The sequence below is a fragment of the Poecilia latipinna genome, unplaced genomic scaffold, assembly GCF_001443285.1.
Source record: "Poecilia latipinna isolate Pla-1442-1.1 unplaced genomic scaffold, P_latipinna-1.0 Scaffold2151, whole genome shotgun sequence".
Classification (NCBI taxonomy): domain Eukaryota; kingdom Metazoa; phylum Chordata; class Actinopteri; order Cyprinodontiformes; family Poeciliidae; genus Poecilia; species Poecilia latipinna.
Genome location: NW_015114767.1, coordinates 58,739 through 114,352, shown reverse-complemented (window position 1 = coordinate 114,352; position 55,614 = coordinate 58,739). Strand labels below are relative to the sequence as shown.

Below are 55,614 nucleotides of genomic sequence, written 5' to 3'. Positions count from 1 at the left end.
GTGTGTGTTTGTGTGTGTGGGGGTGTGCGTGCGCGTGTGTGTGTGTGTTTTCGTGTGCGAGTGTGTGTCAGGAAAGAAGAAAACAGAGGAGGAAGAAGCCAAGTGACCTTTAATGTCATGTGGACACATCCTCACATGGAGAACATTAGAAACAATCTCAGAGATATCAGTTTGTTTCCATTTAAACTTAAATTAAAAGGTCTTTATTGGGCATGTTTTCAATTTCATATGCATTCACTTATTATTATTCATTTATTTATTTTTTATGTTCTATTCACTCTGCTGTAAGGAAATGTGAACCCAAAAGATAATATCTACCAGCAGGAAGTTACTGAGAGTTATTTAGGTTTGATCGGGCATCAAATCCCAGATATAAGAGGCTGATATGGTTCAGCTGGGAGGAGAGCTCATCGCAGTGAGTTTGTTCATGCAATGCCCTATAAAAAAAAGTATGCCATATCATCTTCCTCTCACCACTTCAGTGTCTAACCTCACAAATGCACTCCTGGAATTATGGTCAAAGATTTCCATAAACACACTCCTAAACCTTCCCAGAAGAGTTGAGGGGTTGCTCTGGCTGTTAAGGGGTGAAAAATCATCAGAAAATCATATTAAGAACTGGATGTTACTCAAGTCATGCATATGTGAAGGCAGATGAGACAATACTTTTGGCTTTGTAGAGAATTTTATATAGTTGATAAAGGCTTAAACGGGCAGTATTGTGTAAAATTAACTTTTTTGAGCCTCCCTTCCCCTGCGATTCCCCCACTCAGCTCCTTCAGACTAGCCAGCAGCAATTAGCAAACACCTGGATTAACTGCGCTTCTGCTGATCTCATTATACAAGCTATTTCTTAGTGCAACTTTGGTGAAAAAAACATTGTTAAAGGGTCAATAGAGGAGCCATGTTGTGATCACTTCCTGAAGAAAGAGTTTCAAAGAGAGCAGGAGTTTCTTAAAGAGACAGAGGCCCAATTTCAAGACTTCAAATATTAAAGTCAACGTTCTTATAAGTTATATCTGATATATACAGCATTTTTATAACAACTGAGGGCAACATAGTTACTTGATTATGCTATAAAATGGCACTATGAGCCTGGAAAGCAGATAATGCTGTCCTTCTAGAAGCATTGCATTTGTTATCTTATCTGCTGGTTCTTATGGTTACAATAAGACAAAGACCTCTCACAGCAGTCAAATTATTTCAAATTGTGTAACTTAAACCAAAGACTATTTCTCCTTATTTCTCAGGCAAGCCATGCATGAAGTACATAATGATACCAGGAGCCATGGGTAATGATCCTTGTTATATGACCAGACTAAACAAGGCCGACCATATAAACATTCTTGTTTATGAGTGCATGCTCCCCTTCCTCTCTACTCCTTCCTTTGAAGTTGGCCCCCACAGCTCTCGACCGTCAGCAAGCCTCCCGTCTGCCTGGCTAAAGCAACAGCTGCTGCCATCATAGGTGGAAGGACAGCAAAAATGTAGCGTCTTTTTTATAGGTGTTTTTGAACAGAATCCTTTCCAGAGTTGTTTAGAAGGATGTTTAAATATTTTTCTATCAGACCTCAAAAGAAGAATTTGACCAAAAATGGTGGAATTCGGCAAAAGGCATCTTTTGAGCTTACAAAATTTAAGTAAGGTATGTGTTGATTGTGTCTCTAGTTTAATAAAAATACAAATTTCAATCAGATTATTTGTACAGTTTTTAATTAATTGAGTTGTGGACACCAAGTCACATCACATATTGCATTAGATTTTACTGGACTGTGTGGCTCTGGAGATGGATGGGGAGGTTTTGTTTCTATAGCCGCATTCCCACAACAAACTTGCACAAAACTTTGTTGATGTTCCGCTAATGTTTAAAAAACACAATTTTGCAATTACTGTGTTTTCATTAAATGACAAATGCCGTTAAAAAACAAATGTGAATAAGTTTGTTCATGCGATGAGTCATTAAGAAAAACATGCCACCTAACCACTTTCTGTCTTCGTCTTTTCCACCAGTAGTTACATCCGGTCCCAGTTGATCATGTGTGATGTGAAAAAAGAATTTTCATTGCAGTTTGGTGAAATATACTAATTTCAAAAAAAAGAAAGGACTATAGCCTCAATTAAACATGGCACCCGCTCTACCAACACACCATGTAAGACCCCATGATTGATTTTTTTTTTTTGACATCTACTGGATGAAGAACAGAGGTTCAGCTGAAGGTACACCTTGCTCGTATTCACCTTGCAAAGGAGAAGTGTGAAAGGAAACTTCAGCTTCCCTGAGAACCAGAACTGAGAAAACTTGAGGGAGGAAAGAACTGGAAGGCAGAGTCGTAGAGATGCTCAGGTTCTCCTTCTCCTGGTCTCCAGATGACTACCTCCTCAAACTTTGGCGTAACAAAAAGTATTCCTCCATTTCATGACTGTGAGGTTAAGATTTACTTTAGTGCTTTTTAGCAAATTGCTGTGCAATTAAATTAGCCCATGGTTTATAGGCAGCATTTTGCTGCACTTGGAAAACCTCTAGGCCAAACCCATGACTTCAATCGGTGGTGTGCAGCTTGTAAAGTTAAAGACCGAGCGTTCCCATGCGAGTTAGTCCCATATGAGTTCAGAAACGGTGTTACCTCAACATGTTGCAGTTTACCTTGCCAGCATCATGCAGCATGTTTCTGTTCTCTCACACATACAAATCTACTTTTGGTAAAGGTGATGGTCCCTTCCATCGTCAGTCTTCACAGAAGGCTGACCAGTCTTGACCTTGCCTTTCCTAACACTCAGTTTGTGTCGATATTCAGCCAAGTGTTTGAAGAGCACAAACAGTATATCAATACTATACTGCCAGCGGATGTTTGACTGAACTTCTCATGTCCTGATTTTTTTCTCTTTTTAAAATGGAGGTTTCAGCGCCTAAACTAATGAAATAGTTCCATTCATTAAGGAGGCATATTGTGTGCTTCTCACCACTCAGGCCATTTCTTTTTTAAGCTGTATAAAGGTTATTCTCTGTATATCCAAACTACTTTTATAAACCAAATGAGCCCATAGCTCCATTTTGGGTTCAGTGGTAAATAAGAGGGCTGGGAATCTTTGTGACTTGGCGAATCGATTCAATCACGATTCAAAAGCCTAAGATGTGATCAGCCAGGGGGAATGGACTTTTGATTTATATTGTTTCACTTCCATCTCCAGGTTGAAGCCTGTGATATTATTTATTTTCTTTATTGTATTTCAATAGATTTTCTTTCAGTTTCACACATCCTGCATAGGGCAATGGATCTTGCTCTACTTGAAATTCTCTTTACCTTCACCATCAAGCGCTCAGGTGCTGCACCCTTCAGAGCACCGCCTTCTTCGTCCCAAAAAAATTACATCATAAGTTTTCCGTTTCTGCATTTTTGCGCACCTGGGCGTTTGCTGAGTCGAAGCATTTTTGTCCTTTTTAGGGGATTTTTATTGCAAGTGCGCAACAGAGCTAGAGCCTTGCAGTTCTCATTAGAGCACTCAAAACATATGTTTACGCAGCAGAAAGCATTAATCCAACACTCAGCTATGCCTCGTCCAATATGCTGTTCCTCACTTTTGTGTTTTCGTATGTGGGCTTGTAAACAGATGTGCTGCCCCTCACCTCTTCTTCATTTACTGACTTCCTCTCACTAAGGCAGTAAAAAGACTTCAACCCTCATTATTCCTTCAGTTTGTAGTTATTCCAGACAGCAGGATCAATGGAAGTTCAGCCAGGACGTTGTTTGCACACAAGCTCAGGCTCAGGTTATTGGGCACATTTTCCATGTAAAACCCGCAGAACCAAGGTCTGAGTATTAGGGGGTTTATATTCTTGGTTGATTCAATGTTGAAGTGATGGCAATGCAATCAAAGCAGCTGTTGCAATGTGCACTCTCGTGAAACTGAATTGCGTACCTGATCACAAACATAATATGAAACAAGCAACAGTCAGAGTAGGCCATGTTTAGTTGCACAGCTGATTGTCCCTGATTACAATACTGTTGGACATTTTATTCAAAAACATCTCTAACACATTTATAAGCATCGACGGCATTTCTAACAGTTTTCAAACTCTCACAGAAGTTTGAATTTTTGAAATAATATTTTGAATTATTATTATTACTCTGTGCTGGTTATGGCTTTGAAATTCAGAAGAACAAATGGCAGACTGCCAACGTTTAGTCTTTACTCTGCACTGCAATGTCATTTTTATCATGCACTTGAATGCAGTTCAGGTTACTTTTTTTTTTTTTTTTTTTTTTTTACAAAAATCTAGTTTAAGTGTTATTTCAAATGACTTTACGTACAAAAAAACAGACCAATAAGTTTGCATTTAAAGATAATTAATGTATAGCCATATTCATATTTCAGATTTGAGGTATTTATCTTTACATAAGTGTATATCTTTGAGGTGCAATAATATTGTTTTCAGCTGCCTAAAGTGGGTATGGGTGAGTTAAACAGATTGTAAATGAAAGAAATCAGATGTTTTGAAAATGTAAGCTCCAGTTTGGCATTTTTATTCCTTCATATGCTGTGAGGAGCAAAAAACGTCAAACATTTCGATTTGCGAAAAGCAAACAGTTTGGTTGGACAGACGCATTCTTGCATTAACAGTTCCTAAAATGGGGACAGAATTTCCTCCTGGATAGTAAATCTGCCTCTACAAGCCCTCATATAAAGATTCAAACTGTGGACACATCTGCATGAAAATTGTCACTCATAAAACCCAAATCTGGTAGTATTTTTCCACCCAGTCATTGTGGATACATGCAGTCATTTCTTGTTAGAAAAGAAAGAACTCTATGGATATGTGTGGCTTGTCATGATGTGACTGAATGTAAACTGTCTTTCAGTGCCTTGCGTCGTTGCAGTCCCATCAGCAATATGTAATTGCAAATATGTAACAGCTGATTTATTCCTTCATCTACTGCATTTATTTGGTTTAAATTGGTGGCTTTGATGCTTTAGAGTGGATGGAGCTATAGTAAAACAATCGTCTACAAATCTTGCCTTGCATCATGTAGGTGGTTTTTTTTTTTTTTATCTTGACAAAAGTGACTGTAAAAAAAAAAAAAAGACATTTTCCACAAGAACATGTTTCTGAGAGAAGTGCGAGAGGATCAAGCATGGTTCCTGTGTGAAACTAGAAAAAACGAGTTTCCCACATTCCAATATTAATCATTCAGCGCGACTTTTCGACAGTTTTCATACCCTTTGAACAATTCCACACTTAGTCACGTTGCAACCACAGCTGTCAGTATAATGTATTGTGGATTTCCTGTGATCTGATTTGATGTGGAATCTTGAAGTGACAGAAAAAAAGCATGGTTTCATGTGTGTGTTCATTAGTCAATATTTGTCTTGGGGGCTATGTCTCTACCAGTTTTATGCATCTAGAGATAGTCATTGACAGGATATGAGACTGACACGACATAGCTATTCTTTATTAGTAGTATTTAAATATAGTTGAACCTAACTGACTTCACAACATGGTGCTTAAGGCCAAGAACATTTTTGATACCAATTTTCTTCCCTATTAGGACCACGTTGTTATTCTGTACAATAACAAAGTCCTCATTTAAAACAAGACATTATTTGGGTCATCTAGGCTACAACAGAACAATTATCACCATTTACCTGCAGTTTCCTCAACTCTATTTCTTTGTGAACTCAAAAGCTCACCTTTTAACCCCATGGTGATCTTTGCCTCCCCCACCAGCAGCAGCACAATAGAAATGCAAAGTAAAAAATAACTTGCAGGAAGCCCTTAACCTTTGACCCCAGCACTTTTTTTCACAGAAAGGGCTGTGAGCTATTTCCACACCATTTGATCAGGTACTCCTATTAGCACCCTGGCGCTAGCAGAGCATTAGCACTTCTGGCACCTTTTCCCTCTCACAGTTTAAAAAGTTAGCAGTCTGTTTCAGTGAACAACCATATCATATTCAAAAGAAACCTGTTATGAGGAATTTCCTGTCACTATGCAGCAAACAAGCTATGTTGTGAGCTACTAGTTGTAGTTAGTTCGTAAAGCTAAGCATATTGATTCCTGACTGGAAATTAGCTAAATGCGGTAAGATGTTAGGAAGTAACATTCTCTAACCATGTTATCAGAAGTAGTTCCCTCATCTATATTCTGCGGATAATTGTTGTTTTACAGTAGGTTTGTAAAAATATAAATCAAAATTAGTGGTAAAAGTACTTTCAGTTTGAGTTTTTTTAAATGGCTAAAATCAGAAAAAAGAAGGATGCTAGCTTTCCACAGTGGACCACTGCCTATTTGCGATGTAGTACTTGTGTTTTTTTCTGTGTATTCATGTTTCTATAGCTCATATCTAAAATATTCCAAAAGAAAATGTAGCTTAAGCTAGAATAACTGGGTTGGCAAGCATTTGTAAAGCAGCCATTCCAGCCACTCCATTGTACTGTGAAGTGTAGATATTAGCTTCTGCAGTAGTGCTAAGACAGTTTCCATTGTGTTTGTTGATGCACATTAAGATATATTTGGTGTGTGAACTATTAAAATAAACAGTTTTATGGGGGTCTCAATAAAAATAATAGAAAATAGAAAAAAAAAAACACAAGCCTGTATAGTTGCATCAAAAGTCCAACTTCCACTTCAAATGTTGATAGTTGAGGTGTTCACAATAGATAAATAACACAAGAACAGCTGAAAAGTTAAGTAAAACTTACATTACAAGGATGGACAACTCTACACTTTCAATAGTTAGTATGCATCAAGTGTGCTTGAGATGTTACACCTAAAATCCCAGGACTGTTGATGGTAAAGTTTATTTGCATTACAAATATGACTAATTCCAGAAATTGTCCAAGAAGTTTAGATTGGAAATCTCTTTCACAATTAAAAGGTCATAAAATAATAATAATAATAATAATAATAATAATAATAATAATAATAATAATAATAATAATAATAATAATAATAATAAAAAACAGCCCAAGCTCTGGAAACCTGCAGCATGTGAAGAACATTATGGAATCAGTTGGGTGTCAGAAAATCCTGGGAGAACATGCCATGCCATCCTTGAGGAAGCTGAAGCTGAATACTGCACCTCCAAACAGGACAATGTTCCAATTTAGACATCCAGTTTCATGGCAGCTGGTATCAGTGTCTTGGAAGACTCTGGTCCACCCATATTAGTAATTTCATATAGTAAAAAAACAGATTTCATTTCTGTCAAACAGATTTTTTGTGGATGGAGAACTACCTCCTGAGTGTAACAGAGTTTTAATAGTTTCTATCCTCACTCGTAGAATAACTCTCATACAATACCACTGATATTCAATTGATAGACATTAACTGTGACTCAGACGCTGCTAAAAGTGCATGAATTTCAAAAGTTTCATGAGATTCCCTACAGTTTTGTGTAATTTTAGTCCCAGTGTTGGTTAAACCTCACATGGAGCTTTCCCTTAGATAACAATCTGCAGTTTTCCCCTGTGAAATCAACAATAATGTGCAATTTTACATTTATAGGATTCACCTTTGGAAATAAGTAGACTTTATCTGAATAAGGAACGAAAATGTAATACTAACAGTGTGTCTGGGAACGAAAAGAAAAGGTGAGAGTGAGCAGAAGGAACTGTCGGGTGGAAAGGAGAAGTAGGAAGGAAAACTGGGGGATCTTCATTGTTCTGCTGTTAATCCTCCCCGTCACACAGAAACATTCACACCTTTCTGTTGTTGAGAACAAACACTTGCAGTTGCTTCCACACACTCAAGGTTCGACGAGCTGACAGAATATCAAAGCACATGCTCCCACACTGAAGGTTTCTGAGTCTTACCCCCTTAGAAAACTACTGGACCTCAAATGAAAACGCAAGATCAAGAATTATTCTCAGTAAACTATTACCACTAAACCCTTTTTTATATCGCCCACCTCCAACTATGTGGCCCAGTTCGTGTGTATAAATAAACCAAAATGAATTCCAATGAAAGTAAAAAAGGTCAGGAATGGGAGATGGTATGATTATATTTTCTTTTTTTATTTCCATTTCGTGCTCTGGAAGGAGATTGTTCAACATCCCATTTTATTTTAGCACCATAAATCAGCCACACCGTTTTAAAAGAGTCCGAAACATTTACTTTCTTCTCACTACAACTGCAAGACAGCTTTGAATCACAAATGTCTGTTTATATTTGTCTCCTTTAATGTAAGTAATATTTTACGGTTTTGCATTCTTAGGCATAAATAAAAATAAACACAAGGTCTGTGGAACATTAAAGGATTTTTAAGAAACTTTGCTGCTGCATGTGTGTGTGTGTGTGTGTGTGTGTGTGTGTGCAGCCTTGCATTTGATACACTATACGGACCATCTTCCTAACACATACATTGTGGGGACCCACTGGCACTTATGAGGTCCAAAGCCTGGACCCCATAAGATGAAGTGCTGCTGTAGGGTTAAGGGTTAGGGAGAGGTCTAAAGTGTGTTATTACTTTAGGTTAGGCTTAGAGTTATAGAAATGAGTAATAAAATGAATGGAAATCAATGCAAAGTGCTTGTGAAAATAAGAAGACATACTATGTGTGTGTTTCTGTGAGTATTTTGTAAACTTTATTTTTACTTTGAAGTTTTAAAGTCTAAATACTGTGAATTAATGACATATTATGGCAAAATCAAAAGAATTTTGGCACTGACTGCATCTGTTTCTCCTCTTTTCTCCCTCTTGTCACTCCAACAGTGAGATCGCGAGTAAGTGTTGCAGTTAAACCATTTTATGTAGATTTTAGCGACTCTACCACTCAGGCATTTTGCTGAACCAGTTGCATGGTTGATACAGGAGATTCAAGAATTTCTCAAATAAACATGAAAGAATCAAGACAACATCCAGGTGTGTTTGTGATGAGTGAATAACGTGACATGAGGTAAAGCTCAAAAAAGCGGATTTTACATAACATATCTTGTTATATGGGGTACGATTCTTGACACTGAGACCTTATTGCATCTTGCCTTCTTTTTCTTTCCTTTTTCTCTCTGATCACTGTGAATAAACACCAGAAAATCTCCAGAATAGTTTTTGTTTTGTTCACAAAACAAACAAGGACACACATCTTTGAACACCAGCTTTACATTTGTGTTTGCAGATTTTGTGCAACTTTTTGAAGATGATGTCATAACCCCGCCTCTTAGAAAACCATTGGGCCAGACTGAGGTTCCTGCGCATGATCCACAGCTTTTTCTCTATTTTTGTTGTATTCCAGCACCACATAAAGGTCTAGCAATGCTAACTTTAGTATCTTAGATCAACTGATGACATTTTTTGGAAATGTTGCTGTCATTGTAGGGAACCGTTTTAGGAATGACAGACAGTTTTTGTGTACACATTGCCTAAGTCTAGACGTGACTTCAAAAATAAAGTTTGTTCTGAAAACGATGGTGACTTCAACAATGTTTGAAGTGACCATTATTGGGAATTTATTTTCACCTCGTTTTCTTTTTGCCGCCCTGTTTTTCACCCCTTCAGTGACCCTCACCACCAGCCCCTCCCTCTCTGCTAGTTAGACCACATCTCTTCCTCTCAGCTCGATGTTTTTTTGGACCAGAGAGGGGAACAGGGCTGGACAGGGCACAGGAGAAATAAAGTGGGGAATAAAACAGAAGGAAAATGCTGGGATAATATTTTAGCTTTTCTGGGAAGCTGTGGGTGTATTCCTAGATGATTTAAACAGGTGCTATCCAAAGCTTTTTTTTTTTTTTTTCTGTCTCAATCCCATTGATTCCCCATGAAAACGTCAAATTATAACATGACTCCTACGCTCCTATTGAAAAACATGCAACTTGGACTGAAGAGCCACATCCGGCACGTCACTAAAAGTTCCTTAAGAGCCCATACTATATACATTTTGATTTCAAAGGGTCGTAAATATGGTAACAACTTCTAGATTATTTGTTTTTAAAATGTATTTTGTATCTACAACACTTTGTAAAGTAATTATGTGCCTTGCAAACGTATTCAGCCTCCTTGAACATTTTCAGATTTAGTCAAGTAATCAAAAACTGCAACACATTTAATGGAATTTTATTTGACAGACCAAAACAAAGTGGTGCACTCAAATGAAGACAAAGGGAAGTTGCATGACGTTTTCAAAATCTTTAATAAATGTCTCAAAAGTGTGTCTTACTTTTGTTCTCAGCCCCTGTAATAAACCCAAAGAGTATTTCTGCCCCTGTGATTTTTTTCTGAGCCACAAATGTTTATGTGTGATATATCAACTATAGGAAGTTTGTTGTCACTTTTGAAGAGCCCCTGTTTTATTTCTATTTTTAGATTTTTAGGTTTCAAAATATAAAAAAAGTGTCAACTTTGAGAAAAAAGGATAGATTTTCTTCTGTGGATGTTTGTGGAATATTGCATTAAAGAAAATATCAATAAAAATTCACATTTTACAGACTGGAGTTAAGCCGCTCCTCCGTGGGTGTGGCTTTAAAAAAAATTTGCCTCCATTTGCCGATCCTATTCGGTTCTGGTGCTGGGAATTGCGCACAAGCAATTTGATTGGCAACATTCCACATTCGTTGATCAGCTTGTGGATCTACGTCAACAACATCTCAACCACCATTGTCAATAAGACTGTAGCAGTTGGCAAGACGCAAACTAATAACTCCAGGATCAAACCCTGAGGTCCAAACTTTTTTATCAAGAAGACTGTAACATCGTCAAAGCATTAACCACAGATCCTGTGCACAGGAACACAACACCAATGGAGACACACCCAACTAAACATCTGGTTGGCAAAAACTGAACCAGAAGTTACTTGGCTGGAGTGATGCTTGACAGTAGAGAAGAGGTTTCAGAGACGACCAGCTTGGGATGATTTGCAGAAGAGAAAGCATTTTACTTGTCAGCAAAAAGCTTCATTTTTTTGACCAGAGTACATGTTTTTATTTGAGGAAATGTTGACCTTGCAACAGTTCTTTTGCAGGTGAGAAAAGGTGTATGTGGTGTTGGACTGCTGAACGGTCCTCAGCTGCTTTGGAAGGAAAACGGGGAAGAGAAACAGAGCAACATCTGTTTTTATGTGATGCGCATTCCCCTCACTAACAGCTGCAGTCCTCAGTGTGTTTTAACAAGTGCAGGAGTACATAGAAGAGCTTTTACAATGTTAATTTACTTTGCATCTTTTATTTCCAGACGCATGAAATAAATATGGTAACAGCAGGTCAATGTGAGCAACATCCACCCCGCTAACTAGCTACCTTACCTTGACCAGAAGGAAGCCACCATGAAAGCTGAACTCTGTTTGGCCGTCAGTCTGTCGGCTATCCCAGCCATCCTATCCATCTCACTCCTCAGGATCAATTTGGCCGAGTTGAATGTGGGGTCAAGGCAATTTAACACTCCTCCTGCATTGTAAAACAGGGGGAAGAGAGGGTCAGGGCCAGGCTGCTGGCAATCAACTGTGAGAGCGCACCCTGCATTCCTCTTCGTGACTGTTGTGGAACAGAACGGTTTGGAGATGAAAGGAAGCTGAGCGCTAAGACTGATCAACATCTTCAGAAAAAGCGGCTCCTTCAGGATGAGGAGTTTTTTTTGTCATTGTTGTGGACTAAAATGAGTAACTTTGCAGCACCTTTTTCACAAAGTTGAAACATTTTTTTAACCTTTAATTTTGCCTTAAAATGTTCTTACAGAAATTACAGGTTGAAATTGCTGCTCATAACTTTCCCAAAAAAAAGGCAGGATTTGAACATTAGCTGCATTTCCATTTCAAATGTGCACAAAACTTTGTCTATGTTCCTCTAATGTAAAAAGACACACAGTTTTGCAATTGCAGCTTGTCAATTAAATAAATGGTAGGATAAGGTTTTTTTCTGGGCTAATTGGTTTCTTTTGCAAAACTGCAATGGAAATGCTTTTTCCACATCACGAGTCACATGATCAACAACAGGATGTTGCCGCTGGTGCAAACCACAAAGAAGAAGACAACTGGATGTAGTTGAATGGTCATGACATTATATGCTTTTTAATAACTTATTGTATGAACAAACTACTTTAGTTCCAAAATGTTGTTTTTTTCTGCATTTTGACAAAGTTTTGTGCACATTTATAATAGAAGTGCATCTACAGAGAAGAAGAGAGCCTAATTACCACTTGTGCACAAAGCAATCTTGCATCCGCCTCAGGGAACCCACTCTTCTTCAGGTTCCTCCTGATTGGCCTTAATGAGCTCCAGCTATGAGGTCACAATGACTTACTGCAGCCTCCGTAGCAAAAAGTGGTTCTTCAAAACGTTGACATTTCATATTTTCCTTTTTTTTATTTCAAGTATTCTTTCTTTTCCTCATAACAGCTGTAGTCATTTTTGTCTCTATCTATCACATTAATGCCTAATGAAACATTTGTGCAAATGACCATTGATTAACATTAGGCAAAAAAGTTCAATTAGTATCTTTCACTTTTGCAACTAGAGATACAAATGTTTTTAGTTAGTGCTGCCCAAAATGATTTGAGTCTCAGAGTAGTTTGAAAAGTTCGAAGGCTTTTTGTAGGTTGAGAGATGTACTCTCAGAGTTTGCGTGCAAAGTTTCAGAGCATGTAATTTAGTCAGCAAATGTTAGTCATTAGCGCTGGTCTCCATTAGCAGAGAAGGAAGGAAGTAAAGCAGCAACAAACAGCCCTCACTGTGATTACAAGCACAAGAATGAGCAAGTTTGATGACACACACACTCACACACACAAATACACTTGCACACAAACACACCTCACCGGAGCTGGATTAAGGTTTAAGTCTGTTGTCATGACAGTGGGTTTCTCTTTATCTCTGCAATTTTCCTCCCACAGAGTCATCGGATGATGTGGTGTGAGAGTTTACAAAGACAACATGGAAGCTGCAGACAAAAACAGCGTGTCTGAACCACATGACAGACGGCTCAGCCTACTTACTTCCCTTTTACTACATATTTATTATACTGTCACATGGCCTGTTGAGGGCTGAGTGGTGTTTTTTTAGTTCTCCATTAACCAGATATTAAACCAACAAATTGACATGACTCACTTTGGAGACAGCTATACTTTTAAACGATAACATGAACCACTAGTCAGATCTAGCCGGGGAATGCATGCAAGCGATTGGACTGGCAGCAGACCGCATTCGTTGATTGGCCTGTGGAATTACATCAACAACGTCTCAACCATTTTCAGTCTGTGATGAGACCCTAAGTCCATGGTCAAACGTTGAGGTCCAAATCGTTCTGTCAGAAGAGTGCAAATGGTGTCAACTGGACTGGGCAACCAGCAACGAGCAAATATGTTAAGAGATTTTGGAGAAACATGTACATGTTCAAAATGCCACCCCCCAAATTACTCCTTACACTCCTGCCCATATTCACACACACATAGTAAAGACACACTGCTAATGGAGACACACTGAACTTGGCTAGAACCAAACGGCCAGAGTGAGTCTTGAGAATGGAGAAGTGATTCCTAAACTTTATATACTGTAAGTATCAGTTACTTAGATACTTGGGTTTCTGTTTTCTACCACAACATCTGGACTTGGATTTTATCAGTTCTTTTGTTTTCTCATGACAATAGAAAAATTAACAGTTTTTAAGATTCTCCTCTCACACTAGAAACACAGCTAGAAGACTAGCTGTGTTTCTATTACAAATGTGTTCAAATGTTTGTCTCTGTTCTGCTAACGTTGGAAAAAAAAATACAATTTCACAATTGTGGTATGTCACTTATATGTGGTATATAAGAAATGAAATCAAAATCACATGTGAATAAGCTTGTTCACGCAATAAGTCATTAAAAATCAGCGTAGCAACGGATGTAAACAGTTACATAAGATACATTCACAGCCCTCATCAAGTACATAAGAGAGCAATAAGGGGAGTTTTAAGGAAACAGCAGTTAGTTACTTTACAGAAGAGCTAAGAATTCAACATGTTGGAATGACAACTTTTTAGGAACTGTGTGATGCTGTGTTGGCTCTGGTGGAGCCAGCAGGACATTGTCAAAAACAGAAACAAACCATCATGCTCCTACCACTTCCTGTCATCTTTCTTGTCATTTTCACCAGTAGTAATATCCAGGTGTTGATTATGTGACTTGTGTGCTGCAAAAAAATTGCAGTTTTGCAAAATACATCCATTTTGATGGAAAAACCTTACACTACGCTATACAGATGCCTGGCTCACCTTGGCATGCTGGATGCTTGAAAATGACAAACTGATGGCCAGGCCAACTTTCTAATTAATAAATAATTATCGTTCCCTTTTGGGAAAACTCATAGAGCACTGAAATTTCATTCCCACTCAGCGATATGATAAGAAAGAAAATACAGCGATGTTGATATCATGCCAAAAGTAATATGATGCAGCATAACACCATCTACTGTAAAACAGTCAGGCTCCCTTCAGAACAGAGGCACATCAAAGGCAGCACACGTACTTAATTTCCCACAGCTTTCATGACTTAATAGGAAACTGTGACTGCACTCCACCCATGTTTTTGTTAATTGAATTATTGTGTATTTTGTGATGGAAATGACTGATACCAAAATATCTTCTGAGAACGTCCAGAGACAGCTCGACTCCTGGGTTGTGGCAGTCCGAGTACTTGTACCGGCTTTATAATTAAAGTAAAATAAACCATCTGAGTTATGAATTATTAAAGCGGAGATTTATAGTCAAACAAATTTCTCAAAAACAAATGACTTATTAAACATTACGTAGAGGTGTGACCTAAATTCTTTACAAAATCCTTTGAGGTATGGCTCTTTCCAATGTGAGGAGGAGGAGTAAAGCTGAGCTAACGCTGAAGGAAATTAAGAAATTCCGTCCTCTCATTACCCTTAACATAATTCTGGAAGGCCTAAGCTGTTTTGTGTGAACTCATGTTACCGAAAGCCTCCTTCCCTCAGCACACCACACAGCAGCGGTTTGCTAAATCTGCCTAATTCCATCATTGCTCAGGGGTTTAACATGTCTGGATTCCGGCGGAAGAGGTGAGCTGTCGACACAAAGAGGATATTGATTTCAGGGAGTTTCCTCTTCTTGCCTTTCACCCAACTGTCAGTCCAGAAGACACAGGCACTCTGGTTTAGTGTCGGTGCCTAAAGTCAGACCTCACCACCGTGATGAAGGGAAAAAATGAAGGATGAGAATTTGGACTGTTTGTTCTCTATTTATAGCCTAGAGCCAGCATGTCTGGTTGTTGTAGAGTCAACCAAGGTATTTTTATGAGGTTTATTTGCACACAGGTCAGATTTTCTTCACCTAAACCTCGGTCTTCTTTCACATCACAATGCAAAGAAAAACTGCGCTGTCTGTGAAAATGTTTTTTGTTGGAAAAAAAAAAACAAACACATTTTTTCCATAAAGAAGGGTCTTAAATCTCACTACAAGTAGTAGAATAGTTCAAGGCTCAAATGGGTTAAGGCTAATGCTGAGCAGTCAAGTCCTAACTTACATGGAGATTGGGTTATCTTCAGAAAGTCTTTGCCTTTGCTTCTGGGTCTGACATGCATATTTTGCCTCTAAAACACATTCATCCCTGGACACAGAACTCTTCTTCTTGCTGATATTTGGACATTTTCTTTCTGTTTCCACTCATATATAATTGTTGCTGACTGTGGCACCTGTTGTCCTTGTTATTGGAGCGAGGACTGCTGTGACTTTATTCAAAAATAGGTTTTCTTTGTTTGTAGCTTCTACACTGGATGTGAGTGTTTGCATTGCCAGGTCACCAGATTGAGCTTTTTTTGTTACGAGGATGTTTGTGACGAAGAAAACCAACACTGTCTGCAGGAATAAGTATCACTGATTATATTTCTGTATTTAAGATTGATTGAGAAATGTACTGAGCCAGCAAAAGTTTAGAAAGTGCTTCATAAGAATGTGATCCAGTATATTTGGAAGTGGAAACAGATGTGCATATATCCCAGCTTTGGCATTAAAGACTCTAAATTATTTCCACAAATATGAGTCCCAATAACAGCTCACAGTCATTTCTCTCTTTCTCTTCACACTCGGTTGAGTGTGGGTGTTTTAAAGAGCAAGGTCAGACTCTGATCATTTCTATCACTGGTCTTTATGTGTTCTTTTCTTCCTTATTCAGTAATGGCTCATGGGTAAATGTGAAAACTGTGTTGCCATCAAATGCTGCTATGTGGATAACAAAGCTGCACCGATTCAAAGGCGTCTATTTTTACAGCCTTTTCTCTAAATGAGGACAGCATAAAAAAGCAAAGGTACGGAGGTGGTCAGAGTGGATGAAAACAGAGGCAAGGCCTGAACCAAAACATCCCTCAATGAGAAAAATTGTTAATGTGCCAATAAACAACTTTTATAAGTCACCATTCCTTATATCTAATACATTTTAGGTGTAATATGTTTGTGCTAATGTACATTTCTTTACCTTGACTAACTCAGGTTTTTGTTTTTGCTAAGAATTTTGGGTGCATAAAGAAACTGCCATTCAAAATTTACTAGCAACATTTTCTTTTTTCCAATTCTATTCAGTTCATACAAGTGCAGCTCCAAAACTTGAAATATTGTAAAAAAGTTTAATATTTTCATCACTCATTTTAGAAAGTGAACTCATATAATACTTGGATTCACTACGTATATAACAAAAACATTCCAAGCCGTTAGATCTTACTATTTCTATGATTATGGCTTACAGATACTTACAATCCAAAATTCTGATTTTCAAAAAAGTTCAATATTATGTCAAAAAGATATTCTTAAAAAAATCTCAGGTTTCTGAAACGTGTCCTTACAGCTGCTGCATCTGTGCGTGGCTGGGGTTTCCTTTCCCAGGAGTCAATGTGTCAGTGTGGCAGTACTGCTGCTACCTGCAGCGTACCAGACAGCAGCGCCACATGAAGAGGTGACTGACAGCGCTAAAGCCCGCCTCTTGGCTCTGATTGGTTGTTTCTTGTTAGCACTGGGAAGCACTGAAGGCAGAGGAGCTCGAGTTTTTTCCACAAATTATCTGTCTCATACCATAGTGTGACTACAGCTTCAACAAAAACATTTTATAAAAGTCACCTACTGCACCTTTAAGACCTGACATTGTAACTTATTGTTCCAACTACTGGGTTTTATTATTATATGTCATATTTTATTGTGGTTTTGTGATTATTGCCCAGCATTTGATGCCGTTGCAAACTGTTTTTTAATGCACTTTATAAATAAACTGGCATTTGACATTGACACAAACAAACAATCTGACACTTTGGTTGCAATTAGTCATGAATGTCAACAGTTTTTCTAAGTAGTAGTGGAACACATTGACAGAGTTTTACATGTATTTTAGTTGCTGTCAGTGATCAGGTGGTTTTGTCTGTTGATCCCCAAATAGATTGTGAAATGTGTTGGAATCTTAACGTGATGAAGCTCAACTTCCTCCCACTGTTTCCCTTATTAGCCCCCCTCGTCACACATGTTCTGTTGCTGAAGTGGTACTGGTGTGTCAGCAGTATTACTCATCTATGTACAGAGTACAGTGGGCAGCCAGGCCTGACACTGCCTTAATCACTTGCTTTCCCTTCCTGTTCCTCAACATGTCAGTAGTCTGTCGTGGGCGGACACTCATTACAGGAAGCAACATGGCCGAACTGAAGGGAAGAAAGACAAGGAAAACCACCATCAGGTTATTAAAGGCGTCTTATTGCGGGACAAGTTCAAAATATTGGAAATCATCAAGTCTTAGTCACATTTGGTTTGAAATAGGTAAAAACCAAAGCAACCCCATCATATCAACTTTAATAAACACAACAGTGGATCATCAATATTGATCTGATCTGTGCCAGAACCCCTGCTCTTTCTGAAAGTCTGCCTTCAGGGCATGGTCACAACATGACTCCTCTATCAACCCAACGTTTTCACCAATGTAACACTGAGAAGTAGCTCCTATAATGAGCTCAGCAGATGCTCACTTCCACCAGGTGTTTGCTAATTGCTGCTGGCTAGTCTGAAGGAGCTGAGTGGAGGAAGGATGCTCTGTGAAGCGGAAACCAGGATGCTCCAAGGCGGAGCTGTGTCTAAAAGGCGGGGCTAGGTTCACCCAGGCCTTTTTCTCAGCAGAATGGTTGCCATGGGAGATTAAAGGATTTCTCAAACAAGTAGGAAATAATCTAAGCAACAGTTCAGGTATATTTTTGACGAGGGAATAATATTATAACATGATGTAAATCTCAAAATATCTGTGTGATGCTAGATTAATTAAAATAAAGAATATTAGATAACAAACCAAAAAACAAAAAAACAACAAAAAAAAGAAGGGTGTTCCCATTTATTTTTAGAAAGATTTAAAGGTAACATTCAGGACATGAAGTTGTTTTCACACCTGATAGTCCAGGTAGATTTGAAACATTTGCTACATTTTCAGCTGTAGTGCTGTTCACTTTCACATTGCACTGTGTCAAACCAACTAAACCCTTTGAAAATATATCTGGAACTTGACTTTTCAAAACACTTTTTGCTTTATGAAACCTTCACCATATTTGAGAAAATAAATTTAATAAAAAAAGGAAGTTAATTTTTCCAAAATTCCTGTTAAAACTTCAGCCTCGTCTTGCTCTTATGACATCCCAACTCTGCTGGCTGTTTCAAGTCTAAATTTTCCACCATATCTGTCTTGTTTCTCGTCACACTGGGCAAGCGTTCAACACATCAGAAAGTGTAAACACTGCTCTGAATAGAGAAGTGAAAAACAAAATCTGCAGCAGTTACAGTAAGTGTCTGATAGCAGGTCTGAGCGTGTAGGCGGAATGCGATGTTCGCTCGCTTTGTCTCATTCTCTGTATTTTCTCTCTCTTTTTTTCTTAAAACCCGCTCTTCAATAATACTATTTATAAACCTGTAGAGCTGACTGCAAGGGCCCGATGGAGAAAGCGCTGATGATTCACGACTGTTAGGACATCACCTTTTGTCAACACACTCCCCATTTCTATAACTGTTTCTCTCTCTTTATTTCCTCCTCCTCCATCTTTCTTTTATCTGCACTGCAGTAATAGAAAGATTACTGAACATTCTTTAGGTGCAGGTTGAATGGCACAGAAGGACACGCTGACTCGAGGACTATGAAGGAGCCGAAGATAGTTTCTGAAGGACAAGGTTTCATAAGTTTCTAGTATGACTCACGATTTTCTTCAAAATGAAACAGAGTGAAGCAGCAGCACTGGCTATTTCATCCAGGCAAAGGGATCACAGCTATTTTTATTTTAGCTATAATTTACTTGGAACAGATTTTTAGTACAGTTTAGAAGATTTCTTAAAACTCTGATCAACATATGCCTGAAAAAAATCTGAAGACTTTCATAGAAATGTAGTCTCTGAGTTTAAGTTACAATGCTAGTGGAGTTCAGAAAACTGTATGACTTTGCAGGTGTGATGTTAGGAAGGAAAAGTTTTCCTTTTCTCTTTTGCACGTCAACCAGTCTGAGACCCAAAAACATCAACGATGGGGACAATGATCATTTCCACAGCTGTAAAGCGGTGCTTAAATAACGTTATTTAGCATTATATTATATACATATATATATATATATATATATATATATATATATATATATATATATATATATATATATATATATATATATATATATATATATATATTGTGAAGTGGGAGCAAACACCACAATTACTTATCAATGTGTGGATATAAAAGATGGATGGATGTTCTGGAAAAGTTTGAAAATTGGAGTAAATTACAAAAATCTTCCAGAAAAATATTATTTGGAGCATCAACTAGCAGCACTCTAATGGTGCGTTTACACTAAAAGCGTTACGCTTGTCAAATTGCTGCTGGCTACTCTGAAGGAGTGTTGGAGGGGAGTTGTGGGGGTGGGCTGCTTGTGAGGCTCTGTGAGGCTGAAGCTCAGAAATTGCAGCTCAGAGGAGGAGCTTCGTCCTCAAAGGCGGAGCTAGATCCAACGAGGCATTTTGCTCAGCTGAATGGTTGAATGGTAATTTAAAGGATTTCTCAAACATGCATGAAAGAATCAAAGCAACACTTCAGACATGTTTGAGATGAGGAAATAACATTATAGCACTAATGTAGCGATTAAAATAGTTGATTTCACTTGATATTGCCCCTTAAAAGTAGGTCGAACTAACTTTTATTTTGAATAGTAAGCAATATTTTTGAATTATATTAAATCATTTGGGAAAAGTAGAAGCTAAATGTTAGCTGCTAGCAGACGCCACCTGATGTATTGTGGCTAATAATGTAAAGCGTATGGTTTCCGTCAACATTCCTCCCTGTTGTTAGTATCAGTGCTGGTGTCACTGGGATCTCTGAAGCCGCCCACGCTCTCTGGAAGAATGTCTGGAGTAGGGGTGAAGTCAGACTGAGGAGCCTTGTTCTGGGGCTCGGTGTGCTGCTCTTCTGCTCCATATGAGAGTGTGTTCCTGTGTGAAACAGTATAATAATGTGCTCTGTGTCACAGGCTTCTCAGCCCACGCAGTTTCCATGGTAAGGCCGTTTTGTTCCTCTGTTGTAATTACAATCCTGCTGAAACTGTTCCTCTGGAACACTCTGACATTTTAGCCAAAACCTTCAACTTGATCCTGGAAAAGGATGGGGAAGGTGAAGGTATCTGTTCAGAAGTGTCTCCTTCTTCAATGTCAACAAAGAGAACAGACTGACTGTACGTAAATTTGTAACGAGATTCTAACTGTAGAAGTTGTTGTAAAAAAGTAAGCTATTTCCTGGTTCTCAGCTAGCCTGTACTCCTATTCAATTCTTTAAAGCTGCAATGTGTAACTTGAGTAAAAGAAAAATGTTTTTTACATATTTAGTACAACTGTCACCATGTTGTCATATGAGACAGATAATCTGTGAAAAGATCAATCTCTTCCATCTGCCTCAGCTACTATTGCAGTCTGAAGAAATCCTGACCAAAAACAACCAATAAGAGCCAGGGGTGGGTCTTATCGCTGTCAATCATGCTCATGTACTCACTGCTCAATGTGCTAATGACAGAGAAACAACCTCCCGTTATAGGAAAACCGTTTATCGGTCATCAATGGAGGCTATGCTAACTTGTGTTACTTTACAGTTGACTTTTTTCCTTCTGGCTTTTAAAGTCAGAAGGAAAAATGGAAATAAAGAGGTCAAAAAGTATGAAGAGAGAGAAATTAAATGTGAAAGTGTGATGGTGTAAGAATTAAATGAGACCACAGATGATTGTGTAATACACAGCAAAGTGTCTGCCTGAATATGAGGGAGTATCTTGGCCTTCTTTGTCTGTGTGTTCTGAAAGTGAAATCACACTCACTTGTGCGTGTGTGTGTGTGTGTGTGTGTGTGTGTGTGTGTTTATCTGTTTGCTTTTGCAGTTTTGGAACCTGTAAGATGATCCATGGGGGCAACAGGAAATTACTGGGGAGGATGAGGGGGAAGCAATGTGACATGAGACAGCTGGGTGGGGGGTTGATGGAAGGATGGATGGAGGAGGGAAGGATGAAGGGGTGGAGGGCGCTGTCAACACGCTGTCACTGCAGGGTGAGAGGGACAGGAGCCGTTAGCAGAGGATTAGCTGGCACGCCGAGTTTAGCTCCACAACCGCAAGATGAGAGTCTTTAGTTTCTCAGCCAGAAATCCAGTGGAAAGTGGGGCAGCAAGGTTGCATACTTGACCACACAGCCGGATGTCATTCATGAAATGGAGAGAACGTTTCCAACATGGGTGGTGGTGAAAAAAAAATGAGCCTATTCATCCTACATATCAGAAAGAAACGAAAAAAATAATTATATGCACTTGGTAGAATGTATTGGTCTCAAAGATATCCCACGCTTTGCTTTGAAGAAAAAAAAAGGATTCTAAACAATTTGGCAAGATGGCCACTCTAAATGGAAGGTGTAAAAAGCTGCATTTTGCATTACACTTTTCCACCAATCTTAAAAAAAAAAAAAAAAAAAAAAAAACTTTTTGCAATTGTGGGGTTTCTATTAAATAAAAAAAACTAAATCAAAAGTGAATATGTTTCTTCACACAATAAATCGTTAAAAAACATGATGCCATCATCCTCCTACAACTTCCTGTTGTCTTCTTCATCTTTCCTGTCAGTAGTAACATCCTGCTATTGTTCACGTGACTCGAGTGACGTGAAAATGTGTTTCCATTGCAGTTTTGCGAAACATACTAATCCTCATAGAGTGAGTATGTTTTATTTGAACTGTAAGAGATATTTCTAATGTCAGCCACATAGACAAAATGTGACTCCTGTCCCATCATTAACCCGACCGCAAGTCTTGCGTTGCCATTTAACATGGCAGCCCTCACTGTGACCCAGCCATATGCATTTCCAAATCCCTTTATGGCCCGGCTTATCACAGGGTCACCATGAAGGTGCTGAAGGGGCCCACCGAGACCATCCACACCCCTGTCCAAAATTAGCCCTGGTCATTTCCTGTGCCCTCTAATCCCTGGGATTTAAAGCCACGCAACGCCGAGCTATACAAACAGGAAGAAAAACCACGAGACCCTCCGGCGTGTTCGCATACCTCTCATATCCAGGGCTTCATCTGTCAGTCGCAGTCCTGCCGTGACATCATTGCAGCCTCTTTCTGAGAACAGGATGGTTGGTTGCAGTCGGGTTGAAATTTGATTGATGATAACCAGGTTGTTCAGGACACATGTGCTTTCGCTCTTAAGCTCACAGGCTTGGTCACTGCAGGAGTCTTAGATTCCGTACTTATCAGGGTAGCATCATTAAGGAGAGTGTTCCTTGTTGGAGGCTGGGGCACTCTGCTACTACAAGTCATGGTGGATGGATTTCATATGTCACAGCTGTGGTTTTGCAAATCTGTGGATTGCTCTGTTAATTAAAAGTCAAGCTGCTAAGAGGTTATAGGCTACATTAGCACAAATCAGAAACCATCTCTACCTAGCTGATTAGCTACAGTGGCAGCAGGAGACAATGCCAGACTGGTGCTCTGGGCTGGAGAGTATTAATGGGGCACTTAGGTGTGTCAACAAAAATTGATTGGTTAATTTTAACAAGTTTGTGATGTAAGTGTTGCTTCTGTACTTTAAATGATTGAACTGAACAAAACACAGACCTTTGCTAACACTGGGAATGACTCCTGATTAGATTTTCCACTGACTTCAAGTCTTGTCAACTAAAAACTTTTGCATCCAGATGGGAGCATCAAAATTGATGTAAATAATGTAAAAGTTTTGATCCATCCTGCCTTCTATCAATGATTCAGGCTGCTGTTGGTGTAAAAGTTTGAGGTACATTTTCTTGACACACTGTGGGTCTCCTGCTGCCAAGTGAGAATTAATTAAATGCCACAGCCTACTCGTCTATTCCCCCTTCCCCCCCATGGCCCATCCCACAGAACTTATAATAAGAGCTTACACTTACTTCACTAAAGTGCTTAAAAAGTAACACTTTCTTTTGATGAGAATCTTAAGATCTCAACATATTACATATACTAAAGAGTCATTTTCTCTTTACTGAGCAATCCATCAGGAAATGTAAATTTTTTAAGCCTTTTCTCTAGTCTTCTCCACATTTTCATTTTTAACCATAAAAGAGCATGTTACCAGTGTCTTTGACATAATTGATTTATTTTATTAATTAAAAAAAATCTTTTGCAAGAGAATCCTGGCCAAGACTGGCATAACAAAGACCAAACGGGAAGGACCGCTGGGATTTTGCTCCTGACAGTAAAGGCCGTTAATGGATGGTGTTCTTGACATGTTGGGCACATTGCTACCTAGCAATACCGCCAATAAAAGTTAAATATTACATAGTCAGTGTACTGGTTGTCTCCAGGTTCCCATGCTCAATGTTTGACAATGTAAATCAACCAGGAATTGCTTTATATCAGTCATGCGGTAGATGGTGACATTATCATTCACCATGTAGAACAGTTTCATAACTATGCCATAAATCTGACTCTGTTTATAGAACAGCTTTTGTGGCACTATGGTGGTTGCATGGATAATGGTTTCAGTTTTTGGTCAAATGCTGCGTCAAACAACCCTTTGTGTTTGTGAAATAAAATCCATAGGTCATCAAGTGACTGAGAACTATAACTATGGATCAGTGGAAGCAGCAGGAGGAAACTGTCACCTAGATGAAGTTGGCATCAAGGGAAAGAATTGGTACCACTTGAGATAGAAGAGATTTTTTAATAAATAATTGTAATTCTTGTAAATCCATACATTGTTTGTTACTGTGGCTCCTCGGTTTTGTTTTGCTCTCTCTACAGGTCTAGAGCCAGACTTTCAGGGAGCTGACCTGTGTTCTCTGTGATTCCTTCTTTCCTCTACTGCTATCTCATTTCCCTTTAAACCTTTTCCCAACCAACCACACGAGGTACAGTATATTGGAGTTTGAGGTTTTGACAGGATAAAATACAAAATTACCTATACTTTTCGCTCACACAACTTGTTGCTTCTTTCTCTCCCTTTGGCTCTGACACAATTGGGTAAGAAGACTTTTGTTCACTCTACTCCCTTATCCTGGAACTTTAAACAAGAAACTTTCAAACTGACTGAATTTCTCTTATTCAATCGCATCTGAATGTCCGGTGAACTCAAATGTGCAATATTTGTCTCATTTTCAGCTGCTACGGTTCTCTTTCACACCTCGCTGTGTCAAAATGATCCAAATTGAAAAACCTCCCTTTATCAGTGATAGTGCTGCGCTGAAGGAAACGACACAAAAATCTTTGCAGAAGAAATTGGGCACAACTTTCCATCCATCCATTTTCTTACACCCTTGTCCCTTGTGGGGTTGGGAGGGGTACCTGTGCCCATCTCCAGCGACTGTTTAGGGCGAGAGGCGGGTCGCCAGTCCATCGCAGGGCGCACAACGTTCCTTCTTCTCAAAATGTAAACAAATATGGAGTGGCATCAGATTTTAGTAGTTAATTGATTTCACTTTTGTCGTTGGTAAATAAAAAAACAAAAGACCACACAAGCCGTTTCTCCGCAAATACAACCAGCACAAACCCAGCACACACACTGGTTTATTCTGGTTGTGTTTACCCATAATTCCCTGCACTATAGTCTCCGGTTAGCTTGGTATTCACATTCAAACCACACTAAGATCAAGGTTTTTAGGCGGACTACAGCTCACTTTTTGGAGCTAAATTACGCCTTCGCTCCAAACAAACCGGACTTTCCTCGCAAACCAACTAGAGTTCGATTAAAGTGAACTAAACATGGCTGATGTAAATACAGCACTAGTGTTTTTACAACCAAACTAAAAAAAAAAGTAATGAATTCAATAACATGTACCAACGTTTTTAAAGCTTGTCATTTCCTTTTAACAGTGTAACTTTTTGTGCTGCATTTGTTCCTGCCTCTTGACCAGGACTCCCTTGAAAAAGCAAAATAAGGTTTTTAATCTCAACGGCATTCCATCCTGCTAAAATGAAGAAGAAGAAAAAAAAAAGTTCAAAGCCCTGCATACACACACTGCAGTCATGTTTGGAAATGTGAAGCACGTGCAGCGACGCGAGACGGGTGACTGCTGGTGTGAGAATGCAATCTCCTCGCCTGCACCGTGAATATCATCTTATCCAGACGCTCCAGGTCATCGCAGGTACACGCCGCAGCTCTCGCTATCGAATAACACAACATCTAGGTACTTTGTGCTCCCTTTCACGGCTGAACGCGCTTTGCCCTGCCCTTCAGGAGGAGGTGAACTCACAGCGAACCGGCACCTGGAAAAACCAGATCAACTCAAATCACTTTGCACCTGTTCAGCAGCTCTGTGGGGTTTCTTTTCTTCTTTTTTTTGTTGTGTGTGTGTTAGTCTGTTTGTTTTCTTTTTTTTTTTTGTTGCCACAAAAGAACAGGGTGTTCACATCGACATGTCATGTGACAGGACATGCTTCTTCCGGAGCTGGGGAAGAAACAAAACAAAACAAAAAAAACAAACAGAAAGTGTCTCAAGCGTCGCATTTAATGGAAAGCTGGAGCCTGATGGAGGGCCTCGTGATTCGCTGCAACTGTTTGTGTTGTCGTGACCGGGCCTGCTGGTTAACACTCAGTCGTGAGGAAACACTTACATAAACGTGTGAGTGTGGAGCAGACGAAACACCAACAAGCATGTTAGTGGAAGAAGAAAAAAAAAGCAGAAGAGACAGAAACTATAGACAAAATAGCAATTTATTAATAACTTATCTTTCCTTTACATTCAGAACAGAGGAGCATGGTGGAGAGCAAGGGGAGGCAGGCAGAGGCCACCAACATGGCAACATCCTCCTGGAACAGGGTTTTTTTTTTCCTTTCTTATTTTAAGCAAAGAGAGTTTCACTTCTCTCATCCTGACAAATTCATAACTGCATTTCAAAGAGTTTTCCCTGAAGAAGCTTTGAACACCCATCAGATTGAACCACCCGGACCACGCACACTGGGTGGGCCCTCACGCAGCTCTAGCTAACTAAAAAGAAAAATCTGGCAAATTTAATCAGGGTCTTGGATGATTCTAAGATAGACAAAGTAGAAAAAAAAATTAATTCTCTTGAGGATAAAGTGAAGCAAACCCTGTGAGAGTAAGTAAGGCAAACGACAACAGCTGTTTTGTGAGAGGGAGAGTGCAAAAGAAAATCCCCAAAAAACAAAAAAGGCCGGCTGGCTGAATTGATACATAAAGCAAATATAAAGTATATAAATATGTTACAAATGTACACATTTCTGCACAATTCTTGGAAAGTCTATTGATTTTTGGCATAATTAACGTAAGAATAATGATCAATATGCGCTTGGTTTGCTTACACAAAACTAGAATATGAAACAAATTCCTCAGTACCCACTTCCAAAGGTACATACTCTCTCTTACATTTAAGGTATGAACACAATGTACAGTATAAATGTTTGAAAAGTGTAAAAATCAGTCCAGTACATGGGGTGGCCTTCGAAAGCTCGGATGCTTCTACCCCACACAGGCCAGTCTTCACAGAAGATGAAGGGGGCAATGCGCCCACAAGTCATGGGGGACGACCCCCAAAACAAACATAGAAAAGTTTTCTGTCCAGTTTGAACAATCGTGTCTCTTTGGCACACCAGCCTAGAATCTGTGAAGCAGAATGTACAGCTCTCCAGGTCACCGTTCACTTTCCTCGGATACAAGAAAAACAGGAAATACCACAAGAGTCCAACAGAAATATGATTGTAGAAAGTCTTTAAATGAGTCTGTTGCCTTAACTGTCCGTCCTCATTCAGACAGCAGCAGGTGTGTACTGGCCAGGCTGCTCTGGCAACTCCAGTAAGCACGCTCAGCAGCTGTCGAGCCCCCTCCAATAAAAACCATCTGCATCGTCCAGAGCCAGGTCCGCACGCCAGATGATGGAGAAACGAGAAATTTTTTGCAACTTTTTCAACAAGTAGAGGAGAATTCAGGGTGGTAGCCTTACATTCCCCCCCAACCCTCAGCGACAAGGAGGCACTGATGTTTGGAACCTCACGTGGACTGCAGGGGGTCCAGCTGGAAGACGTTGTGGTTGGTGGGGGTGGTGAAGTACAGCTGCTGACTCGGCGGCGCCATGCGGTTGTCGCACGGGCTCTTCAGGCCTAGCGTGCGCTCAAAGTCCAGGAGCTGGCCCATGAAGTTGAAGTTGGGGGAGATGTTGGACTTCTTCATCTTGACAATGTCATAGGCGTCGTTCATGGACAGGTTGAGCTTCTGCATCAGGTAGGCCACGGTCACGGTCACTGAGCGGCTGATGCCGGCCAAGCAGTGGACCAGGACGCCGCACTTCTGACCCCGAGCTTCATCTGGTTACAAGGGAAAAAGAAGAGGCATTTTGGTCAATGTCTTGTGAACTACTCAAAACCAAACCAAACCACCAGTACGATATCTTGAACTGCCATTGCCATTGCTATCTCAATGTATGCAACTATTGCAATTGCGAGGAATTGTTTGGATGCAAAATTAGTTGGGTGACTAGCTAGATTTTCTTAACATCTTACAGTTCAGTGGTTCAAACTGTTGGGTGTTCTACTTTTTCTGGACAATGACACTGATGATGTACAAAAGCTGTTATCTACCCTTTGAGACGCACCCAGCACAACATGTAATAAAGATCCACACTGTGTTTACAAGATGGCCCACATCCAAGAATGGAAAAGTTCTTAATCCCCGACTATCTGTCAGCAGCACCTATCAACAACTGGGAGTTGCCAGAGAGAAGCAGAATCAACGTTTTCCCTTGTTTTGTCCTGGAATAGCCGGCTGGGAAATTGACTATTACAGTCTATTAAAGCATTCTTCTGCTCACCCAGGGTTGGTGTGACAATGGTGCCATTTGAGCGTGTAAATGTAAGAGTCATGAGAGCACCCTGTCAAGGCAAACAGGATGTCAACAGGCCCTGTAAATGGCTCCTTTTGTTATGCGGAGGAAGAAGAGAAATAGGGAGGGGGGGTAGGTCTGATGCCATGTCCTAGATTACTTTCAATGCCACTTCCTTCCTGTTGTGCTCGAATTACCACCCTCCCTTTGCTCTCCCTCCCCCTCTTGCCTATTCTCCTGTTTCAACGCTGCTCTTTGTACTGCAATTACACAAGCCCCAGGACAACAGATAGGCCAGAACGTCTCCCATTGAAGTCAAATCATTTTGTACACAGTGCATTTTAGCCATTGCGCCATCAGAGGCACATTCGCGCTTCAACACAGTGGATTTAATCTGCGTGTTCCTGCCTGATAAAGTCACAGTTGAGGACACCTCATCTAATCTCAATTGCCCAATATGAGCCTAAAAACCTCCAGAGAGTGATAAGACGTTCCACAGTGATAGGATTATGCTGCCTTACGATCAATTTCTACTTCCTCTGATGAGTTTATATCTATTTTGAATAATCAATTGTTCTTCTTTTGCTGTTTTTTCCATGTTGTTTATCAAATGTGAGAATTGTCTTTTTCCCTCCAATCTCTATGGCTGGTTAAGTTTGGCTGTTCTTTGTCTTGAAATTAGGGATGGGTTGGTTACTGACAACAAGCTTTTCCAAGGTTTTAAAATGTAAACATTATGTTGAGTTTAAAGGCCTGTTTGGATACCATTTTTGATGCAAGTTTTTGCAATAATACTATAAAATGCTGGTGTGTTTTTACTCATACCACCTCAACCCATCCCTTGTTAAAATGATGACTCTTTTAGCCTACAGTCCTAAGAGTTGTTCAAACAAGTGTCCTGAGAGACCGATGTGATTAGTCAATCTGATCAACCTCCGCCACTTTTCACACACTTTTGGACATCAATAAATGCCTTTTTTGCCATTGAAAAACAACTCCTTGTTGTATCAACAGGATTCAAATAATCTTTCCTGTTTATTCAAATACTTTTGCTTATTGACAAAAGTTAGCTAGTAAATTAGGTAAATGATGTATGAGTTGTTTATTTCACCATCTGGCAACAGATTACTCTGCAACCTTGCCAACATGTTCTTTGGGAGAACCTCTGGTAAAACTGAGTGGCTTTTTTCTTTTCTGTCCCCCTAAAAAGAGTATATAGGCTACAAGGGGACTTGCACTAATTACGTAGATTTTAATGTGTTTAAAAAATGTTATAAAATTTTGGGCTTCAAGAAACAATATAACTGCATGTTGGGGGAAAAAAGAGTACTGTTGAGTGCACATTGTACAAAAACGAGTTTGCCTATCAAATATAGGCTTGTAAATATACAAGCCTGAAATAGCACCTCAATGCAAAAAATGTTGCAGGAGGTGAGGTCCCCGATGCTAATGTCAGCACCCAGTTCACATTTTTGATTTTTTTTTTCCCCCAAAGAAGTTACTTGAATATAAGGGATTCCTGAAACACTTGAAAGCTAAATGGAAAAAAATTACTTTACACTAATATGTTTTTTTTTAAAACCTAACTGACAGTCTGAAAAGAATACATATCTTTGTTGTTGAGCTCTTATTAGTAGCAAAAATATGTTTTTTGACTTGAAAAATGTTGATTATTTTTTCAGTGTGCAGTTTTCCATTCAAGTCGATTAATTGGGATTTATTACATACCCTGCAATATATACTCGATTGAAGTTGTTTAACCGAGCCCCACCACCGGTATGTAAACAACCTGACAAGCCAGATGTCCGCCGGGATTAACCTACCGATAAAGCTGATGGCCTCCGGGAAGAACTGCGAGAGGTTCTGGCTCCAGTGATCGGAGATGGGGATCTGCTTGTACTTAAACTCCCCCGCGTTCTCGAACAGATTGGGCAGGTTGGGCGTCACGTTGAGGATGTACTTGATGCCGTACTCCTCCAGCACGTCCAGGTTCGTGGAGTCTTTGGCGCAGCCCAAGTAGAGGTGCGGCAGGATCTCCACGGGGAAGGAGGGCTGCGGGTTGGACAGCGGGCTGCCGTCCGAGTCCGTGGCGCTGCTAGGGTCGATGTCCGACTCAATGTCGGAGGAGTCCGAGCTGATGCGCAGGCCTCCGAGGCCCAGCACCTGAGCCGTGGTGGGAGAGCTGCTGCTGCTGTTAGAGGAGCCGTCCAGGTTGGTTTCGCACAGGGCTGGAAACTCTGCCTGGAATTTGCTGAAGCCGCCTGGAGAAAAGCAGTCGCAATGAACACCAGCTTCAGCTATTCATATTTGCATGTTTTGCACGCTTGCAAAAATGCAAAAACATGCACAAAAATTTCTATGCATTGAAAAACTTAGAGTTTCCCGGTGTTTACACAAACAAATCAGCACAGCTGGGTGTGGATGAGTGTGGAAATGTGAATGAAGCTGAACTCACCCTCCAGGTAGAAAGCCTTGTACCCCTCGTCCTTCATCTTCCTCAGCAGCAGCCCCAACACCGACCCCCCGTCCACGTTCTCGTTCCACTCCCTGCTGTACTCGTCGTACAGCACGATGGTGTCCGTCTTGCAGCGGCGCACGAAGCTCTCGCGGTCCTCCCCGTCGGAGAGCAGCGAGCGCACGGGCAGGTTGCCCTTCTTGAGCCGGCGCAGCATCAGGCTCGGGATGGCCACGTTGATCGCCGTCTCGACGTGCGACGACTCGTACAGCTCCTGGGCCCGGCAGTCCATCACCAGCAGGCCGTCCCTGCGCGTCTCCAGCTGCTCCCGGAGCCAGCCCACCGTCTTGCTGATCGCCATTACCGAGTCGAGCTGGACGACGGGTTTCAGCTTGTCGAGCATTTATAAGCAGGAGTGCGAAACGCGGTTTTGAAGGGGGGAATAAGAGGGAAGTTTAGTGGTAAAAAGAAGATTTTTTTTTTGTCCAAACCGCTGTTCAATAGAATAAATGAATGTGATGTAAAAAGGAAAAAAAGTTTAAAAGAATAATAATATTCTCTCAACGCAGATGTCCCTGCTTGACCTGCGTGCCTCTTGCGGAAAACGATCAGTTCGTCTTTCCTGACTGCGGGTTGTCTTCAGTGGCGCTCATTCATGCATCAGCCTGGAGAGCCCGAGTTATTTCTCAATGAGTCACAGCGGCCCTGCAGCGAGCCCGACGCTTCCTCTGCGCTTATATAACTCCACCGTCCGCGGCGCAGCAGCTTCCCCACTACCGTCTTTCTTTGCTGAGATCCAGTCTAAACTGCGGTTGATGTGGAGGTGCTGTGAGCATACGGTCAGCTCCAAGTGGCTTGGCGGATGCGGCTCTTTTCCCTTCCTTCCTTTCTCCTCTGCTGCTGCCTCAACTCGTTGTGAATAGACGCTGCTCTCACTCCGGGGCTGGCTGAGCTCTCTCTGCGGCGCTCGGCTGCTGAATGGCTACACACACCGAGCGTCCTCATTGGATACGCTGCGCCGGCCGACCAATCGGAGGAGGCTCAGCAGCGGTCGCCTTGGAAACGGGGGCCGGATGGAGCGGCCCGGTGTTGATGAATTGTTAATGAGTTTGTCATTCACAAAAACGGAGAGGAATTTCGGCTCCGGATGGAGCGAGTACAAACAAACAGCAGAACTGCAGGGAGGAAGGAGGGGAAACAGGAGGGGGAGGGAGGGAGGGAGGCCCGAGTCTGGACCGAGAGGAGGAAGAAAGACTACAGAATAGTGCGGTCACTATAGTGGTAATGCAGGGCTACAGCCTTACCCCGACGAATAAGATTTTTTTTTCAGAGTTAACCAGACCGGTACTAAATAAATAAATAAATAAACAAATAAATAAACTTTTATTTTTTTTATTTTTATTTTTTTTACAATTTTCACTTTCTGTTTCATTGCAGCCATTTGCTAAAAATAAAAACAGTTCATATTATTTCTTGTGCATGTACACTATCTTGACAGAAAAAAACCCCCACAAATGTAGAAATTTTTGCAAATTTATTTTAAAAGAGAAACTGAAATATCACACACCTCAAATTGCTATAGCCATACAGATTGCAGCTTTATGTTGCTGTTGTGTGCCGTTTCTGTTGCCTGTCTGGGACATGGACAGGTTTAAAAACAAAACATTAATCTGATTATCAAACAGTGAGACCAGCTCTGTAAAACCTTGACTTGGGGCAGATTGTTTGCTCATAATGGTGGAGTTTCAGAAAGAGCAGAAGTTTCTTCAAGAGACAGAGGCCTAATGTTGTTTAAGTCATATTTGATATACAACAAAGGAAGTTAACTTAAAACATATACTTGATTAGTGTCAAATAACTATGTTAACTTGGGAAATACATATACTGCCCCTTTAAGGAAATCTGTCCAACAGCTGAGCTGTGAGTCAAATAGTACAATTATCTCACAAACAGCAGAAAATTCCCAAAAGAGTGGCTGAAAAAGAATGAAGATGCACTGAAATGCCGTAGTGGACTTCCGACCTGTTCAAAAATGAACAGCCCAAATCTCAATGAACTGAAACAATGTTAGAAAGAGTTGGCAAAAAATTACCATGACAATATGAGAGACTGACAAATCCATATACACAAACCCCAAAAAGAACAATTCAAGTAAGTGGCATGCTGCCAAACGTGTCTACATGTGACACAATCAATAGGTACTTACTCCCCCTCCCATTTTACATACATATTTCCATTTTAGCTTTGAATGGCAATGTGTGAGTGTGGAAAGTGAAGCAAACAAACAGTATAGGAACTAAATAAAGAATGAAGAAACGCAATCACCTGGACTTAGGTTTTTTAGTGACAACTACAAAAAAAAAAAAAAAAAAAGTGGGACAAAATATGAACTAAGAGGCCAATTCTAAATGTTAAAAGTCTAAAACCAGCTCTGCCATATCCAGACACATTCAACGGTTTCTGAACTGAGGTGTGACTCCCGGCTGGAGGCTTAGCCTTTCGTTAGCATATGAAGTGTGCAGCCCCTCCAGAGTTAACATTGGCCTCTGGCCCCCCTCTCGTTGCCCCCTCCACCTTCATCTCCTCAGGCATGACAGAAGTCGTTCTGAATGAAACCAAGCTGCTTCTATTCACCTTCAAATGAATTCTGGTCTCTCTCAGCCCCCATGGCTCCCGCTCACTCTCTGCTTTTCACTCTCATCTCTACCTTCTCCCTCCTCTCTGCTGCTCACCCTATTCTTCTACGTCTGCCCGTCTTGTTTTGCCCTCTGCCCCCTCGTTCTCGTCCTCTTTCATCTTTTGTTTCTCATCCCCACACCCTCACCACCCCCTGTCCTCTGAGCCTCTGCTGAGAAATCTGGTGCCTGAAAATTCACCATGGAAGTCTGATGCTGTCCAAATACAACACCTGCCATGTTGCATAGATCACTAGCTGCGTTTACCTTGAGCCATAAAATTGCACAAATTGAAAAATGTCAATTTTGAAAAATCTAGTTTTTTGCACTAGGTTGAGGTGCATTTTTTATAATAATAGATAATAGATATATTTCACAAAAATTGCAACGGAAACACTTGTTTTGCATCACGTGAGTCACGTGATCAACAGCCGGATGTTACTACTGGTGAAAACGACAAAGAAGACGACAGAAAGTAGTTGGAGGATGATGGATTGTTTTTATGGGGGGAGGGGGGTATGGCTCCACCAGAGCTCCCACAGCATCACACAGTTCATAAAAAGTTGTGTTTCATTCCAACATGTTGAATCCATTGCTCTTCTGTAAAGTTGTTGACTACAATTTCCCCAAAACTCTGCATACAAAAATGCACCGGTCTGCCTCAGAACTCTTGGTGCTGACCGTGAAGAAACTTGTTCCCATCAGGGGATGTTTTGAATCTGCTATGACAACTGATGACTTTTTTCTATAGGGAAGTCTGGTTATGTGGCTCTGAGAAACATTCCCCATCAGCATGAGGTTAATCAGAGTTATTGTGGATAATATCAGGGGCCATAATTTAATATATTCCATGAGAATAATTGGAAACAGAAGATAATAAAAACTCTTCCATTATCTGGTAGCAACTCATTTTTACCGTGTGCTTGTGATCATTGATACATTTTTTGGAAAAGGCAAAACAAAAAACACATGTCACGTTCCGACTATGTGCTGCCGCGATGGTGATAGTTAAAAAAAATCTTTGCTCAGCGGTTTTAACAAAGCACATCTATTTTCACCGTGTACTTTTTGGCACATTGTTCTGCTTCCCGTGAACTCCCGATGTCTCTCACCCCGCGCCGCCCCCACCCCTCGTCACAGCACCAGCTGTGAAACAACTTGTCCAGAACAAAATCTCAAGCTGTGAAACGAATGTGTGAAGAGCAACTGAAAGAGTTCAAACCAAACATTTCCACCAATGTTACCTAAACATTTCCTAATGTAAAGATCAGTTGGTTTTACAAGAAGGTTGTGTGAAAAATTGGTGGGTAACTCGATTGGTTCTCATACCTTTGTGTTGTACTCTAAACTGAATTTATGATGTGAGGTCATACATTTAAAGGAATTCCTTTAGACTTTTTGCCACACAACACAGAGCAGTGCATCACTAACTGCATTTCCATTATGAATGTGCGCAAAACTTTGTCAATATTCCACTCAATAATATCAACTAAAAGAATCGGGGGAAAAAAAATTCTCAATTGCTTTGTTTCCATTATTTAAGACTCGTAATTCACTCATGAATAAGTTTAATAAGTATGCCGCACCATACTCCTCCTAACACTCTCGTCTTCTTTGTCTTTTAATGCTATTTTTTAAATTTCGTTGTACTTTCTTGCACATTGACACTAAAGGAATTCTGGTTCTGAATTACTTTATGTTTGCATTGCTTTAATTCCACAGTCAGACTGTTCCATATCCACACCACATCCGGAATTGCAAAAACTTCTTCATGTGGCTCTATTCTTACAAGCTTTGAATTTGCATTTCCCTCTGAGATTAACAGAATCAACAGATTCTTCATACAGCTTTCCTTCCAGTTCCTAATTATGCACCACTTTGTGTTGGTTCATCATAGAAAATCCCTGAGGGATGTGGTCAAAGTATGACAAAAGTTGAAGTTAACAAATCTCTGCTGTTTTCATATGTTGTAGCCTCATATGAAGACCGTCTCTCCTTTAGTCCATCTTTTTCCATCACTGATCTGCCCCACACTTTACCCACAAAGAGCCCTTTGACCCCCCCCACCCTCTCTTGTCCTTGCTTCCTTGCTACCAGCTGCTCATTTCAGATGGGAAAAGCCTTTGTCCTCAAACAAAGACTCCCAAACATGCACTAATCATGGTCTGGAGCGAGGCCTTCCAGTGGAAGTGTGTGCGTGTGTGTGTCTGTGTCATGATGCACATGACACACACTCAGGAAGTGGATGTGGCTTCTCATGGTGTTCCTCGTCTGAGACAGACAGAGGCGGACAATAAGAGAGCGTCTGGATACGTGAACAGGTTTCAAAACACTAAAAGTCAGACACACGATGCACAGGAAGTCTGTGTTTGCACTTGAAAGAGGAACTAGGTATTAAATGTACTTGCAAGTCAAAAGAAGAAGGACAAGCGATGGCGCAACACCCGCGCTAAAGGCGCCAGGCAGAACCTGAGCCGGCTTTTTGGAAAAGTCACTTGGATCTGCAGGAACAATAAGCACACTCATAGACCGAAACACCGAATCAGAGTAATGAGAACACGACTGACCACTGCTTCAAGCTAATGACAGTTCAAGCTTTGAGTTTCCTTTTTACATCTTAAACATCCTCACACCACTTTTGTATAAAAAGTACAGACGTGATGTAGTTTAAGACCTGGAATGTATTCACAAGCTGTCCTAACCCTAACAACCACCTGGCTGCCATGCTTTCTTCCTAATCCTATAGAAGAAGGTTTGGACTCACATGTGGCACCAGATCTTAGGATGACAAACGCTTTGCTGTCAAGCTGATATCAAATCAGACTAGGAGACTTGAATTAGGCTGTACTTCTGAATTAAAATGATTCTACATGGAAAGGGAAACTAAAATCCCTTCACCGTGATGTAAAGAGACTCTCTGTCGGTGGCAGCTGCTTCTGCTGAGGCCGCGACAAACAGTTATTAGTTTGAGGAGGTGATTACTTTTTCACATCGGCCCAGCAGCTTTGGATAGCTTCTACATGATGTAAATAAATTCATAATGTCCAAACTTCTTTGTGTTTGCTCAGATTAGCTTTGTTTTGAAATCTTAATTATTAGTTTGATTTAAAAGAAAATAGAAAAATAAAAATCCCAAACACAACCATCAGGGGCAAACACTTTTTTATGCCACTGTATGCTTATGTAATGAATTCATTCATCATAATCATTTACAGGAATACATCATATTTGTATAAATACTTACAATATTGCAGTATTGTAAGTATACATCAGAATCGAATTACCTAAAGAAGTACGTACCATGATCTCAGTTTTAAAGGGACAGCATGCGTTTTTATAGCATAACCAAGTCACTATGTTACCTTCAATTGTTATGAAAATGCTGCATACCTCAAATATGACTTTAAAGAAATTTGACTTCATAATTTAGTGCCTTGAAATTGGGCCTTTGTCTCTTTAAGAAACTCTTGCTCTTCTTGAAACTCCGTGTTCAGGAAGTCATCACAACATGGCTCCTCTATAAACCTCTTAGTAGTGCTTTTATAAGTGTTGCGCTGAGAAGTAGCTCATATAATGAGCTCAGCAGATGCTCAGTTCCACCAGGTGTTTGCTAATTGCTGCTGGCTAGTCTGAAGGAGCTGAATGGGGGCCTTGTGAGGGGGAGGTTCGGAAGAGTGGAAACTGGAGCTCCGAGGAGGAACTACGTCTCGAAGCCGGTGTTAGGTCCACTCAAGCATTTTGGACAGTTGAATGGTTGCCATGGAGATTAAAGGATTTGCCAAACATGCATGAAAGAACGAAGGCAACACTGCAGGTTTTCAAAAATGTTAATTCTATATAACGCTGCCCCTTTAAGCATTTAAAGGAGACAAGGAGACAGAAAGAGAGAAATTATTTAAAGTCTTGAATCAACAGGAACAAAGCAGAAGCAGCTTCTACATAACAAGTGCATGGATGCTTCTTTATCACATCGATTTTATCTGGCAGGGCACCACAGCAACACACACTCAGCAGCACCGGTCCCGTGACGGCTCATTCCTTAGCCTCGGGTTTTCGTTTGGAGGGCAGCGCACAGACACGTGCAGAAACAGAAAGCAGAATGTCCATGTTGGGATTGTTGTACCGTGAACACACACACACACACACACACACACACACACACACACACACACACACACACACACACACACGTGTAAGCTCTCATTTCCAGGGAACCTGCTTCAAGTTTGTTTTGTGACAACACCAGACACACACACACACAAACCAGACTCGGCTCTGTAGAGACAATGGCGGCTCCAGTGTTATCACGTCCATCGCTTTGTCTCTGCTCTGGATCTGCTCACTGTGAGCCTGCCACCGTATCTGTGTGTGTGGGAGACCTGGAGCAGACAGGAGGGGTCAGGGGCCGCTGTGACGGCTCACTCAGCTTCATTAAAGCGCCACACAGGCATTCTTCATCTGTGTGACACCCACTAAGAGGACTTCCCCTTCCTCACAGGGTGTCCACATTCCTCCAACACACACACGCACGCACGCACGCACGCACGCACGCACACACACACACACGCACACACACACGCACGCACACATGTCTCTGTTCATACTCTTTTAAGTATGTTTAACTCTCAGGATGTCATTGTTAACATCTAGTCATCTGAAAAGTCCTTCCTTGATGGGTCTTGCAGTCATTGGTCAAAAGGCAGGGAACACACTCGACTGGTCTCCAGTCTATCATATGTAACACTGAGACACACAAGACCAGCAACCAGCAACATACACTCATAGCCAAGGAAAATTTAGGGTATTCAATTAAGAGTCAAGTTTTTGGACTGGGGAAGGAAGCCAGAGCATCCAGAGAAAAGCCTCCCAGGCATGGAGAGAATTTGCAAACACCATGTGTTAAGACACCATGCCGGGATTCAAAATCAAGTCCTTCTTGTTGCAAGATAGTAGTCTCAGCCGCATTCCTGGAGGGCCAGAGTCCTGCAACTTTTAGATGTGTTCCTTGTCCTACACACTTGAATTTATTGGTGAAACTGCCTCACCATCATGCAGTCAACCTCTACAGAGCTCTGCTAATGAGTGCGTACAGGTGTGTTGAAGCAGAGAGACATCTAAAAGGTGCAGGACAACTGGACGTTGAAGAATGCAGTTTGAGACCCCAACATTCTCTTGTCCAACTGACTCTGCATCCACCAGGACACAGAAGACAGAGTTAATGTCTGAGAGTAAAGTGGTGTAAAATGAAAAAAGTGGATCAGACAGTAACAGTTAACCCAACCGAAACTGCTTCACGTATCTTGTTGTTACTATCCAGCAGGTTCACACAGAAAAGTCATTTCCTTTTTGAATAATTAAGGGCTTTACTTTAAACTGCCCCAAAAACAAACATGACAACCGTTTAAAAGTAGCGCTTTCGCAAGTCTATGACAAAGACTGTTGTTTGACAGGCAACAGGTAGCGACGCCAACAACAATCCTCAACATGTTTTGGTAACAGAGGCGTGTCGACCCATCACTCAGTGTTGTTATAAAACAGAATCGGATGTTTGGAATGTGAACAATGATCCTCCTGAGTTACATAATCCCATTCGCAGGCCGCCTTGGAAATGTCTGAGAAAAGTTTTTACTGCATCGAGGGGCTGATTTCAGAGACCGGCTCAACAGGTCCAAAAAGACAACTTCAGTACCTGCAGTTAAGAATATTTTCCATGAGACGTTTAGAGGATGCATCCCATTTGAAACTATGTTCTCAGCAAACTGGTGAATAACTAATAACTGACATGGAAGAGCAGAAGAGGGAAATACCAAAGTGTTTATCCGAACAAAGCGAACAGAGAATTCCTGCCGTCTTGCACTTTCAAATTCCGAGGCGAGTGAAAACAGGAAGCGTCACACTGACGGGCGTCCTTAGAGAGCAGCTCTGCAAACAAACAGAAGCACATGAGTCCGAGCCTGAAGAAAACAGGAAACGCTGGTGGGAGGACATGGATGGAGACAGTTTCACAATGATAGGGGCCCCATCGTTGTGCCTCAGTGTTGTTAGTAGTTCCATTCATTTCTGTTAGGATATTTTTACTCTTCACAGCTACAGCAACCAGGACTGTAGCAATAAACACATTTTGCTGCACAAAAACTTAAGTTATCGTGATAAATGATAATATTGTTGTTTCAAAACCATTTTCAAGTAATGGTATAATAATGCAGGAACACATTCTGAAAGATTAATGAACTTTCAGTTCCAATGGGCATTTAACACTGGAACTGGAAGACATTTTGAATATCCAAAATAAATACAAAAAACAATATAAACAATAACAACAGATAAAATGAGTAACAAAGTCTCATTAACAAAATTGTGTATAAAAACAGGGACTAGTTGAGGCCAATAAATCACCCTGGAGAATTTTATCGTCCATATTTTGGTAGAAAGAGAGAAAAAAGAGAAAAATGATAAATCATGGAAAAATAATTTATTGAGTTTGCTTTAATTTATCATGCAATTATTTGATTAATTGGTTAACTATTGAACTAAAAGCATTTCTTTAAATAACGCAACAGTTTGAAACACTTTTTTATGTTTTGGATCTTTAATGATACACAAGCTTCATTAAAAAAATTGTTGGTTGAGTAGTTAAAATAAAAAAAAGAACATTTTAGCAAAAAGTTTGGAGACTTTTGCACACTGTCATGTGGATGCAGAGTGAAGGAAATTAAGTGGTGAAAGGGGAACAGTGGAGCATTCTGCAGCACAAACAATGTTCAACAGCAGTGTGAGGTCATTGTATTAGTCTGTAGGCTTCCTGAAAAACATTCAGGAAGACATAAACACAGGAACACTGTTGCTGAAGGGCTTGTCTCTTAAATCCCAAGAGTGCCAAAACATCCTCCCTGAAAGCTCTGACATACTGACAGGACTGTATTGGTGTTTTTATGACTTCCTGTTTGTGTGTTTGGAATGAGCAAAATTCTTCTTAAACAGAAGGTTGAAGACTCATTAAACCCAGCTGGTTCTGGTAAATATACTCCTGATCTAACGCTCACTATGTAATCGCCCTTTAATTTCTACTGAAACACTGAGATGTTCCCAAAAAATTGACAATTTGTCGTCGACCAAACCTACTTGCGGAGGATTTTCTTGCTGTAAAAGCCGTGAGAACAAACATTCAGCTCCTTAACATGGCAGTGATCTGCTCTCCTTGAAAACCCTCAACGAGGAAAGCAGTCCAGGCGTGTATGTTCAGGCACAACCCTTTTACTCGGCTGCAGCTGTTTCGGTCCTGCATGCCAACAGAGACATGCAGTCACCCATGTTTGGGGTCTGGAGCTCCCCATGCGAGGAGGGCTGAAGAATTAAAGGAATGTGGTAAAGCGCTGGGAAAGGAAAGAGGCCCAGAAGCATCATGGGTAATGACACCCCTCTTCCAGGGGCCGGAGATGATGGGATATCAAGCAGGATGAGGGTAATTATGTGGTTGGTTGTTGGAGATTTGCTGGCTGTTGTGTGAAGCGTGGAGGCCCCCCTTTGTAATTAAGCCACTATTGCAGTCATTACTATCGGCATCTGGTTGCTGGCATAAACCACAAGGAGCAAACGTCTATGAACTCTGGGTAGAGATAAAAGCTACTGCGTGTGTGGATGAATTCGTACAGAAATCTGCCTTGGAGATAACAACCAATGTTTAGAAAACCCCGACCTGGCTGGTACCAATCGAAAAGGACCAAAAGAATTCAACCCTAACGCCTGATTTGGGGCACTAGGGGAACATTAGTTTGGAGAGAAAGACTCTTAGTGAAAAGTTTTCAATGCTGGCTTTCACCAGAGATATTCTCAAGTCCTCCAAGCGCTGCCTGATCAGATCAGGTCAGGCTGAAGGATCTGATCTGATCAGATCCTTCTGACTGATCAGTCTCCTCATAACTCTCCTGCTTGCCCATCCTCTGTATAGACCAGCAGACTATAGAAGTGTTTCTACTACAAATGCGCTCAAATCTTTGTCTATATTCTGCTGGTGTTGAAAAACTGAAGTTGTGTTTTCCTTAATTAACAAATAAAATCAAAATCGCTTTTTCAAGTGATAAGTTATTAAAAATCATGGAAGTGATGGATGTAAATAGTTACATGACATATATTCGTAATTCAGATATGGCGCTACTGCTCATCATCTATCAGCCAATTGGAGGAGACTTCGACGTCTAATTCAGCCGTTGGAGAAACAAGCCCCGGCTACTTGGGAGCGGCTGCAGATGAGGTGTTTTGGGAATTTTTCCTGAACTGCGTGATGCTGTGAGAGCTCTGGTGGAGTCAACTGGACATTGTCTGAAAAAAAACAAAACAAAAACAAAAACACACCATCATCTTCCTTCCTACCACTTCCTGTCATCTTCTTTGATGTTTTCTTTCTAGTAGTAACACCCAGCTGTTGACCACATGACTCATGTGATATCAAAACAATGTTTCCATAGCAGATTTGTGAAATAAATCTATTTTCGTAAGGCTGAAGGCTCAGCTCAAAAAACCTTTTATTGAAAAACAGCAGCTGTCTTCAAAATTGGTGTGTTCCATTAAGCAAATTTATTTTCAGAACCTAACAAAAAGACAAAACCTTATAATTATAACAAATTGAAAACAGATTTAGTTGGTAGCTTCTGTCTAAATTCTGGTTCTTGGAAGTTATCCTGAGTGTCTACTTGTCCTAGTTTTTGTTTTCACCTGTCTTTGCTCTGCAAACAGAGGCTATCCAAATATCTCTCTAGTGTGCTTGACATGGATCTGTGGAGTATTTCTAGTACTCTCCAAATGTTAGGAAAAGGTTAATGATTTGCTCTGTACACCAAAACAAAAACTGTCTGCATTAGATTTAACCCCGGCAGCCCCGGCATAGGGCAGCTACGGACCACCCAGGCTGTCACTCAGTCGCACAAAAACACACAGTGGCCCACTATTGTTCTGACGTCTGGAGTCAGTCCAGGAGAATAAGACAGTCAGCACAAGGGATGACCTTTGACCGACTGAGCTGAGGGGAAGAAATGAACTTCAAGGAATTCAGACGACACAAAGCAAGAAGTCTTCCAGCCTCCTAAAAGCGAACAATGAGCGTGCTTTTAAAGAGAATGGTTAATTAGCTTCAGCAAAGCCAACGGCTGGTTTCCGTTTAGCTGTTCCAATGCCGGGATCAGTCATTCCAGCCAGCTTTTGGAACAACCTGGTGAAGGAAATCCTGTTATAAACCACTGCATGTCCTCTAACACCCGCCTTTATGAGCTGGCAGTTTAATCATAAACCTTTTTATTAGCGCCTTCCAAACAAAGTGGAACTCTGTTGTTGGAATTCATTCATGGTTTTGAATTTGCCTGTGGCTTCACAAAAGCTGATGTAATCTTTAACATGAAGAGCCACATGAGTTTTATTATTGAACCAGACAACTGAGTGAAGTACTGGTTTTTTGTATAAAACATGGTCAAAGTTATCCTATGGTGAATAAATATTAATGTATGTTGATTAATGAATGTATGTATTTGACAACATTCATTAATCATTGGGAGGTTTTGTTTCTGTTCTGAAAAGTAGATGTTACAAAGATCAGAACAATGACATCACTGCCATATGTTAGTGGGTCCCTCTCTTACTGTCACTCCTGACCCGTTTATTGTTGAGGCTCCCTCATACTGCATCTGAGCTCTCATTGATCTCAGCTCTCTGGACAAACATTGCATCATTTTGTTGGCAATTAGACTCGCACCTCCCCTTCACGACGCCAGGCCCGGGTGGACCCATTTCCACAGAGCGCTGTGCAAAGTGTTGTGTGATTGGTCAGAAGTTTGTTGCCGTTTTCTTAAGCTGAAATTTCCTTGGACAGAAACGTCGACATCTCCCCTGAACTTGTCAACTATCTGGTTTTGTGGCTGCAGAAGACATGTATGCCTTTGAGGAGTGTTTGTCTGACACGGTGAGGAATTTGTATGGTTCTTCACTAAATAACTACAAGGTCTTCAACAGTTAGTTGAAGTTCTTATTAATTACAGAGCTGCACAACAATGAATTGCAATCATCAATTCAATAACAGTGAATAAACACAAATAACTGCTTGGATGTTATACTTCCTGTGCTGTTTGCTCAAACTCTACCAGGAAATCATTGGCCATATGACCAAAATGCCAAAACTTGGCGTAATGAAGGAAATGTGGGTTCATAGTAATTTAATACAGTTATCACAATATTCAACAATAATATACTAATGTCATAAAATGCATCATAGTTTCTCCATAATGCAGACACCTCTGTCTTGATGAGCAGCAGTAATGGATTCTGAGAACATGGAGTTACCGTTTGCTTCTGTTGAAATACACTTTTAACCACTGATGTATGTCACTGCTGAGCCAGCTGTTTGATTCAGAAGGAAATGTCCTTCATCTAACCAGGTCACCTATTTTTATTTATTTATTTTTTGCTCTATAGTCCAGCTCTCATGCTTTTGGCTCCTTCTTATAGCATCCCTCGTGTTTATTGAAACTAAAATACCAAGGGAGTTTAAATAATACCCAAAGCTCACTGTTAGCAAACTGGACTGACTTCAGTCTGTTTCCATAGCAACCACTTTGCAATATCTAAATGCCTACCAGTTGATTGAAAGGCATACCAGAGAAAGGCTAAAAGAATTTGCTAACCACTACTGGGACTTTGGATTGGTCAGATAAGAATAAAATGGCCTTTTTGACAAACATTCCAGATGGGCCTGGAACTAATTAAAAGATGAAGTAGACATGTCTTGCTTCACCAGAGACAAAATCAACCTTCTCCAATGGCGATTTCAGTCTATAGATTTCAAAAGAAACCCTATTGAAGAGTAAAAAATGAGAAGACACAGGAGTCAGAAGAACTGTGCCTGGTTCACCCTGCTGCTTCCTCAGCATGCCATCAGCAGGCTCAACAGGTCTGCTGATGAGTCAATATTTGATTTAGCTGTGTTGAACCAGGAAGAAAACTAGAACATTCAGGAGACTGGCTCTTACAAAGATCCTTTTCTCTGTATTCCAGTTTTGTCAAATGATACTAGAGTAGTGAATAGTGTAAAGACGCCAACAATGCCTAGAGGTATAGGGAATTAAAACAAACAACCAAAAGACCCTAAGAAACATGAGATTCCTTTCATTGTAAAAGTTAGTCCAAAAACAAATGCTGTTATTAATTCCTACGTTATTTTCACCTGTTTTTTAAGTCTTAAATTGAAATTTTCGTGACCTTCAACAAATCCTCTTCTTGTCACTTTCATTAGTTAAAGCCTCAGCCCAGTGAATGTATGCTGTGTTTAAATCCATGGCCAGATTTTCCTTCAGCTCTTCAGCAGCTGTGACACTGACACACTGTGACAGTGAGCAGACGGCCGCGGTACGCTAAGAGTCGCCGGCCGCGAGCCAACTGCCTGAGATGCAGCGATTATCACCGTCACCGCCCCGCAACCTGCACCACCAACTGTCACCACACTCGTCCACGTCCCATATGATGGAGCGACAGCAGGACACGCGAAAAATATGCATTACAGGAGGGACATTAGAAATATTTACTGAGCTCTGGTCAGCTTCATATTAAACATTTAAAATGAAAAACATCTATATGCGACTACCTCTAGTGTATCAATGGCTGCGCTCCCAGTACAAATGGCCGCAAATCTTGGCCTATATTCTGCCAAGAAACACTACAATTTCACAATTGTAGTGTTTCTGTTAAATAAGAAATGAAATTAAATTCACATGTGAATAACCTTGTTCACTCAATAAGCCATTAAAACCCAAAAACAAATGGCAGCCACGTATGAAAAAAGATATATTCATAATTCAGCCATGGCGCCAGCGCACATCGTCTGTCAGCCATCAGAGGAGACGGGATGCGGCGTTTTGGGGAAATTGAAGTCGGTGATTTTACAGAAGAGTAATGAATTCAACATCCATGGATTGTTGGAATGAAACAACTTTTTATTAACTGTGTGATGCTGTGAGAGCTCTGGTGGAGCCAACTGGACACTGTCTGAAAAAACAAAAACAAAAACAAACCATCAACCTCCTACCACTTCCTGTCTTCTTCAATGTTTTCGGCAGTGATGACGTCTGGCTTTTGATCACGTGACTGCAATGTTGCAAAAAGGTGTTTACGTTGCAATTTTCGATATGGCTGAAAAACCACCTCATCCCAGCACAGTCCCCATTCTCTGACCTTCTTGACCTTCCTTATTTCCATCTGCCCAACCGCCACTATCCATCTACCTGTAGCCTTGGTTGACATTTCCTGGCTTCTCCAATCCAATCAGCCCTGCAGAGGGCCAGGTGCCAATGGGTTTCGTGCCTGGCTGCACAGCCTTAGTTGAACTAATGCCACTTAAGCATAAAGCTCTTGGGGTGAGGAAGGCTCAGTGCTGACAGTATCTTCCACTGAAGATCAGACGTTACCATCGCACAGACAGATGCTTACTGACCTCCAAGGCAGCAGAAGATTAATACGTCAGGATGGATTGGAGAAGTGTTGCGAGGGTTTCTGTCCAATAGCAAGTTTTTATAAAACGTTTAAGAGTTTAGATGGAGATTAAAGGCCTGTAGAGTTTTTTTTTTCTACTCACATCTAATTGTTTATTTCTGTTTGGAAAATCCCGTGTTTACCTTTAAATAATAAAAAAAAAAATCAAGAATGCTGTCTATTTTGAAATCAAAAGTAACCAATAGGTGCAGTTGGATAGAGTAAACCAGTGGTGCCCAAAGTTGGTCCTAAACTAAAACATGCACCCTGCATTTCCTAGTTCTCTCCCTGGTTTAACGCACCTGGATCAAATGATGGCTTGTTAGGAGGCCTAAGAAGAACACTGACATGCTGAAAAGATTGTTACTAACACCAGGAAGAGAACTAAAACATGCATGATGCCTTGAGAACTGACTTTGGGCACCTCTGGCAGTAAACGATGCGGGTCAGAGTGGTTGGTGTTGGCCTGTTTGACTCATGGAATCTGGCCTCTGTGTACTTCTCCATGATGCTGTTTACCAGTGATTGTTAGGAGTCATGTAGTTTGTAAGGTAATCTCAGCTGAGATGCATTTTTGCCAGGTATTTGCTAAATGCTGCTGCCACTAGTCTGGTGGAGCTGTGTGAGACAGACATTGAGGCATCCCAGAGATTCAAGGATTTACCAAACATGCAAGAATGAGTCAAAGCAACACTAAAGCTACGCTTTTGATGAAGGAACAACACACGACATAAATCCCCAAAAAAGTAGATTTTGCATAAAATCCACCCCTTTAAGATGGAGCGGATGGGTGACAGTATTCACTTATTGCAGCAAGAACTGAAAGTTCTAATAAACATGACCTAACTCGTGTTTATTAGAAGCAAAAGGATTGATCAGTTCATTTTGTCTTTTACATTTTTGCCTTCTAAAAGCACCCCATCGCTAACTTGACTGGCGGTTATCTCATGAGTTTTATGTGAACCACCTGTTGTGCAACTTCCATCAAAAATACTGAGCTTGTAGTGTATTATGTGAAAAATTCACTTCCTGCCTTCATGGTGCCTGAGTATGACTTAGCCAAAACAAAAGCCCTCCTTCCCATTTCCCATCCTTTCTGTTCAGGAAGCCTGGCGGCAGCGTCTTGGGGCTACAACCTGTTTAGCTAATAAGTCCGCCACTACATCAAAGGCAAGAACAACACCTGGTTTATGCTGAAGTTTCCTCGACCCATCCCTTCTTGACTCTTTAGTTTACAGCATAGGAGCCTTTTTATCTGCTTTAATAACTTTTTTATAATCTTTTGCATCGGTATTAATATAGCCAGAGTGACTTTTAATTATTCTAACTGGAAAACAAAAAAGAGATAATTCTTCACTTTCGCCTATTCATTGAGGAAAATAACCTGACAACATCCAGAATCATGCAGACTAGCCTTCTGTATACAGGTGGAAACTCACACTCAGTGTTGTGTTGAGTGTCGTTATTCTGGGAAGCCATATTTATTGCTTTTGTATTTCATTACGTGCAAGTCAATCATCCACATAAGATATAGAGACTTGGAATATTTCCCTTTATGAATACTGAATCTACTCTGAAAAAAGGAAACAGGTGATCCAAGTATAGCTACAAGGAACCAAATTACGTTTATCCAAGAAAATATATTAAGTTTATTAAGTTGTCATGCTAAACAAATGCAAATAAATTAAGTTTAATAAACCTAATTTGATTATATGAAACAAATTACCTCAATTTTTTAAGTTGGAGCTCCATTCTCTCTTTTTGAAACAGAGAAGTTTCACTTTGTGAATTGCTATTCACTTTGACATATTGCTGAAGTTTTTTGCAATATTCTAATTTCTGGAGATGTACTTGTATTTGTAGGAACCAGTACATCCTACAAATGTACTGGTTCCTACCACTATATAAAACACAAACATAGCTGTACCACTCTGTATTATATATTAGACCAAATACAGACGTTAGTGAGAAAACCAAAGTAAAATGGAAAACAGATATTTCGGTGGCCACGTGGATTAGTGAATAGCAGAGGGAGAAAATAGCTGCCTTAAAACTCAGAAATGAAGAACTGAAATCCAGTCCAGGGATTCCCCTCCTTTAGACACGGTATCGATGGATACCCGAGCGCATGGAAACCATTTTCTCTATCAGTCGCTGATTGATCTCTGGTTCGGGATTTCTTTCATGTGGAGAACAAAGGGCTCCTGTTGGGTTACACAGGTCACGATTGATGATGCGTAAAATGGAGGAAAACAGGAGTAGACAGACAGTCGGCTTCACGTGAGAAGTTTTGTTTTTCCCTAATGCTACAAAATGTTGACATCTGAAAAAGCTGATGAACAGAGACAGAAAAAAATGAAGTTGGATGTTCTTATAATGTTCTTAATAAAAAATAATAAAAAAACAGGCTCACATATGGAAGAGGATCACTGCCATTGAAATAGCAACAAAAAAACAGTTCTGACTTTTTTTCTCAGAATTCTCACTTTTGATCTCAGAGGGTTAAAGTCAGAATTCTGAGAAAAAAAAATCTGATTTCTGTGATTGAGTCAAATTTTTTTTCAGAGGCTCTAATCCTGCTCCGTACTCGCATCATGAGTTTTAAAGAAAACCCATAATTTATCTTTCCAGGAAGCTCATAGGACAGGGTGGACTGACCCTGCTCTTGCCGTCACTTGTCCGTCACCTTATCGTCTGTCTCCCTTCCCTCCTTTTCCTCTGTCTGGGGAACAAGAATGCTCACAGATGAGACTCGAACGTTTGGAAGAAGCAGCAGGGAAAGTGAAAGGAGTGCGAGGAAGATGTGAAGACATAAACCTCAAGGGAAGAAAGTCGAGAAAGAATTATTGCAAAACAGAAAATGTTTTTTGTGTCGTTGCAGACTAAGAAAGACATTCAGACTGTTGATAACTGCCTTTGACACATTGCAGATTAAGGTCTAACGCAATCAAAGATCCTGGCTTTAAAGGAAGCACATTTCTAAAAACAAGAAAATGCAAGATATTTTTAAATCTTAATTCATCAGTGTACTAATTTACTAAAAGATTTAAGAACTTACTCTGGAAGACGTTTTTAAAAGTCAAACAAAAAGCCCATCAGCAGAGTGAGAGCTAACAGGTGTCTCGGAGATTCACTTAATTCCACTTTAAGAGGATGATGGGATAAAAGACGATGAAAGAGATGAAAGGTCAGAGAGCAGACGTGAGGAAGACGCTGCTGTAGTAGGAAGTGGGCTTCACTAAGGGCGGCTTGATGCAACTGACCCAGACACCAAAAACACTAAACAGAGACTGAAGGTTCTTGAATGGTGCAGCAACCATTCAGAAGGATTGCCCTCTGAGGACAATAACAATGATGATGCATTTTTACTTGACCCACATAAATAGAGGTAGGAGTACGAAGCAAAGTTATTAAAGGCACAGCCACCAAACTACAGTCAGAGATGTGATTTATCAATAAAGAAATGTTTGCCGAGATGCCATCGCTGAAGATATTTCAACCAACATTGTCCACAAAACGGCCACTCCCCATCTGCCCTGCCTTCAGATGGAACGTCTCACAATGGATGGATGGTGTGAGAATTTAAATACCTGAACTCACAGGTCATAGAAGATTCAACAGTGCAGATTGACAGCTTTGGTGAATCAAGTCCTTTGAGTAGTCCATACTATTTCCCTATGAACCAAGATTAACATCTTCTACATGCTGATATCTTTCTTTACATGTTAAAGACCAACAACACACTTGATCCAACTACAACATACCCAAAGTCTTAGAGGTAATGGCCGTCTGATTGGTGGATTTCCTCTACATTACTGGTTCCCAAACCTGGTCCTCAGGTCAAGTGCCCCAGCCTGTCATGTTTTAGGCGTCTCCTTGCTTCCAAACATCCGACTTAAATGGATGGGAGATTAACAGGCTTCTGTGGCATTTGGTGGCTGCAGAGGAGGTCAAGCAATAATTTGAACCAGGTGTGTTGGAGCAGAGACACATTTGAATCATGCAGTGCAGGACTACTTGAGAACTGCTGTGCTACATGATGAAACTACCAAAGAATTCAAGGACAACAGGAGCAACCAATGGCTGAAAACGCCACAGAATACAATGATTCTGCAACATCGCAGCAAGTTTTGTGTCAGTGGTGACCTGCGCACTGGAGAGTCCAATGCACCAAATATTAAATATAACCAAAAATTTATGTTGTGATATAAATCAAGCAAAGCAAATGACTTTTCATAGTGGGTAGAAAAATATCACAGGCAGCATCCGATGTCCTGCCATTATGATTTAGTCTTGTCCTCATTGGACTTTGGTTGAGATGCTGCCCATCTCATTCACTTCCACTCTGCACTGAACATCACACATGAGACAAGTGTGACTGAAGTCAGATCTTTACATCTTCTTCGGCACTTGGCCGTACTGGAAGAAAGCAAGTGGCTTATAGGTACGTTTGAGGAGTCTGCTGTGTGAGAAGGCACAGCCTGTTACAACAGGCCATGTGTGATGTCCTGGCATCCTACGAGACCGGCTGTGACAACAGGCTTATGGGGAAAACTATTAACCAGAAGCTCCTGGGGTTTGGAGCCAAACACATGACTGTACGCACACATGGAGACCCGGTGAGAGACGGAGCCAATGACTCAGTGACTCATTTCTTAGAGGGAGTCGCATTCTCTCTGGATGAGCTGGGCCGCCTGTCAAGGCACCCAGCTGGAGTGTGAGAGGGTTTACACCGGACATCAAGCAAGAAACCAACTGAGACTATGAAGTAGTTTAGAACCTCAGCCAGCCTGGAAGTGTTGGCTTTAATGTTGTTGAAGACAAACAGCAATTTCTCCGTGAACCCCGAGTTTAAGCTGATAAACATGTTTACCTGACTCTGTAAGCCTCTTAGTCGAACCATCTTAAAGAAAGTATTCCCAGATCTGTGAATCACTCGTTCCATGTGAGTCTTCTCATCCTCCATTCAGTATGTACAGTAATGGCCACACTGGCACGAACCCCTGGTATATGTGAGGACTCTTTCTATAAAGGAGGGAGATAATCCCAGAGAAAGTAAACAATAGATTTTTAATCAAATTAACAGTGGAACATTATTGGCACTCCTGCTTTCAATGCTTTACATACGTCCTACCAATAAGACAGCTCTTATCCTCTCTTAAATATTATACAATGTTAAACCAAATCTTATGGTGTTAAATATATATATATATATATATATATATATATATATATATATATATATATATATATATATATATATATATATATATATATTTATTTATTATGTTCTTAAATATTGTTTCAGCTCACACCATAGGTATTCTACTGAGCGTAAGACTGTGGATTGAGTCGGCCATGGACGAAGTTGATTTTGTGTCTGGTGAACCATTTCTGAGTTGATTTAGCCACATGTTTTACACTATTGCCCAGTTGAGCAACCCAGTGGTCCAGTTTCATCAGAATTTTATTTACATTCTGAGAAAGAGTTCACAAAGCTCTGCACTCTATAAACTTCGGATGAAAAGCTAGATCACTGCATCTCACATCATCCACCGTATTTCAAAATGGGTAGGAGAAGATGCAGTTTTCATAAACATAAGATATTTTTAATGCAACTTTACCAAGGCTGCTACTAAATGTGGTGGGCACTATAAATATATATTTTTAGACAAATGACAAATGTTTTAGCTAGACTTTTGGCAAAAGTTTTCATTAGCAGAAAACAGCTGAAGGTATTATTGAACGTTATGGGAAATTTTCTTGAGTTGGGAGTTCAAACACAACATTGTTTTTAATCAGCATGCTTGTTGACATTTAATGAGATTTTAATATTTTTTCTATTCATTTCTAATTTTGAAAATAATGCACAGTTTTTTTGTGGAAAAGACTCAATCATTTATTATTCATTTATTTCAAAATTATTTTAGCAGGAGGAAAAACATAAAATAATGTTACACTAAAAAGAACAGTTATGTCTATAGGTCCAGCATAATAATAAACTGTTTAGCAATAGATGGCTCACATATTCAGAATCTGGTGTACTATTACACCCCAGTGTCATAGCAGCTGCTGAGTCTTTATTTGCCATAGAATAACAAGCTAGAGGTTTCTTCTGGTACTGGTGTTCTGTTGGAGGGCTTGTAGTGATTTTCACAACAGTCTTTTTTTGTTCTTGTTAGTTTGACTTTTGAAATTGAGATTTATTAAAATATTGTAGAAAACAAAAATATTGTAATTTGATAAATGTAATTTGATAAATGCAGTTTGAAAACCAAATACATTTATTTATTATAGTGAGTTAACTATATTAACTCATTATATTTAGTGAGTTAATATATGCTAAATATTAACTCACTAAAGGAAGGATAGCAGCCAGGAAGGATGGGTGACCCTTGACTGACATGGGCCACTAACAGTCCAGGATGTCAGGAAGTCCACTGCTTCCTCAACTAAAGAACAGAAATGACCTACCAAGATGTTCGGCCCCTTATTCCACTGAAAAAGGAACCGGATGTAAGATCCGTAAGCAAAGTCCCATAGGAAGCAGAGAACTGTCAGTGGCACTGTGTGTGTGTGCGTGTGTGTGGTGTCTACACTTGTTTCAGCTTTTCAGCATATGGGCAACAGATCAGCTTTTATGGGTCAATGCAAGTCAGCAAACAGGCTTCTGCAACGCTGACCATGAAACTTTCAGAGTACTGGAACATTTCATAGTGCTTCCTGTTTGTACTAACCCCTTTAAATAACCTGTTGTGTCTTGTTGATACATTTATTGAACCTCCAGTCCTGAGAACGAAAAATAGCTCACTGTTACACTCATTATTAAGATCCGAAGACCAGGAAAAAGTTCTAGAAGTTTTGGCTGCTAGATTGCAATGAGGTTCTACATAGAGCTTCCAAATGCAATAAAAGAAGGAAGACGGGTAATTCATTCAATACGATATTTAAATTCAGACATGTTATTCATCACCTGGTCAAATTAACCCTAAAACAGAACCGAAAGAGTCAATGAGTTTGGTCTACGAAAAAAAAAAAAATATTTAGACATACTTGATGTGTTTCCAACAGACTCCATGTGGTTAACGTGACTTAGTGAAACACATCTTCAGTTCAGCATTGGCATCCATTCAATCCAATTCATATTTAAATCTTTCCAATGAGATTTTTAGATCAGAACACGCAGGATGATCAAAAACTGGGAGGTTATTCTCATGGCAAGAGTTTTCTTTACAGACAGGAGTTGTAAACTACAGCCTTCTCAGATGCCTCTGCTGTATAGGGTTCATATTTGAAGTTTTTAAAATAGTTAGCATGGAATTGTCCATGCATCAAAAACGGACAGAAGGAACTTTCCCCCACCCCCAAATCATTTATGTTTGCAAGGATTTTGATTAGGAGTCTCTTTTGGATAACTATTATTATTATTATTATTATTATTATTATTATTGCACTTTATGGGATTGCATTTCTATTTGTACTTTTGAGATTTTATTCGCTACGTCTGTCAGATGATGCCCAAATGTTTGTTGTTACCATAACAACAACAATAAATATGAATGATTAATTGATTTATAGATTGATAAGCCAAGGAAACGGGACAATATGGGTTAGAATTACATAAATGTATTCAAATTAAAAGTCTGGAATTTGCTCTTCTATGCCTTTCTAATGGGGGAGGGTTGTCTTTATACTTCACCAGACTCTGCTGCACAACATAGAGGATTGATTGAAGAAAAAAACCATTCAGGTCAGATGAGAAAAGGTTGAAGATGTGGTCAGAGGCCTAGGGGACAAGCATGTCTGTTTCCTGTGAACAGGAGAGAGGAACAGGAAGAATTAAACAAAAAATGGAGACAAAAAAAAAAATCAGCCCACAGATCAAATGAAAACAAACATTATCCAGTTGGACGGATGTCCCTTTCAGTCTACACGTCGAGGGAGTCGATCTTTCTTCCCCTTTTTCACTCACGCCAATTGACTCCACCTCCCCATCCACCAGAGATAAGCTTTCAACGGACTAAGCCCTGAAAAAACAGGCCACGAGTGTTTACACTGACACCAGTCTGCAAGTCTGTTGTTCTAATATGCTGCATGACGCTGCTGCTGCTGCTGCTCAGGACCATGTGCCTCATGTGCTTCTTTTGTTCTGTGACCCAGACTTGTTTTCATTGAACGTCCTAGTAAAGCAGAGTTTAGCATACAGTGAACAAACACATGCAAAGTTACGGGGTTGAAGGTTTAACTAGGATTCAAAGTGTTATTGAAGACTAGAATTCAGTCTGTGTCTGAAAAACTTACTGCACTTTCCATCCAAACTGCAGAGAAACACATCAAACAGTATTATGTGCACAATATTATAGGTATTAAATAAGCAAAGGAAAACCATGCTTTGAACATGGACAAAATATTTAGTGTAAATTTGATTGTCACTTTTTTTTTGTCCTTCAGAGAGCACCATTTTTGAAAATGGACGCTTGTGTCTGACCCAATTCAGAATTCAGGTTTTTGCATCCCGGCCGTTGAACATGTTGTGAAATGTGTTAGTTAGCATTTCTGACTGTTTATATTTCTTTTAACTCTTGCCACATACATAGATTTTTTAATCTTTTTTTATTTTATAAACTATGAATTTTTAATTTATTTGATTTTTTTTAAATATAATTTGGGTATGTAAATGGCAGATAACACGATGAAATCCAGGGACATGGACATAATATGTTTTTTGAATTAAAGTACCCATTGGGAAAATGTTGACAGGAATTTACAGTTTTTCTTTAAATATGTACATACACATATTTACCTGGAATTGTTTATTATTGTTCCAGCTACAGACATCATTGTGTGCAAATAATTTGTGGTATTGATGATACAGAATGAATTTACAATAACATTTTGAAACTGTGCCACACATAAGCAAGAGGCCTTGTAATGGCAGCATCTTTAACTTAAAGGAGTTCCAACTCTTGGTTGACATGCGAAGGGACCCAGAGCGGCAAGCTAGCTGGAAGAGGAGAATGTGCCAGGAGGGGGCGGGGCCAACGACACACTAGCTTGTGCTTTACCACCCATAGGGTAAATGCACTGCAATAAACATTCAGGGAGTAAACACTGTCCTTCAAACTACCAACCAACTTGGTTGACATGCTAAGAAACACAACAAAGCCTGGTGGGATGTAGAGAAAAGAGTCTGCAAGGAGGGGCTTGGAACCCATGGATAACTGCTTATTAGGGTAATAATAAGCAGTTATAGACCTTTGTCCCTCTTGGGACAAGGGTGTATCAAAAATGGATGGATGGATATTTCCTCTTGGAATATTGCCAATTAACTAATGCATTTCAAAAGATAATATTACATCCACAGAAACATCATTGATTAATAATCAATTTTAGCAACCATTTCCAGGTGATCCAGTTGCAAAGGAAACACCGACTGGGTGGATTTCACTGTTTGCCTATGCAGCCCTTAGAACAGGTGTTGTATGCAAATAAATGTGCACATTCAATAAACTGGAGTCCTGGGTTCATAACGAGCCTTGCTGTAACCTAATACAGACAACCGAACTCCTCGCCTGTCTTCCTTCCCTATCCACCCTTTGCTCCTTTGTGCCTGACTCGCATTTGTGCCTCAGTCCCTGCAGGGGGCCGAGGGGGAAATTCTGAAAAGATAATCCTGTTGTTTTCTAAAGATAGGTGGGATTCTATGAGAAAAAAAAAGAAAAAAAGAAAAAAA

General features: G+C 40.2%; 1 protein-coding gene across 1 annotated transcript; it reads right to left on the bottom strand.

Moving 5' to 3' along the window:
• Positions 1 to 27,297: 27,297 nt before the first annotated feature.
• dusp6 (dual specificity phosphatase 6) lies at positions 27,298 to 31,829 on the bottom strand. Its single transcript, XM_015017508.1, has 3 exons — positions 30,700 to 31,829; positions 30,068 to 30,505; positions 27,298 to 27,729 (listed from the first exon to the last, which is right to left on the bottom strand). Exons 1-3 carry the CDS (start codon positions 31,100 to 31,102, stop codon positions 27,416 to 27,418), a joined length of 1,155 nt encoding a protein of 384 aa, XP_014872994.1. The 5' UTR covers positions 31,103 to 31,829; the 3' UTR covers positions 27,298 to 27,415.
• Between the last annotated feature and the right edge of the window lie 23,785 nt (positions 31,830 to 55,614).

Excerpts from the sequence above, each read along its gene's own strand:
- dusp6 (XM_015017508.1), bottom strand. The coding sequence starts at position 31,102 with ATGCTCGACAAGCTGAAACCCGTCGTCCAGCTCGACTCGGTAATGGCG. Across the intron at positions 30,506-30,699 it reads CAAGGCTTTCTACCTGGAGG|GCGGCTTCAGCAAATTCCAG; the intron begins GTGAGTTCAGCT and ends GCTTTTCTCCAG. Across the intron at positions 27,730-30,067 it reads GGAGGCCATCAGCTTTATCG|ATGAAGCTCGGGGTCAGAAG; the intron begins GTAGGTTAATCC and ends CCTTGTAACCAG.